The sequence below is a fragment of the Eurosta solidaginis genome, unplaced genomic scaffold (assembly GCF_040869045.1).
Source record: "Eurosta solidaginis isolate ZX-2024a unplaced genomic scaffold, ASM4086904v1 ctg00001140.1, whole genome shotgun sequence".
NCBI classification, from domain to species: domain Eukaryota; kingdom Metazoa; phylum Arthropoda; class Insecta; order Diptera; family Tephritidae; genus Eurosta; species Eurosta solidaginis.
In genome coordinates this window covers 380443-452531 of record NW_027136962.1, presented here as the reverse complement: position 1 = coordinate 452531, position 72089 = coordinate 380443, and the positions used below count along the sequence as shown (strand labels likewise).

The 72089-nt window shown below is 32.9% G+C and overlaps 13 non-coding genes across 13 annotated transcripts; all 13 read left to right on the top strand.

Annotated features, from left to right (window-relative positions):
• The first annotated feature begins 3616 nt into the window (after positions 1 to 3616).
• On the top strand, positions 3617 to 3735 carry LOC137235914 (5S ribosomal RNA). Its single transcript, XR_010948116.1, has one exon. It is a non-coding gene; the product is annotated as a 5S ribosomal RNA (ribosomal RNA).
• A 5412-nt stretch (positions 3736 to 9147) lies between these two features.
• On the top strand, positions 9148 to 9266 carry LOC137235913 (5S ribosomal RNA). Its single transcript, XR_010948115.1, has one exon. It is a non-coding gene; the product is annotated as a 5S ribosomal RNA (ribosomal RNA).
• Positions 9267 to 14691: 5425 nt separating this feature from the next.
• Positions 14692 to 14810, top strand: LOC137235912 (5S ribosomal RNA). The gene has a single exon (XR_010948114.1). It is a non-coding gene; the product is annotated as a 5S ribosomal RNA (ribosomal RNA).
• Positions 14811 to 20235: 5425 nt separating this feature from the next.
• LOC137235911 (5S ribosomal RNA) lies at positions 20236 to 20354 on the top strand. The gene has a single exon (XR_010948113.1). It is a non-coding gene; the product is annotated as a 5S ribosomal RNA (ribosomal RNA).
• Positions 20355 to 25778: 5424 nt separating this feature from the next.
• Positions 25779 to 25897, top strand: LOC137235910 (5S ribosomal RNA). Its single transcript, XR_010948112.1, has one exon. It is a non-coding gene; the product is annotated as a 5S ribosomal RNA (ribosomal RNA).
• Positions 25898 to 31597: 5700 nt separating this feature from the next.
• LOC137235908 (5S ribosomal RNA) lies at positions 31598 to 31716 on the top strand. Its single transcript, XR_010948110.1, has one exon. It is a non-coding gene; the product is annotated as a 5S ribosomal RNA (ribosomal RNA).
• A 5405-nt stretch (positions 31717 to 37121) lies between these two features.
• Positions 37122 to 37240, top strand: LOC137235907 (5S ribosomal RNA). Its single transcript, XR_010948109.1, has one exon. It is a non-coding gene; the product is annotated as a 5S ribosomal RNA (ribosomal RNA).
• A 5406-nt stretch (positions 37241 to 42646) lies between these two features.
• LOC137235906 (5S ribosomal RNA) lies at positions 42647 to 42765 on the top strand. The gene has a single exon (XR_010948108.1). It is a non-coding gene; the product is annotated as a 5S ribosomal RNA (ribosomal RNA).
• A 5406-nt stretch (positions 42766 to 48171) lies between these two features.
• On the top strand, positions 48172 to 48290 carry LOC137235905 (5S ribosomal RNA). Its single transcript, XR_010948107.1, has one exon. It is a non-coding gene; the product is annotated as a 5S ribosomal RNA (ribosomal RNA).
• Positions 48291 to 53696: 5406 nt separating this feature from the next.
• On the top strand, positions 53697 to 53815 carry LOC137235904 (5S ribosomal RNA). Its single transcript, XR_010948106.1, has one exon. It is a non-coding gene; the product is annotated as a 5S ribosomal RNA (ribosomal RNA).
• A 5406-nt stretch (positions 53816 to 59221) lies between these two features.
• On the top strand, positions 59222 to 59340 carry LOC137235903 (5S ribosomal RNA). The gene has a single exon (XR_010948105.1). It is a non-coding gene; the product is annotated as a 5S ribosomal RNA (ribosomal RNA).
• Positions 59341 to 64746: 5406 nt separating this feature from the next.
• LOC137235902 (5S ribosomal RNA) lies at positions 64747 to 64865 on the top strand. Its single transcript, XR_010948104.1, has one exon. It is a non-coding gene; the product is annotated as a 5S ribosomal RNA (ribosomal RNA).
• Positions 64866 to 70271: 5406 nt separating this feature from the next.
• Positions 70272 to 70390, top strand: LOC137235901 (5S ribosomal RNA). The gene has a single exon (XR_010948103.1). It is a non-coding gene; the product is annotated as a 5S ribosomal RNA (ribosomal RNA).
• Positions 70391 to 72089: the final 1699 nt, after the last annotated feature.

Sequence of the window (72089 nt, the reverse complement as noted above, 5' to 3'; positions counted from 1 at the left end):
AGGGCTACAAAATATACAAACAAAAAGATCAAAAATGTACGCAATACGTCTGACTACAGCGTTGCTTCGCCATAATAATTAACCGCTCTAGTGTCTGACACTGTAAGTCAGCCCTACCATGCTGACCAATTTTAAAATTGATGTTTCAATTGCAAAACAAAATTAAAAATTTTCATCGACTTAGAAAAATTCATATCTCTTTGTTAATTTATATTTTGTGGCCCTGAAAAGCGCCTTTTTGTTAACATTTTTTGATGTTTCAATTGCAAAACAAAATTAAAAATTTTCATCGACTTAGAAAAATTCATATCTCTTTGTTAATTTATATTTTGTGGCCCTGAAAAGGGCCTTTTTGTTAACATTTTTCACTTTTATACATATTTTCCTCAGTCGCACAAATTACTTGGAGCTTGTGTATTTGGTAACAGCCTTAGTACCCTCACTCACGGCATGCTTAGCCAATTCACCAGGCAACAATAGGCGTACGGCAGTTTGAATTTCGCGACTAGTAATTGTTGAACGTTTATTGTAATGAGCTAAACGTGATGCTTCAGCAGCAATACGTTCAAAAATGTCATTAACAAAACTGTTCATGATACTCATTGCTTTCGACGATATACCAGTATCAGGATGTACTTGTTTCAACACTTTATAAATGTAGATGGCATAACTTTCCTTCCTCTTACGCTTCTTCTTCTTGTCGTTTTTAGTAATATTCTTCTGAGCCTTACCGGCCTTCTTAGCTGCTTTACCACTAGTTTTAGGAGGCATATTTAATTTTCACAAAATCACTTCACTATCACTCACACTTTTTAATAATTTTGTTTTGTGTCAAAATGCGCACCTTTAAGTGTATTTTTTCCGACAAACCATTCAACCTGTTCGTAACGATTCGCTAAATATTGCCGGCATTAATTTGAAAACATGCGATTGGGGTTGCTCAATGTACAAACGAAAAAGTATATAAGCGCAGCACAAATTGCGTTTAGGAAATAAAGTGCCCAAGCTATTCAGCTAGTGTGTGTATTTGTGAAAAAGTGTATTAAGTGAAATATATAACAACAATGTCTGGCCGTGGTAAAGGTGGTAAAGTAAAGGGAAAGGCAAAGTCACGTTCAAACCGTGCTGGTCTTCAATTCCCTGTCGGTCGTATTCATCGCTTGTTACGTAAAGGCAATTATGCTGAACGTGTTGGTGCCGGTGCTCCAGTATATTTAGCTGCTGTTATGGAATATTTGGCAGCTGAAGTTCTTGAATTGGCTGGTAATGCTGCACGTGATAATAAAAAAACTAGAATTATTCCACGTCATTTACAATTGGCTATTCGTAACGATGAAGAATTGAATAAACTATTGTCTGGAGTTACCATAGCTCAAGGTGGTGTTTTACCAAATATTCAAGCTGTACTTTTACCAAAGAAGACCGAAAAGAAAGCATAAGTGATGTAATCGCCGATTTACATATATTCTTAGACGCCAAATTTAAAACCGTCCTTTTCAGGACGACAAAATATATATACAAAGAGATTAATTATATTGTCATATATATGTATTTATCTATTTTAAAACCTATTAAAACACTTTTTGAAAGAAAAATTTAAAAGGTCATAAGTACACTTTTGGAAAATTTATTTTTTTAACGAAATCTGCGTTAACAACTACTTCAATTAATAAAATAGTGTTTGAAAATATTCATAAAAAAGTTGACTTACATCATTTTCCAGAAGAAAAAAAACTGAGCAACATTAAAAAAGTACAGCATGCAAGCTACTACATATTGTATGTATATATGTACATATGTATGTTTGTATGAGCATCTCGACAAAGGCGCAAAAAGTTGTGGCGTGTATTCATACGTACCAAAGGTACAAACACACAACCGTGCATACATATTAATGTATGTGTTTAGCAAATAAATGTGTATATACTCGTGAGTAGGTATACACACCATATTAAGGGTAAAACTACAGCTGCTACTATCAAAATACGAATTTTCATTAACAGTTGCTTCAGTTATTTTTGATCTTTTTTGTTTAAAAAAATTTGTGGTCCTGAAAAGGACCGTTTATAATATTTATTAAAATATGGAATTAAGCACGTTCACCACGTATACGTCTAGCCAATTGAATATCTTTTGGCATAATTGTGACACGTTTTGCATGAATGGCACACAAATTTGAATCTTCGAACAAACCAACTAAATATGCTTCACTTGCTTCTTGTAATGCCATAACAGCTGAACTCTGGAAACGTAAATCAGTTTTAAAATCTTGAGCAATTTCACGCACCAAACGTTGGAATGGCAATTTACGAATCAACAGTTCGGTACTCTTCTGATAACGACGAATTTCACGCAAAGCGACTGTACCTGGGCGATAACGATGTGGCTTCTTCACTCCACCAGTTGCCGGCGCACTTTTGCGAGCAGCTTTAGTGGCCAATTGTTTACGTGGCGCTTTACCACCAGTCGATTTACGGGCTGTTTGCTTTGTACGAGCCATTTCTCACTTTTATTTTTCACAATTCAAAATAAACACTGATCACTGAACACTTCACTTAATAAACCTAATTTTTATAAATGTGGAAATACATATAATAAAATACACAAAAACGTTTCATTTGTCCATTTTTTTAGGGTTGCAATATTGTGCGAGTTAAAATGAGATAGAAATATTTATGCCACATAATGGTAGCTCACTCAATGTTGTGGATTTTTGTATAAATAGCAGCTACGTTCGGTAACCAAGCTATTAGTTGTGAAGTGAAGTGATCAAGTGAAGTGTTCTTGTGAAAGCTAAAAAAAGTGCTAAATAGAAAAAATGACTGGTCGTGGCAAAGGTGGAAAAGGATTAGGTAAAGGTGGCGCCAAACGTCATCGCAAAGTTTTACGTGATAACATCCAAGGTATCACAAAGCCAGCTATTCGACGTTTAGCACGTCGTGGTGGCGTAAAACGTATATCTGGTTTAATATATGAAGAAACTCGTGGTGTTTTAAAAGTATTTTTGGAAAATGTTATCCGTGATGCAGTCACTTATACTGAACATGCTAAAAGGAAAACAGTTACGGCTATGGATGTTGTATATGCATTGAAGAGGCAGGGTCGTACATTGTATGGTTTCGGCGGTTAAATTCATTTTTACGGACATATTAACACAAAATAAATATACATTCAAACAAACGGTCCTTTTCAGGACCACAATATTTTTTAACAAAGATTTCAAAATTTCTCTAATACAATACATAACAGAAAGATATGTTATTAAGATGTACATGCATATGTAGTATGTATGAATGTTCGTTTAAACTAAGTAGCATACGTATGTATGCATAATGAAAACTCATGCAAATGAATATACCCCGACACAAGCCAAGCGATATAAATATGTCTATAATAGCAGGCTTATTTTCAAAAATGGCATAAGTTCATTTTTGTAAAAAAATAAACTTAATCTGATTTTAGTAGCAAGAGTATCTGAATACACTAAACTATAAAGTATATAACAAAATTTACTTAAATCGACTTATATCATTTAAAAAAAAAAAGGACAAATTCACAGCTGCGAGTATACACATTAAAATAGCCATACTTATACCAATTTAGGCAAACAAATTTTGCCAACGACCATACCACGCTGAATACATCGGTTCTCGTCCGATCACCGAAATTAAGCAGCGTCGGGCGCGGTTAGTACTTAGATGGGGGACCGCTTGGGAACACCGCGTGTTGTTGGCATATCCAACTTTTTCTTTTATTTTATGTATATATATGTACATAAATATTTTTTTTATTAAATTGCATTTAATTGAATAAATACTTGGAATACAATTTAATATTTCTATAGATTCAATGGAAAAATTTCATACGCGCGCATACATTTACGTGCATAATAATATTAGTTATAATTTTTTACCATATCAATTATTGATTTAAAGCTTATAAGCATTCATCATATAAATACAAAATGAATCTGCATAGTACAAATTCATACTCATCCACCTATTATAGTACTTAAAATGGACGCTGATGTCCGATTATGTTCAGATATGTATATTATAATCATATTGATAATTAATAAGCATTCAATGAGAATTTTTTTTATTTTTTTTTTTGAATGTCATGAAATTTCATTTAATTATACATATAAGTTGTAGACGTCCAATATCAATAATCAATTCAGACTAAAATTCCAAACTTTAGATGCCTTTAAGTGAAGCCATATAGGGTTACTCTAGTGTTGCAATAGAAATATTTAAAAAATTTTTTAAAATAAAATAATGTTGTTAAAACTCAACGAAGATAAGTTTTTTGATTTCTAATTTAACATATTTTATATATCCGAATTAAAATTTTGATTAGTACAAATATATTTTAAGAAATTTCACTTAATTGAGAAAAAATTCGATTTTATCAGTGCAAACTTTTGATTAAAATGCCTGACACTCCGAAAATATGAAATTCATCAATTTAAATGAATTCGTATATCAAACTAACACATTTCAGTTATCTATTTTTACATGAATATTTGCAATAACTTTAATATGTGAATTTTAATTAATTTATTAAGATGAAAAGTTTATCAAATGTAAATGGTACGTAGCACTGAAATGAAAACATTTGTCATCCATCTTTTCGCTGCGCTTCTCAAATTTTAAACAGAGTATCGCATTCTATGCGCTTGTATAAAAAAGTATAAATAGTGAGTTTGTGCTTTGTGTGCTTAAATTGATAAATATTTTCAAGTGTTAATAAAAGTTTAAATAAAATAATTAAGTGAAAATGTCTGACACAATCGCTGTTGCAAATGTTAGCTCACCAGTAGCTGCTTCTGCTGCTGTTGCTGAGAAGAAAGTTGCTGCTAAAAAAGCAACTAAACCCAAAAAACCATCGGTTGCTCCCACTCATCCACCAACTCAACAAATGGTAGATGCATCGATTAAGAATTTGAAGGAACGTGGTGGCTCATCACTTTTGGCAATTAAGAAATATATTAGTGCAACATATAAATGTGACGCCCAAAAATTGGCACCATTTATTAAGCGCTATTTGAAATCGGCTGTTACTAGTGGAAAATTGATTCAAACCAAAGGAAAGGGGGCATCTGGTTCATTTAAATTATCAGCTGCAGCCACTAAATCAGGTGATGGTAAGTCAAAATCGGTTGATAAATCAAAAGCCAAAAAAGATAGTGCAACATTAAAGAAAAAATCGTCGAGTGGTGTTAAAAAGGCAAGTGGTGAGAAAAAAGTGAAAAAAGCTGTTGCCACTAAGAAAACCGCCGAAAAAAAGAAAAGTGAGAAATCTAAGGCTAAAGACGCAAAAAAGACTGGCGCCGTTAAAGCCAAGCCAACCAAGTCGAAATCTGCCACCGCTAAGTCAAAGGCAACAAAAGCAAAAGCAACTGCTACCAAACCAAAAAAGGCTGCGACTAAAAAGCCAGCTGCAAAAAAGGCATCAGCTAAAAAATAAATATGCTGCGTTTTTTTGTGATAATTTACAAGGACACAACATTCATTAAATGTTGAATTATCAATAAGCCCTTTTCAGGGCTACAAAATATACAAACAAAAAGATCAAAAATGTACGCAATACGTCTGACTACAGCGTTGCTTCGCCATAATAATTAACCGCTCTAGTGTCTGACACTGTAAGTCAGCCCTACCATGCTGACCAATTTTAAAATTGATGTTTCAATTGCAAAACAAAATTAAAAATTTTCATCGACTTAGAAAAATTCATATCTCTTTGTTAATTTATATTTTGTGGCCCTGAAAAGCGCCTTTTTGTTAACATTTTTTGATGTTTCAATTGCAAAACAAAATTAAAAATTTTCATCGACTTAGAAAAATTCATATCTCTTTGTTAATTTATATTTTGTGGCCCTGAAAAGGGCCTTTTTGTTAACATTTTTCACTTTTATACATATTTTCCTCAGTCGCACAAATTACTTGGAGCTTGTGTATTTGGTAACAGCCTTAGTACCCTCACTCACGGCATGCTTAGCCAATTCACCAGGCAACAATAGGCGTACGGCAGTTTGAATTTCGCGACTAGTAATTGTTGAACGTTTATTGTAATGAGCTAAACGTGATGCTTCAGCAGCAATACGTTCAAAAATGTCATTAACAAAACTGTTCATGATACTCATTGCTTTCGACGATATACCAGTATCAGGATGTACTTGTTTCAACACTTTATAAATGTAGATGGCATAACTTTCCTTCCTCTTACGCTTCTTCTTCTTGTCGTTTTTAGTAATATTCTTCTGAGCCTTACCGGCCTTCTTAGCTGCTTTACCACTAGTTTTAGGAGGCATATTTAATTTTCACAAAATCACTTCACTATCACTCACACTTTTTAATAATTTTCTGTCAAAATGCGCACCTTTAAGTGTATTTTTTTCGACAAACCATTCAACCTGTTCGTAACGATTCGCTAAATATTGCCGGCATTAATTTGAAAACATGCGATTGGGGTTGCTCAATGTACAAACGAAAAAGTATATAAGCGCAGCACAAATTGCGTTTAGGAAATAAAGTGCCCAAGCTATTCAGCTAGTGTGTGTATTTGTGAAAAAGTGTATTAAGTGAAATATATAACAACAATGGCTGGCCGTGGTAAAGGTGGTAAAGTAAAGGGAAAGGCAAAGTCACGTTCAAACCGTGCTGGTCTTCAATTCCCTGTCGGTCGTATTCATCGCTTGTTACGTAAAGGCAATTATGCTGAACGTGTTGGTGCCGGTGCTCCAGTATATTTAGCTGCTGTTATGGAATATTTGGCAGCTGAAGTTCTTGAATTGGCTGGTAATGCTGCACGTGATAATAAAAAAACTAGAATTATTCCACGTCATTTACAATTGGCTATTCGTAACGATGAAGAATTGAATAAACTATTGTCTGGAGTTACCATAGCTCAAGGTGGTGTTTTACCAAATATTCAAGCTGTACTTTTACCAAAGAAGACCGAAAAGAAAGCATAAGTGATGTAATCGCCGATTTACATATATTCTTAGACGCCAAATTTAAAACCGTCCTTTTCAGGACGACAAAATATATATACAAAGAGATTAATTATATTGTCATATATATGTATTTATCTATTTTAAAACCTATTAAAACACTTTTTGAAAGAAAAATTTAAAAGGTCATAAGTACACTTTTGGAAAATTTATTTTTTTAACGAAATCTGCGTTAACAACTACTTCAATTAATAAAATAGTGTTTGAAAATATTCATAAAAAAGTTGACTTACATCATTTTCCAGAAGAAAAAAAACTGAGCAACATTAAAAAAGTACAGCATGCAAGCTACTACATATTGTATGTATATATGTACATATGTATGTTTGTATGAGCATCTCGACAAAGGCGCAAAAAGTTGTGGCGTGTATTCATACGTACCAAAGGTACAAACACACAACCGTGCATACATATTAATGTATGTGTTTAGCAAATAAATGTGTATATACTCGTGAGTAGGTATACACACCATATTAAGGGTAAAACTACAGCTGCTACTATCAAAATACGAATTTTCATTAACAGTTGCTTCAGTTATTTTTTGTTTAAAAAAATTTGTGGTCCTGAAAAGGACCGTTTATAATATTTATTAAAATATGGAATTAAGCACGTTCACCACGTATACGTCTAGCCAATTGAATATCTTTTGGCATAATTGTGACACGTTTTGCATGAATGGCACACAAATTTGAATCTTCGAACAAACCAACTAAATATGCTTCACTTGCTTCTTGTAATGCCATAACAGCTGAACTCTGGAAACGTAAATCAGTTTTAAAATCTTGAGCAATTTCACGCACCAAACGTTGGAATGGCAATTTACGAATCAACAGTTCGGTACTCTTCTGATAACGACGAATTTCACGCAAAGCGACTGTACCTGGGCGATAACGATGTGGCTTCTTCACTCCACCAGTTGCCGGCGCACTTTTGCGAGCAGCTTTAGTGGCCAATTGTTTACGTGGCGCTTTACCACCAGTCGATTTACGGGCTGTTTGCTTTGTACGAGCCATTTCTCACTTTTATTTTTCACAATTCAAAATAAACACTGATCACTGAACACTTCACTTAATAAACCTAATTTTTATAAATGTGGAAATACATATAATAAAATACACAAAAACGTTTCATTTGTCCATTTTTTTAGGGTTGCAATATTGTGCGAGTTAAAATGAGATAGAAATATTTATGCCACATAATGGTAGCTCACTCAATGTTGTGGATTTTTGTATAAATAGCAGCTACGTTCGGTAACCAAGCTATTAGTTGTGAAGTGAAGTGATCAAGTGAAGTGTTCTTGTGAAAGCTAAAAAAAGTGCTAAATAGAAAAAATGACTGGTCGTGGCAAAGGTGGAAAAGGATTAGGTAAAGGTGGCGCCAAACGTCATCGCAAAGTTTTACGTGATAACATCCAAGGTATCACAAAGCCAGCTATTCGACGTTTAGCACGTCGTGGTGGCGTAAAACGTATATCTGGTTTAATATATGAAGAAACTCGTGGTGTTTTAAAAGTATTTTTGGAAAATGTTATCCGTGATGCAGTCACTTATACTGAACATGCTAAAAGGAAAACAGTTACGGCTATGGATGTTGTATATGCATTGAAGAGGCAGGGTCGTACATTGTATGGTTTCGGCGGTTAAATTCATTTTTACGGACATATTAACACAAAATAAATATACATTCAAACAAACGGTCCTTTTCAGGACCACAATATTTTTTAACAAAGATTTCAAAATTTCTCTAATACAATACATAACAGAAAGATATGTTATTAAGATGTACATGCATATGTAGTATGTATGAATGTTCGTTTAAACTAAGTAGCATACGTATGTATGCATAATGAAAACTCATGCAAATGAATATACCCCGACACAAGCCAAGCGATATAAATATGTCTATAATAGCAGGCTTATTTTCAAAAATGGCATAAGTTCATTTTTGTAAAAAAATAAACTTAATCTGATTTTAGTAGCAAGAGTATCTGAATACACTAAACTATAAAGTATATAACAAAATTTACTTAAATCGACTTATATCATTTAAAAAAAAAAAGGACAAATTCACAGCTGCGAGTATACACATTAAAATAGCCATACTTATACCAATTTAGGCAAACAAATTTTGCCAACGACCATACCACGCTGAATACATCGGTTCTCGTCCGATCACCGAAATTAAGCAGCGTCGGGCGCGGTTAGTACTTAGATGGGGGACCGCTTGGGAACACCGCGTGTTGTTGGCATATCCAACTTTTTCTTTTATTTTATGTATATATATGTACATAAATATTTTTTTTATTAAATTGCATTTAATTGAATAAATACTTGGAATACAATTTAATATTTCTATAGATTCAATGGAAAAATTTCATACGCGCGCATACATTTACGTGCATAATAATATTAGTTATAATTTTTTACCATATCAATTATTGATTTAAAGCTTATAAGCATTCATCATATAAATACAAAATGAATCTGCATAGTACAAATTCATACTCATCCACCTATTATAGTACTTAAAATGGACGCTGATGTCCGATTATGTTCAGATATGTATATTATAATCATATTGATAATTAATAAGCATTCAATGAGAATTTTTTTTATTTTTTTTTTTGAATGTCATGAAATTTCATTTAATTATACATATAAGTTGTAGACGTCCAATATCAATAATCAATTCAGACTAAAATTCCAAACTTTAGATGCCTTTAAGTGAAGCCATATAGGGTTACTCTAGTGTTGCAATAGAAATATTTAAAAAATTTTTTAAAATAAAATAATGTTGTTAAAACTCAACGAAGATAAGTTTTTTGATTTCTAATTTAACATATTTTATATATCCGAATTAAAATTTTGATTAGTACAAATATATTTTAAGAAATTTCACTTAATTGAGAAAAAATTCGATTTTATCAGTGCAAACTTTTGATTAAAATGCCTGACACTCCGAAAATATGAAATTCATCAATTTAAATGAATTCGTATATCAAACTAACACATTTCAGTTATCTATTTTTACATGAATATTTGCAATAACTTTAATATGTGAATTTTAATTAATTTATTAAGATGAAAAGTTTATCAAATGTAAATGGTACGTAGCACTGAAATGAAAACATTTGTCATCCATCTTTTCGCTGCGCTTCTCAAATTTTAAACAGAGTATCGCATTCTATGCGCTTGTATAAAAAAGTATAAATAGTGAGTTTGTGCTTTGTGTGCTTAAATTGATAAATATTTTCAAGTGTTAATAAAAGTTTAAATAAAATAATTAAGTGAAAATGTCTGACACAATCGCTGTTGCAAATGTTAGCTCACCAGTAGCTGCTTCTGCTGCTGTTGCTGAGAAGAAAGTTGCTGCTAAAAAAGCAACTAAACCCAAAAAACCATCGGTTGCTCCCACTCATCCACCAACTCAACAAATGGTAGATGCATCGATTAAGAATTTGAAGGAACGTGGTGGCTCATCACTTTTGGCAATTAAGAAATATATTAGTGCAACATATAAATGTGACGCCCAAAAATTGGCACCATTTATTAAGCGCTATTTGAAATCGGCTGTTACTAGTGGAAAATTGATTCAAACCAAAGGAAAGGGGGCATCTGGTTCATTTAAATTATCAGCTGCAGCCACTAAATCAGGTGATGGTAAGTCAAAATCGGTTGATAAATCAAAAGCCAAAAAAGATAGTGCAACATTAAAGAAAAAATCGTCGAGTGGTGTTAAAAAGGCAAGTGGTGAGAAAAAAGTGAAAAAAGCTGTTGCCACTAAGAAAACCGCCGAAAAAAAGAAAAGTGAGAAATCTAAGGCTAAAGACGCAAAAAAGACTGGCGCCGTTAAAGCCAAGCCAACCAAGTCGAAATCTGCCACCGCTAAGTCAAAGGCAACAAAAGCAAAAGCAACTGCTACCAAACCAAAAAAGGCTGCGACTAAAAAGCCAGCTGCAAAAAAGGCATCAGCTAAAAAATAAATATGCTGCGTTTTTTGTGATAATTTACAAGGACACAACATTCATTAAATGTTGAATTATCAATAAGCCCTTTTCAGGGCTACAAAATATACAAACAAAAAGATCAAAAATGTACGCAATACGTCTGACTACAGCGTTGCTTCGCCATAATAATTAACCGCTCTAGTGTCTGACACTGTAAGTCAGCCCTACCATGCTGACCAATTTTAAAATTGATGTTTCAATTGCAAAACAAAATTAAAAATTTTCATCGACTTAGAAAAATTCATATCTCTTTGTTAATTTATATTTTGTGGCCCTGAAAAGCGCCTTTTTGTTAACATTTTTTGATGTTTCAATTGCAAAACAAAATTAAAAATTTTCATCGACTTAGAAAAATTCATATCTCTTTGTTAATTTATATTTTGTGGCCCTGAAAAGGGCCTTTTTGTTAACATTTTTCACTTTTATACATATTTTCCTCAGTCGCACAAATTACTTGGAGCTTGTGTATTTGGTAACAGCCTTAGTACCCTCACTCACGGCATGCTTAGCCAATTCACCAGGCAACAATAGGCGTACGGCAGTTTGAATTTCGCGACTAGTAATTGTTGAACGTTTATTGTAATGAGCTAAACGTGATGCTTCAGCAGCAATACGTTCAAAAATGTCATTAACAAAACTGTTCATGATACTCATTGCTTTCGACGATATACCAGTATCAGGATGTACTTGTTTCAACACTTTATAAATGTAGATGGCATAACTTTCCTTCCTCTTACGCTTCTTCTTCTTGTCGTTTTTAGTAATATTCTTCTGAGCCTTACCGGCCTTCTTAGCTGCTTTACCACTAGTTTTAGGAGGCATATTTAATTTTCACAAAATCACTTCACTATCACTCACACTTTTTAATAATTTTGTTTTGTGTCAAAATGCGCACCTTTAAGTGTATTTTTTCCGACAAACCATTCAACCTGTTCGTAACGATTCGCTAAATATTGCCGGCATTAATTTGAAAACATGCGATTGGGGTTGCTCAATGTACAAACGAAAAAGTATATAAGCGCAGCACAAATTGCGTTTAGGAAATAAAGTGCCCAAGCTATTCAGCTAGTGTGTGTATTTGTGAAAAAGTGTATTAAGTGAAATATATAACAACAATGTCTGGCCGTGGTAAAGGTGGTAAAGTAAAGGGAAAGGCAAAGTCACGTTCAAACCGTGCTGGTCTTCAATTCCCTGTCGGTCGTATTCATCGCTTGTTACGTAAAGGCAATTATGCTGAACGTGTTGGTGCCGGTGCTCCAGTATATTTAGTTGCTGTTATGGAATATTTGGCAGCTGAAGTTCTTGAATTGGCTGGTAATGCTGCACGTGATAATAAAAAAACTAGAATTATTCCACGTCATTTACAATTGGCTATTCGTAACGATGAAGAATTGAATAAACTATTGTCTGGAGTTACCATAGCTCAAGGTGGTGTTTTACCAAATATTCAAGCTGTACTTTTACCAAAGAAGACCGAAAAGAAAGCATAAGTGATGTAATCGCCGATTTACATATATTCTTAGACGCCAAATTTAAAACCGTCCTTTTCAGGACGACAAAATATATATACAAAGAGATTAATTATATTGTCATATATATGTATTTATCTATTTTAAAACCTATTAAAACACTTTTTGAAAGAAAAATTTAAAAGGTCATAAGTACACTTTTGGAAAATTTATTTTTTTAACGAAATCTGCGTTAACAACTACTTCAATTAATAAAATAGTGTTTGAAAATATTCATAAAAAAGTTGACTTACATCATTTTCCAGAAGAAAAAAAACTGAGCAACATTAAAAAAGTACAGCATGCAAGCTACTACATATTGTATGTATATATGTACATATGTATGTTTGTATGAGCATCTCGACAAAGGCGCAAAAAGTTGTGGCGTGTATTCATACGTACCAAAGGTACAAACACACAACCGTGCATACATATTAATGTATGTGTTTAGCAAATAAATGTGTATATACTCGTGAGTAGGTATACACACCATATTAAGGGTAAAACTACAGCTGCTACTATCAAAATACGAATTTTCATTAACAGTTGCTTCAGTTATTTTTGATCTTTTTTGTTTAAAAAAATTTGTGGTCCTGAAAAGGACCGTTTATAATATTTATTAAAATATGGAATTAAGCACGTTCACCACGTATACGTCTAGCCAATTGAATATCTTTTGGCATAATTGTGACACGTTTTGCATGAATGGCACACAAATTTGAATCTTCGAACAAACCAACTAAATATGCTTCACTTGCTTCTTGTAATGCCATAACAGCTGAACTCTGGAAACGTAAATCAGTTTTAAAATCTTGAGCAATTTCACGCACCAAACGTTGGAATGGCAATTTACGAATCAACAGTTCGGTACTCTTCTGATAACGACGAATTTCACGCAAAGCGACTGTACCTGGGCGATAACGATGTGGCTTCTTCACTCCACCAGTTGCCGGCGCACTTTTGCGAGCAGCTTTAGTGGCCAATTGTTTACGTGGCGCTTTACCACCAGTCGATTTACGGGCTGTTTGCTTTGTACGAGCCATTTCTCACTTTTATTTTTCACAATTCAAAATAAACACTGATCACTGAACACTTCACTTAATAAACCTAATTTTTATAAATGTGGAAATACATATAATAAAATACACAAAAACGTTTCATTTGTCCATTTTTTTAGGGTTGCAATATTGTGCGAGTTAAAATGAGATAGAAATATTTATGCCACATAATGGTAGCTCACTCAATGTTGTGGATTTTTGTATAAATAGCAGCTACTTTCGGTAACCAAGCTATTAGTTGTGAAGTGAAGTGATCAAGTGAAGTGTTCTTGTGAAAGCTAAAAAAAGTGCTAAATAGAAAAAATGACTGGTCGTGGCAAAGGTGGAAAAGGATTAGGTAAAGGTGGCGCCAAACGTCATCGCAAAGTTTTACGTGATAACATCCAAGGTATCACAAAGCCAGCTATTCGACGTTTAGCACGTCGTGGTGGCGTAAAACGTATATCTGGTTTAATATATGAAGAAACTCGTGGTGTTTTAAAAGTATTTTTGGAAAATGTTATCCGTGATGCAGTCACTTATACTGAACATGCTAAAAGGAAAACAGTTACGGCTATGGATGTTGTATATGCATTGAAGAGGCAGGGTCGTACATTGTATGGTTTCGGCGGTTAAATTCATTTTTACGGACATATTAACACAAAATAAATATACATTCAAACAAACGGTCCTTTTCAGGACCACAATATTTTTTAACAAAGATTTCAAAATTTCTCTAATACAATACATAACAGAAAGATATGTTATTAAGATGTACATGCATATGTAGTATGTATGAATGTTCGTTTAAACTAAGTAGCATACGTATGTATGCATAATGAAAACTCATGCAAATGAATATACCCCGACACAAGCCAAGCGATATAAATATGTCTATAATAGCAGGCTTATTTTCAAAAATGGCATAAGTTCATTTTTGTAAAAAAATAAACTTAATCTGATTTTAGTAGCAAGAGTATCTGAATACACTAAACTATAAAGTATATAACAAAATTTACTTAAATCGACTTATATCATTTAAAAAAAAAAAGGACAAATTCACAGCTGCGAGTATACACATTAAAATAGCCATACTTATACCAATTTAGGCAAACAAATTTTGCCAACGACCATACCACGCTGAATACATCGGTTCTCGTCCGATCACCGAAATTAAGCAGCGTCGGGCGCGGTTAGTACTTAGATGGGGGACCGCTTGGGAACACCGCGTGTTGTTGGCATATCCAACTTTTTCTTTTATTTTATGTATATATATGTACATAAATATTTTTTTTATTAAATTGCATTTAATTGAATAAATACTTGGAATACAATTTAATATTTCTATAGATTCAATGGAAAAATTTCATACGCGCGCATACATTTACGTGCATAATAATATTAGTTATAATTTTTTACCATATCAATTATTGATTTAAAGCTTATAAGCATTCATCATATAAATACAAAATGAATCTGCATAGTACAAATTCATACTCATCCACCTATTATAGTACTTAAAATGGACGCTGATGTCCGATTATGTTCAGATATGTATATTATAATCATATTGATAATTAATAAGCATTCAATGAGAATTTTTTTTATTTTTTTTTTTGAATGTCATGAAATTTCATTTAATTATACATATAAGTTGTAGACGTCCAATATCAATAATCAATTCAGACTAAAATTCCAAACTTTAGATGCCTTTAAGTGAAGCCATATAGGGTTACTCTAGTGTTGCAATAGAAATATTTAAAAAATTTTTTAAAATAAAATAATGTTGTTAAAACTCAACGAAGATAAGTTTTTTGATTTCTAATTTAACATATTTTATATATCCGAATTAAAATTTTGATTAGTACAAATATATTTTAAGAAATTTCACTTAATTGAGAAAAAATTCGATTTTATCAGTGCAAACTTTTGATTAAAATGCCTGACACTCCGAAAATATGAAATTCATCAATTTAAATGAATTCGTATATCAAACTAACACATTTCAGTTATCTATTTTTACATGAATATTTGCAATAACTTTAATATGTGAATTTTAATTAATTTATTAAGATGAAAAGTTTATCAAATGTAAATGGTACGTAGCACTGAAATGAAAACATTTGTCATCCATCTTTTCGCTGCGCTTCTCAAATTTTAAACAGAGTATCGCATTCTATGCGCTTGTATAAAAAAGTATAAATAGTGAGTTTGTGCTTTGTGTGCTTAAATTGATAAATATTTTCAAGTGTTAATAAAAGTTTAAATAAAATAATTAAGTGAAAATGTCTGACACAATCGCTGTTGCAAATGTTAGCTCACCAGTAGCTGCTTCTGCTGCTGTTGCTGAGAAGAAAGTTGCTGCTAAAAAAGCAACTAAACCCAAAAAACCATCGGTTGCTCCCACTCATCCACCAACTCAACAAATGGTAGATGCATCGATTAAGAATTTGAAGGAACGTGGTGGCTCATCACTTTTGGCAATTAAGAAATATATTAGTGCAACATATAAATGTGACGCCCAAAAATTGGCACCATTTATTAAGCGCTATTTGAAATCGGCTGTTACTAGTGGAAAATTGATTCAAACCAAAGGAAAGGGGGCATCTGGTTCATTTAAATTATCAGCTGCAGCCACTAAATCAGGTGATGGTAAGTCAAAATCGGTTGATAAATCAAAAGCCAAAAAAGATAGTGCAACATTAAAGAAAAAATCGTCGAGTGGTGTTAAAAAGGCAAGTGGTGAGAAAAAAGTGAAAAAAGCTGTTGCCACTAAGAAAACCGCCGAAAAAAAGAAAAGTGAGAAATCTAAGGCTAAAGACGCAAAAAAGACTGGCGCCGTTAAAGCCAAGCCAACCAAGTCGAAATCTGCCACCGCTAAGTCAAAGGCAACAAAAGCAAAAGCAACTGCTACCAAACCAAAAAAGGCTGCGACTAAAAAGCCAGCTGCAAAAAAGGCATCAGCTAAAAAATAAATATGCTGCGTTTTTTGTGATAATTTACAAGGACACAACATTCATTAAATGTTGAATTATCAATAAGCCCTTTTCAGGGCTACAAAATATACAAACAAAAAGATCAAAAATGTACGCAATACGTCTGACTACAGCGTTGCTTCGCCATAATAATTAACCGCTCTAGTGTCTGACACTGTAAGTCAGCCCTACCATGCTGACCAATTTTAAAATTGATGTTTCAATTGCAAAACAAAATTAAAAATTTTCATCGACTTAGAAAAATTCATATCTCTTTGTTAATTTATATTTTGTGGCCCTGAAAAGCGCCTTTTTGTTAACATTTTTTGATGTTTCAATTGCAAAACAAAATTAAAAATTTTCATCGACTTAGAAAAATTCATATCTCTTTGTTAATTTATATTTTGTGGCCCTGAAAAGGGCCTTTTTGTTAACATTTTTCACTTTTATACATATTTTCCTCAGTCGCACAAATTACTTGGAGCTTGTGTATTTGGTAACAGCCTTAGTACCCTCACTCACGGCATGCTTAGCCAATTCACCAGGCAACAATAGGCGTACGGCAGTTTGAATTTCGCGACTAGTAATTGTTGAACGTTTATTGTAATGAGCTAAACGTGATGCTTCAGCAGCAATACGTTCAAAAATGTCATTAACAAAACTGTTCATGATACTCATTGCTTTCGACGATATACCAGTATCAGGATGTACTTGTTTCAACACTTTATAAATGTAGATGGCATAACTTTCCTTCCTCTTACGCTTCTTCTTCTTGTCGTTTTTAGTAATATTCTTCTGAGCCTTACCGGCCTTCTTAGCTGCTTTACCACTAGTTTTAGGAGGCATATTTAATTTTCACAAAATCACTTCACTATCACTCACACTTTTTAATAATTTTGTTTTGTGTCAAAATGCGCACCTTTAAGTGTATTTTTTCCGACAAACCATTCAACCTGTTCGTAACGATTCGCTAAATATTGCCGGCATTAATTTGAAAACATGCGATTGGGGTTGCTCAATGTACAAACGAAAAAGTATATAAGCGCAGCACAAATTGCGTTTAGGAAATAAAGTGCCCAAGCTATTCAGCTAGTGTGTGTATTTGTGAAAAAGTGTATTAAGTGAAATATATAACAACAATGTCTGGCCGTGGTAAAGGTGGTAAAGTAAAGGGAAAGGCAAAGTCACGTTCAAACCGTGCTGGTCTTCAATTCCCTGTCGGTCGTATTCATCGCTTGTTACGTAAAGGCAATTATGCTGAACGTGTTGGTGCCGGTGCTCCAGTATATTTAGCTGCTGTTATGGAATATTTGGCAGCTGAAGTTCTTGAATTGGCTGGTAATGCTGCACGTGATAATAAAAAAACTAGAATTATTCCACGTCATTTACAATTGGCTATTCGTAACGATGAAGAATTGAATAAACTATTGTCTGGAGTTACCATAGCTCAAGGTGGTGTTTTACCAAATATTCAAGCTGTACTTTTACCAAAGAAGACCGAAAAGAAAGCATAAGTGATGTAATCGCCGATTTACATATATTCTTAGACGCCAAATTTAAAACCGTCCTTTTCAGGACGACAAAATATATATACAAAGAGATTAATTATATTGTCATATATATGTATTTATCTATTTTAAAACCTATTAAAACACTTTTTGAAAGAAAAATTTAAAAGGTCATAAGTACACTTTTGGAAAATTTATTTTTTTAACGAAATCTGCGTTAACAACTACTTCAATTAATAAAATAGTGTTTGAAAATATTCATAAAAAAGTTGACTTACATCATTTTCCAGAAGAAAAAAAACTGAGCAACATTAAAAAAGTACAGCATGCAAGCTACTACATATTGTATGTATATATGTACATATGTATGTTTGTATGAGCATCTCGACAAAGGCGCAAAAAGTTGTGGCGTGTATTCATACGTACCAAAGGTACAAACACACAACCGTGCATACATATTAATGTATGTGTTTAGCAAATAAATGTGTATATACTCGTGAGTAGGTATACACACCATATTAAGGGTAAAACTACAGCTGCTACTATCAAAATACGAATTTTCATTAACAGTTGCTTCAGTTATTTTTGATCTTTTTTGTTTAAAAAAATTTGTGGTCCTGAAAAGGACCGTTTATAATATTTATTAAAATATGGAATTAAGCACGTTCACCACGTATACGTCTAGCCAATTGAATATCTTTTGGCATAATTGTGACACGTTTTGCATGAATGGCACAAAAATTTGAATCTTCGAACAAACCAACTAAATATGCTTCACTTGCTTCTTGTAATGCCATAACAGCTGAACTCTGGAAACGTAAATCAGTTTTAAAATCTTGAGCAATTTCACGCACCAAACGTTGGAATGGCAATTTACGAATCAACAGTTCGGTACTCTTCTGATAACGACGAATTTCACGCAAAGCGACTGTACCTGGGCGATAACGATGTGGCTTCTTCACTCCACCAGTTGCCGGCGCACTTTTGCGAGCAGCTTTAGTGGCCAATTGTTTACGTGGCGCTTTACCACCAGTCGATTTACGGGCTGTTTGCTTTGTACGAGCCATTTCTCACTTTTATTTTTCACAATTCAAAATAAACACTGATCACTGAACACTTCACTTAATAAACCTAATTTTTATAAATGTGGAAATACATATAATAAAATACACAAAAACGTTTCATTTGTCCATTTTTTTAGGGTTGCAATATTGTGCGAGTTAAAATGAGATAGAAATATTTATGCCACATAATGGTAGCTCACTCAATGTTGTGGATTTTTGTATAAATAGCAGCTACGTTCGGTAACCAAGCTATTAGTTGTAAAGTGAAGTGATCAAGTGAAGTGTTCTTGTGAAAGCTAAAAAAAGTGCTAAATAGAAAAAATGACTGGTCGTGGCAAAGGTGGAAAAGGATTAGGTAAAGGTGGCGCCAAACGTCATCGCAAAGTTTTACGTGATAACATCCAAGGTATCACAAAGCCAGCTATTCGACGTTTAGCACGTCGTGGTGGCGTAAAACGTATATCTGGTTTAATATATGAAGAAACTCGTGGTGTTTTAAAAGTATTTTTGGAAAATGTTATCCGTGATGCAGTCACTTATACTGAACATGCTAAAAGGAAAACAGTTACGGCTATGGATGTTGTATATGCATTGAAGAGGCAGGGTCGTACATTGTATGGTTTCGGCGGTTAAATTCATTTTTACGGACATATTAACACAAAATAAATATACATTCAAACAAACGGTCCTTTTCAGGACCACAATATTTTTTAACAAAGATTTCAAAATTTCTCTAATACAATACATAACAGAAAGATATGTTATTAAGATGTACATGCATATGTAGTATGTATGAATGTTCGTTTAAACTAAGTAGCATACGTATGTATGCATAATGAAAACTCATGCAAATGAATATACCCCGACACAAGCCAAGCGATATAAATATGTCTATAATAGCAGGCTTATTTTCAAAAATGGCATAAGTTCATTTTTGTAAAAAAATAAACTTAATCTGATTTTAGTAGCAAGAGTATCTGAATACACTAAACTATAAAGTATATAACAAAATTTACTTAAATCGACTTATATCATTTAAAAAAAAAAAGGACAAATTCACAGCTGCGAGTATACACATTAAAATAGCCATACTTATACCAATTTAGGCAAACAAATTTTGCCAACGACCATACCACGCTGAATACATCGGTTCTCGTCCGATCACCGAAATTAAGCAGCGTCGGGCGCGGTTAGTACTTAGATGGGGGACCGCTTGGGAACACCGCGTGTTGTTGGCATATCCAACTTTTTCTTTTATTTTATGTATATATATGTACATAAATATTTTTTTTATTAAATTGCATTTAATTGAATAAATACTTGGAATACAATTTAATATTTCTATAGATTCAATGGAAAAATTTCATACGCGCGCATACATTTACGTGCATAATAATATTAGTTATAATTTTTTACCATATCAATTATTGATTTAAAGCTTATAAGCATTCATCATATAAATACAAAATGAATCTGCATAGTACAAATTCATACTCATCCACCTATTATAGTACTTAAAATGGACGCTGATGTCCGATTATGTTCAGATATGTATATTATAATCATATTGATAATTAATAAGCATTCAATGAGAATTTTTTTTATTTTTTTTTTTGAATGTCATGAAATTTCATTTAATTATACATATAAGTTGTAGACGTCCAATATCAATAATCAATTCAGACTAAAATTCCAAACTTTAGATGCCTTTAAGTGAAGCCATATAGGGTTACTCTAGTGTTGCAATAGAAATATTTAAAAAATTTTTTAAAATAAAATAATGTTGTTAAAACTCAACGAAGATAAGTTTTTTGATTTCTAATTTAACATATTTTATATATCCGAATTAAAATTTTGATTAGTACAAATATATTTTAAGAAATTTCACTTAATTGAGAAAAAATTCGATTTTATCAGTGCAAACTTTTGATTAAAATGCCTGACACTCCGAAAATATGAAATTCATCAATTTAAATGAATTCGTATATCAAACTAACACATTTCAGTTATCTATTTTTACATGAATATTTGCAATAACTTTAATATGTGAATTTTAATTAATTTATTAAGATGAAAAGTTTATCAAATGTAAATGGTACGTAGCACTGAAATGAAAACATTTGTCATCCATCTTTTCGCTGCGCTTCTCAAATTTTAAACAGAGTATCGCATTCTATGCGCTTGTATAAAAAAGTATAAATAGTGAGTTTGTGCTTTGTGTGCTTAAATTGATAAATATTTTCAAGTGTTAATAAAAGTTTAAATAAAATAATTAAGTGAAAATGTCTGACACAATCGCTGTTGCAAATGTTAGCTCACCAGTAGCTGCTTCTGCTGCTGTTGCTGAGAAGAAAGTTGCTGCTAAAAAAGCAACTAAACCCAAAAAACCATCGGTTGCTCCCACTCATCCACCAACTCAACAAATGGTAGATGCATCGATTAAGAATTTGAAGGAACGTGGTGGCTCATCACTTTTGGCAATTAAGAAATATATTAGTGCAACATATAAATGTGACGCCCAAAAATTGGCACCATTTATTAAGCGCTATTTGAAATCGGCTGTTACTAGTGGAAAATTGATTCAAACCAAAGGAAAGGGGGCATCTGGTTCATTTAAATTATCAGCTGCAGCCACTAAATCAGGTGATGGTAAGTCAAAATCGGTTGATAAATCAAAAGCCAAAAAAGATAGTGCAACATTAAAGAAAAAATCGTCGAGTGGTGTTAAAAAGGCAAGTGGTGAGAAAAAAGTGAAAAAAGCTGTTGCCACTAAGAAAACCGCCGAAAAAAAGAAAAGTGAGAAATCTAAGGCTAAAGACGCAAAAAAGACTGGCGCCGTTAAAGCCAAGCCAACCAAGTCGAAATCTGCCACCGCTAAGTCAAAGGCAACAAAAGCAAAAGCAACTGCTACCAAACCAAAAAAGGCTGCGACTAAAAAGCCAGCTGCAAAAAAGGCATCAGCTAAAAAATAAATATGCTGCGTTTTTTGTGATAATTTACAAGGACACAACATTCATTAAATGTTGAATTATCAATAAGCCCTTTTCAGGGCTACAAAATATACAAACAAAAAGATCAAAAATGTACGCAATACGTCTGACTACAGCGTTGCTTCGCCATAATAATTAACCGCTCTAGTGTCTGACACTGTAAGTCAGCCCTACCATGCTGACCAATTTTAAAATTGATGTTTCAATTGCAAAACAAAATTAAAAATTTTCATCGACTTAGAAAAATTCATATCTCTTTGTTAATTTATATTTTGTGGCCCTGAAAAGCGCCTTTTTGTTAACATTTTTTGATGTTTCAATTGCAAAACAAAATTAAAAATTTTCATCGACTTAGAAAAATTCATATCTCTTTGTTAATTTATATTTTGTGGCCCTGAAAAGGGCCTTTTTGTTAACATTTTTCACTTTTATACATATTTTCCTCAGTCGCACAAATTACTTGGAGCTTGTGTATTTGGTAACAGCCTTAGTACCCTCACTCACGGCATGCTTAGCCAATTCACCAGGCAACAATAGGCGTACGGCAGTTTGAATTTCGCGACTAGTAATTGTTGAACGTTTATTGTAATGAGCTAAACGTGATGCTTCAGCAGCAATACGTTCAAAAATGTCATTAACAAAACTGTTCATGATACTCATTGCTTTCGACGATATACCAGTATCAGGATGTACTTGTTTCAACACTTTATAAATGTAGATGGCATAACTTTCCTTCCTCTTACGCTTCTTCTTCTTGTCGTTTTTAGTAATATTCTTCTGAGCCTTACCGGCCTTCTTAGCTGCTTTACCACTAGTTTTAGGAGGCATATTTAATTTTCACAAAATCACTTCACTATCACTCACACTTTTTAATAATTTTCTAAGTGTCAAAATGCGCACCTTTAAGTGTATTTTTTCCGACAAACCATTCAACCTGTTCGTAACGATTCGCTAAATATTGCCGGCATTAATTTGAAAACATGCGATTGGGGTTGCTCAATGTACAAACGAAAAAGTATATAAGCGCAGCACAAATTGCGTTTAGGAAATAAAGTGCCCAAGCTATTCAGCTAGTGTGTGTATTTGTGAAAAAGTGTATTAAGTGAAATATATAACAACAATGGCTGGCCGTGGTAAAGGTGGTAAAGTAAAGGGAAAGGCAAAGTCACGTTCAAACCGTGCTGGTCTTCAATTCCCTGTCGGTCGTATTCATCGCTTGTTACGTAAAGGCAATTATGCTGAACGTGTTGGTGCCGGTGCTCCAGTATATTTAGCTGCTGTTATGGAATATTTGGCAGCTGAAGTTCTTGAATTGGCTGGTAATGCTGCACGTGATAATAAAAAAACTAGAATTATTCCACGTCATTTACAATTGGCTATTCGTAACGATGAAGAATTGAATAAACTATTGTCTGGAGTTACCATAGCTCAAGGTGGTGTTTTACCAAATATTCAAGCTGTACTTTTACCAAAGAAGACCGAAAAGAAAGCATAAGTGATGTAATCGCCGATTTACATATATTCTTAGACGCCAAATTTAAAACCGTCCTTTTCAGGACGACAAAATATATATACAAAGAGATTAATTATATTGTCATATATATGTATTTATCTATTTTAAAACCTATTAAAACACTTTTTGAAAGAAAAATTTAAAAGGTCATAAGTACACTTTTGGAAAATTTATTTTTTTAACGAAATCTGCGTTAACAACTACTTCAATTAATAAAATAGTGTTTGAAAATATTCATAAAAAAGTTGACTTACATCATTTTCCAGAAGAAAAAAAACTGAGCAACATTAAAAAAGTACAGCATGCAAGCTACTACATATTGTATGTATATATGTACATATGTATGTTTGTATGAGCATCTCGACAAAGGCGCAAAAAGTTGTGGCGTGTATTCATACGTACCAAAGGTACAAACACACAACCGTGCATACATATTAATGTATGTGTTTAGCAAATAAATGTGTATATACTCGTGAGTAGGTATACACACCATATTAAGGGTAAAACTACAGCTGCTACTATCAAAATACGAATTTTCATTAACAGTTGCTTCAGTTATTTTTGATCTTTTTTGTTTAAAAAAATTTGTGGTCCTGAAAAGGACCGTTTATAATATTTATTAAAATATGGAATTAAGCACGTTCACCACGTATACGTCTAGCCAATTGAATATCTTTTGGCATAATTGTGACACGTTTTGCATGAATGGCACACAAATTTGAATCTTCGAACAAACCAACTAAATATGCTTCACTTGCTTCTTGTAATGCCATAACAGCTGAACTCTGGAAACGTAAATCAGTTTTAAAATCTTGAGCAATTTCACGCACCAAACGTTGGAATGGCAATTTACGAATCAACAGTTCGGTACTCTTCTGATAACGACGAATTTCACGCAAAGCGACTGTACCTGGGCGATAACGATGTGGCTTCTTCACTCCACCAGTTGCCGGCGCACTTTTGCGAGCAGCTTTAGTGGCCAATTGTTTACGTGGCGCTTTACCACCAGTCGATTTACGGGCTGTTTGCTTTGTACGAGCCATTTCTCACTTTTATTTTTCACAATTCAAAATAAACACTGATCACTGAACACTTCACTTAATAAACCTAATTTTTATAAATGTGGAAATACATATAATAAAATACACAAAAACGTTTCATTTGTCCATTTTTTTAGGGTTGCAATATTGTGCGAGTTAAAATGAGATAGAAATATTTATGCCACATAATGGTAGCTCACTCAATGTTGTGGATTTTTGTATAAATAGCAGCTACGTTCGGTAACCAAGCTATTAGTTGTGAAGTGAAGTGATCAAGTGAAGTGTTCTTGTGAAAGCTAAAAAAAGTGCTAAATAGAAAAAATGACTGGTCGTGGCAAAGGTGGAAAAGGATTAGGTAAAGGTGGCGCCAAACGTCATCGCAAAGTTTTACGTGATAACATCCAAGGTATCACAAAGCCAGCTATTCGACGTTTAGCACGTCGTGGTGGCGTAAAACGTATATCTGGTTTAATATATGAAGAAACTCGTGGTGTTTTAAAAGTATTTTTGGAAAATGTTATCCGTGATGCAGTCACTTATACTGAACATGCTAAAAGGAAAACAGTTACGGCTATGGATGTTGTATATGCATTGAAGAGGCAGGGTCGTACATTGTATGGTTTCGGCGGTTAAATTCATTTTTACGGACATATTAACACAAAATAAATATACATTCAAACAAACGGTCCTTTTCAGGACCACAATATTTTTTAACAAAGATTTCAAAATTTCTCTAATACAATACATAACAGAAAGATATGTTATTAAGATGTACATGCATATGTAGTATGTATGAATGTTCGTTTAAACTAAGTAGCATACGTATGTATGCATAATGAAAACTCATGCAAATGAATATACCCCGACACAAGCCAAGCGATATAAATATGTCTATAATAGCAGGCTTATTTTCAAAAATTGCATAAGTTCATTTTTGTAAAAAAATAAACTTAATCTGATTTTAGTAGCAAGAGTATCTGAATACACTAAACTATAAAGTATATAACAAAATTTACTTAAATCGACTTATATCATTTAAAAAAAAAAAGGACAAATTCACAGCTGCGAGTATACACATTAAAATAGCCATACTTATACCAATTTAGGCAAACAAATTTTGCCAACGACCATACCACGCTGAATACATCGGTTCTCGTCCGATCACCGAAATTAAGCAGCGTCGGGCGCGGTTAGTACTTAGATGGGGGACCGCTTGGGAACACCGCGTGTTGTTGGCATATCCAACTTTTTCTTTTATTTTATGTATATATATGTACATAAATATTTTTTTTATTAAATTGCATTTAATTGAATAAATACTTGGAATACAATTTAATATTTCTATAGATTCAATGGAAAAATTTCATACGCGCGCATACATTTACGTGCATAATAATATTAGTTATAATTTTTTACCATATCAATTATTGATTTAAAGCTTATAAGCATTCATCATATAAATACAAAATGAATCTGCATAGTACAAATTCATACTCATCCACCTATTATAGTACTTAAAATGGACGCTGATGTCCGATTATGTTCAGATATGTATATTATAATCATATTGATAATTAATAAGCATTCAATGAGAATTTTTTTTATTTTTTTTTTTGAATGTCATGAAATTTCATTTAATTATACATATAAGTTGTAGACGTCCAATATCAATAATCAATTCAGACTAAAATTCCAAACTTTAGATGCCTTTAAGTGAAGCCATATAGGGTTACTCTAGTGTTGCAATAGAAATATTTAAAAAATTTTTTAAAATAAAATAATGTTGTTAAAACTCAACGAAGATAAGTTTTTTGATTTCTAATTTAACATATTTTATATATCCGAATTAAAATTTTGATTAGTACAAATATATTTTAAGAAATTTCACTTAATTGAGAAAAAATTCGATTTTATCAGTGCAAACTTTTGATTAAAATGCCTGACACTCCGAAAATATGAAATTCATCAATTTAAATGAATTCGTATATCAAACTAACACATTTCAGTTATCTATTTTTACATGAATATTTGCAATAACTTTAATATGTGAATTTTAATTAATTTATTAAGATGAAAAGTTTATCAAATGTAAATGGTACGTAGCACTGAAATGAAAACATTTGTCATCCATCTTTTCGCTGCGCTTCTCAAATTTTAAACAGAGTATCGCATTCTATGCGCTTGTATAAAAAAGTATAAATAGTGAGTTTGTGCTTTGTGTGCTTAAATTGATAAATATTTTCAAGTGTTAATAAAAGTTTAAATAAAATAATTAAGTGAAAATGTCTGACACAATCGCTGTTGCAAATGTTAGCTCACCAGTAGCTGCTTCTGCTGCTGTTGCTGAGAAGAAAGTTGCTGCTAAAAAAGCAACTAAACCCAAAAAACCATCGGTTGCTCCCACTCATCCACCAACTCAACAAATGGTAGATGCATCGATTAAGAATTTGAAGGAACGTGGTGGCTCATCACTTTTGGCAATTAAGAAATATATTAGTGCAACATATAAATGTGACGCCCAAAAATTGGCACCATTTATTAAGCGCTATTTGAAATCGGCTGTTACTAGTGGAAAATTGATTCAAACCAAAGGAAAGGGGGCATCTGGTTCATTTAAATTATCAGCTGCAGCCACTAAATCAGGTGATGGTAAGTCAAAATCGGTTGATAAATCAAAAGCCAAAAAAGATAGTGCAACATTAAAGAAAAAATCGTCGAGTGGTGTTAAAAAGGCAAGTGGTGAGAAAAAAGTGAAAAAAGCTGTTGCCACTAAGAAAACCGCCGAAAAAAAGAAAAGTGAGAAATCTAAGGCTAAAGACGCAAAAAAGACTGGCGCCGTTAAAGCCAAGCCAACCAAGTCGAAATCTGCCACCGCTAAGTCAAAGGCAACAAAAGCAAAAGCAACTGCTACCAAACCAAAAAAGGCTGCGACTAAAAAGCCAGCTGCAAAAAAGGCATCAGCTAAAAAATAAATATGCTGCGTTTTTTGTGATAATTTACAAGGACACAACATTCATTAAATGTTGAATTATCAATAAGCCCTTTTCAGGGCTACAAAATATACAAACAAAAAGATCAAAAATGTACGCAATACGTCTGACTACAGCGTTGCTTCGCCATAATAATTAACCGCTCTAGTGTCTGACACTGTAAGTCAGCCCTACCATGCTGACCAATTTTAAAATTGATGTTTCAATTGCAAAACAAAATTAAAAATTTTCATCGACTTAGAAAAATTCATATCTCTTTGTTAATTTATATTTTGTGGCCCTGAAAAGCGCCTTTTTGTTAACATTTTTTGATGTTTCAATTGCAAAACAAAATTAAAAATTTTCATCGACTTAGAAAAATTCATATCTCTTTGTTAATTTATATTTTGTGGCCCTGAAAAGGGCCTTTTTGTTAACATTTTTCACTTTTATACATATTTTCCTCAGTCGCACAAATTACTTGGAGCTTGTGTATTTGGTAACAGCCTTAGTACCCTCACTCACGGCATGCTTAGCCAATTCACCAGGCAACAATAGGCGTACGGCAGTTTGAATTTCGCGACTAGTAATTGTTGAACGTTTATTGTAATGAGCTAAACGTGATGCTTCAGCAGCAATACGTTCAAAAATGTCATTAACAAAACTGTTCATGATACTCATTGCTTTCGACGATATACCAGTATCAGGATGTACTTGTTTCAACACTTTATAAATGTAGATGGCATAACTTTCCTTCCTCTTACGCTTCTTCTTCTTGTCGTTTTTAGTAATATTCTTCTGAGCCTTACCGGCCTTCTTAGCTGCTTTACCACTAGTTTTAGGAGGCATATTTAATTTTCACAAAATCACTTCACTATCACTCACACTTTTTAATAATTTTGTTTTGTGTCAAAAAAACATTTTTTTTATTCATCATTAATTCATAAATACATTTGTTGATATCTTATATTCTATACATGTGTTTCTTAACGTATTAATACTTATCTAAGAGTGCTCATAGCTAAATCTAAGGTTTTATAACAGTATTGTTTTGGAATATTCTTTGAATATTAACTAAGTCTGTATTTATCCAGAAAAAGCTAAAAAAACTGGATTTTAATTTTATATTTATTTATATCTTAAAACTAACTTAAAGCTAACAAGAAAGGATAGTTTGTTTTGTGTCAAAATGCGCACCTTTAAGTGTATTTTTTCCGACAAACCATTCAACCTGTTCGTAACGATTCGCTAAATATTGCCGGCATTAATTTGAAAACATGCGATTGGGGTTGCTCAATGTACAAACGAAAAAGTATATAAGCGCAGCACAAATTGCGTTTAGGAAATAAAGTGCCCAAGCTATTCAGCTAGTGTGTGTATTTGTGAAAAAGTGTATTAAGTGAAATATATAACAACAATGTCTGGCCGTGGTAAAGGTGGTAAAGTAAAGGGAAAGGCAAAGTCACGTTCAAACCGTGCTGGTCTTCAATTCCCTGTCGGTCGTATTCATCGTTTGTTACGTAAAGGCAATTATGCTGAACGTGTTGGTGCCGGTGCTCCAGTATATTTAGCTGCTGTTATGGAATATTTGGCAGCTGAAGTTCTTGAATTGGCTGGTAATGCTGCACGTGATAATAAAAAAACTAGAATTATTCCACGTCATTTACAATTGGCTATTCGTAACGATGAAGAATTGAATAAACTATTGTCTGGAGTTACCATAGCTCAAGGTGGTGTTTTACCAAATATTCAAGCTGTACTTTTACCAAAGAAGACCGAAAAGAAAGCATAAGTGATGTAATCGCCGATTTACATATATTCTTAGACGCCAAATTTAAAACCGTCCTTTTCAGGACGACAAAATATATATACAAAGAGATTAATTATATTGTCATATATATGTATTTATCTATTTTAAAACCTATTAAAACACTTTTTGAAAGAAAAATTTAAAAGGTCATAAGTACACTTTTGGAAAATTTATTTTTTTAACGAAATCTGCGTTAACAACTACTTCAATTAATAAAATAGTGTTTGAAAATATTCATAAAAAAGTTGACTTACATCATTTTCCAGAAGAAAAAAAACTGAGCAACATTAAAAAAGTACAGCATGCAAGCTACTACATATTGTATGTATATATGTACATATGTATGTTTGTATGAGCATCTCGACAAAGGCGCAAAAAGTTGTGGCGTGTATTCATACGTACCAAAGGTACAAACACACAACCGTGCATACATACTAATGTATGTGTTTAGCAAATAAATGTGTATATACTCGTGAGTAGGTATACACACCATATTAAGGGTAAAACTACAGCTGCTACTATCAAAATACGAATTTTCATTAACAGTTGCTTCAGTTATTTTTGATCTTTTTTGTTTAAAAAAATTTGTGGTCCTGAAAAGGACCGTTTATAATATTTATTAAAATATGGAATTAAGCACGTTCACCACGTATACGTCTAGCCAATTGAATATCTTTTGGCATAATTGTGACACGTTTTGCATGAATGGCACACAAATTTGTATCTTCGAACAAACCAACTAAATATGCTTCACTTGCTTCTTGTAATGCCATAACAGCTGAACTCTGGAAACGTAAATCAGTTTTAAAATCTTGAGCAATTTCACGCACCAAACGTTGGAATGGCAATTTACGAATCAACAGTTCGGTACTCTTCTGATAACGACGAATTTCACGCAAAGCGACTGTACCTGGGCGATAACGATGTGGCTTCTTCACTCCACCAGTTGCCGGCGCACTTTTGCGAGCAGCTTTAGTGGCCAATTGTTTACGTGGCGCTTTACCACCAGTCGATTTACGGGCTGTTTGCTTTGTACGAGCCATTTCTCACTTTTATTTTTCACAATTCAAAATAAACACTGATCACTGAACACTTCACTTAATAAACCTAATTTTTATAAATGTGGAAATACATATAATAAAATACACAAAAACGTTTCATTTGTCCATTTTTTTAGGGTTGCAATATTGTGCGAGTTAAAATGAGATAGAAATATTTATGCCACATAATGGTAGCTCACTCAATGTTGTGGATTTTTGTATAAATAGCAGCTACGTTCGGTAACCAAGCTATTAGTTGTGAAGTGAAGTGATCAAGTGAAGTGTTCTTGTGAAAGCTAAAAAAAGTGCTAAATAGAAAAAATGACTGGTCGTGGCAAAGGTGGAAAAGGATTAGGTAAAGGTGGCGCCAAACGTCATCGCAAAGTTTTACGTGATAACATCCAAGGTATCACAAAGCCAGCTATTCGACGTTTAGCACGTCGTGGTGGCGTAAAACGTATATCTGGTTTAATATATGAAGAAACTCGTGGTGTTTTAAAAGTATTTTTGGAAAATGTTATCCGTGATGCAGTCACTTATACTGAACATGCTAAAAGGAAAACAGTTACGGCTATGGATGTTGTATATGCATTGAAGAGGCAGGGTCGTACATTGTATGGTTTCGGCGGTTAAATTCATTTTTACGGACATATTAACACAAAATAAATATACATTCAAACAAACGGTCCTTTTCAGGACCACAATATTTTTTAACAAAGATTTCAAAATTTCTCTAATACAATACATAACAGAAAGATATGTTATTAAGATGTACATGCATATGTAGTATGTATGAATGTTCGTTTAAACTAAGTAGCATACGTATGTATGCATAATGAAAACTCATGCAAATGAATATACCCCGACACAAGCCAAGCGATATAAATATGTCTATAATAGCAGGCTTATTTTCAAACATGGCATAAGTTCATTTTTGTAAAAAAATAAACTTAATCTGATTTTAGTAGCAAGAGTATCTGAATACACTAAACTATAAAGTATATAACAAAATTTACTTAAATCGACTTATATCATTTAAAAAAAAAAAGGACAAATTCACAGCTGCGAGTATACACATTAAAATAGCCATACTTATACCAATTTAGGCAAACAAATTTTGCCAACGACCATACCACGCTGAATACATCGGTTCTCGTCCGATCACCGAAATTAAGCAGCGTCGGGCGCGGTTAGTACTTAGATGGGGGACCGCTTGGGAACACCGCGTGTTGTTGGCATATCCAACTTTTTCTTTTATTTTATGTATATATATGTACATAAATATTTTTTTTATTAAATTGCATTTAATTGAATAAATACTTGGAATACAATTTAATATTTCTATAGATTCAATGGAAAAATTTCATACGCGCTCATACATTTACGTGCATAATAATATTAGTTATAATTTTTTACCATATCAATTATTGATTTAAAGCTTATAAGCATTCATCATATAAATACAAAATGAATCTGCATAGTACAAATTCATACTCATCCACCTATTATAGTACTTAAAATGGACGCTGATGTCCGATTATGTTCAGATATGTATATTATAATCATATTGATAATTAGAATTTTTTTTATTTTTTTTTGAATGTCATGAAATTTCATTTAATTATACATATAAGTTGTAGACGTCCAATATCAATAATCAATTCAGACTAAAATTCCAAACTTTAGATGCCTTTAAGTGAAGCCATATAGGGTTACTCTAGTGTTGCAATAGAAATATTTAAAAAATTTTTTAAAATAAAATAATGTTGTTAAAACTCAACGAAGATAAGTTTTTTGATTTCTAATTTAACATATTTTATATATCCGAATTAAAATTTTGATTAGTACAAATATATTTTAAGAAATTTCACTTAATTGAGAAAAAATTCGATTTTATCAGTGCAAACTTTTGATTAAAATGCCTGACACTCCGAAAATATGAAATTCATCAATTTAAATGAATTCGTATATCAAACTAACACATTTCAGTTATCTATTTTTACATGAATATTTGCAATAACTTTAATATGTGAATTTTAATTAATTTATTAAGATGAAAAGTTTATCAAATGTAAATGGTACGTAGCACTGAAATGAAAACATTTGTCATCCATCTTTTCGCTGCGCTTCTCAAATTTTAAACAGAGTATCGCATTCTATGCGCTTGTATAAAAAAGTATAAATAGTGAGTTTGTGCTTTGTGTGCTTAAATTGATAAATATTTTCAAGTGTTAATAAAAGTTTAAATAAAATAATTAAGTGAAAATGTCTGACACAATCGCTGTTGCAAATGTTAGCTCACCAGTAGCTGCTTCTGCTGCTGTTGCTGAGAAGAAAGTTGCTGCTAAAAAAGCAACTAAACCCAAAAAACCATCGGTTGCTCCCACTCATCCACCAACTCAACAAATGGTAGATGCATCGATTAAGAATTTGAAGGAACGTGGTGGCTCATCACTTTTGGCAATTAAGAAATATATTAGTGCAACATATAAATGTGACGCCCAAAAATTGGCACCATTTATTAAGCGCTATTTGAAATCGGCTGTTACTAGTGGAAAATTGATTCAAACCAAAGGAAAGGGGGCATCTGGTTCATTTAAATTATCAGCTGCAGCCACTAAATCAGGTGATGGTAAGTCAAAATCGGTTGATAAATCAAAAGCCAAAAAAGATAGTGCAACATTAAAGAAAAAATCGTCGAGTGGTGTTAAAAAGGCAAGTGGTGAGAAAAAAGTGAAAAAAGCTGTTGCCACTAAGAAAACCGCCGAAAAAAAGAAAAGTGAGAAATCTAAGGCTAAAGACGCAAAAAAGACTGGCGCCGTTAAAGCCAAGCCAACCAAGTCGAAATCTGCCACCGCTAAGTCAAAGGCAACAAAAGCAAAAGCAACTGCTACCAAACCAAAAAAGGCTGCGACTAAAAAGCCAGCTGCAAAAAAGGCATCAGCTAAAAAATAAATATGCTGCGTTTTTGTGATAATTTACAAGGACACAACATTCATTAAATGTTGAATTATCAATAAGCCCTTTTCAGGGCTACAAAATATACAAACAAAAAGATCAAAAATGTACGCAATACGTCTGACTACAGCGTTGCTTCGCCATAATAATTAACCGCTCTAGTGTCTGACACTGTAAGTCAGCCCTACCATGCTGACCAATTTTAAAATTGATGTTTCAATTGCAAAACAAAATTAAAAATTTTCATCGACTTAGAAAAATTCATATCTCTTTGTTAATTTATATTTTGTGGCCCTGAAAAGCGCCTTTTTGTTAACATTTTTTGATGTTTCAATTGCAAAACAAAATTAAAAATTTTCATCGACTTAGAAAAATTCATATCTCTTTGTTAATTTATATTTTGTGGCCCTGAAAAGGGCCTTTTTGTTAACATTTTTCACTTTATACATATTTTCCTCAGTCGCACAAATTACTTGGAGCTTGTGTATTTGGTAACAGCCTTAGTACCCTCACTCACGGCATGCTTAGCCAATTCACCAGGCAACAATAGGCGTACGGCAGTTTGAATTTCGCGACTAGTAATTGTTGAACGTTTATTGTAATGAGCTAAACGTGATGCTTCAGCAGCAATACGTTCAAAAATGTCATTAACAAAACTGTTCATGATACTCATTGCTTTCGACGATATACCAGTATCAGGATGCACTTGTTTCAACACTTTATAAATGTAGATGGCATAACTTTCCTTCCTCTTACGCTTCTTCTTCTTGTCGTTTTTAGTAATATTCTTCTGAGCCTTACCGGCCTTCTTAGCTGCTTTACCACTAGTTTTAGGAGGCATATTTAATTTTCACAAAATCACTTCACTATCACTCACACTTTTTAATAATTTTCTAAGTGTCAAAATGCGCACCTTTAAGTGTATTTTTTCCGACAAACCATTCAACCTGTTCGTAACGATTCGCTAAATATTGCCGGCATTAATTTGAAAACATGCGATTGGGGTTGCTCAATGTACAAACGAAAAAGTATATAAGCGCAGCACAAATTGCGTTTAGGAAATAAAGTGCCCAAGCTATTCAGCTAGTGTGTGTATTTGTGAAAAAGTGTATTAAGTGAAATATATAACAACAATGTCTGGCCGTGGTAAAGGTGGTAAAGTAAAGGGAAAGGCAAAGTCACGTTCAAACCGTGCTGGTCTTCAATTCCCTGTCGGTCGTATTCATCGTTTGTTACGTAAAGGCAATTATGCTGAACGTGTTGGTGCCGGTGCTCCAGTATATTTAGCTGCTGTTATGGAATATTTGGCAGCTGAAGTTCTTGAATTGGCTGGTAATGCTGCACGTGATAATAAAAAAACTAGAATTATTCCACGTCATTTACAATTGGCTATTCGTAACGATGAAGAATTGAATAAACTATTGTCTGGAGTTACCATAGCTCAAGGTGGTGTTTTACCAAATATTCAAGCTGTACTTTTACCAAAGAAGACCGAAAAGAAAGCATAAGTGATGTAATCGCCGATTTACATATATTCTTAGACGCCAAATTTAAAACCGTCCTTTTCAGGACGACAAAATATATATACAAAGAGATTAATTATATTGTCATATATATGTATTTATCTATTTTAAAACCTATTAAAACACTTTTTGAAAGAAAAATTTAAAAGGTCGTAAGTACACTTTTGGAAAATTTATTTTTTTAACGAAATCTGCGTTAACAACTACTTCAATTAATAAAATAGTGTTTGAAAATATTCATAAAAAAGTTGACTTACATCATTTTCCAGAAGAAAAAAAACTGAGCAACATTAAAAAAGTACAGCATGCAAGCTACTACATATTGTATGTATATATGTACATATGTATGTTTGTATGAGCATCTCGACAAAGGCGCAAAAAGTTGTGGCGTGTATTCATACGTACCAAAGGTACAAACACACAACCGTGCATACATACTAATGTATGTGTTTAGCAAATAAATGTGTATATACTCGTGAGTAGGTATACACACCATATTAAGGGTAAAACTACAGCTGCTACTATCAAAATACGAATTTTCATTAACAGTTGCTTCAGTTATTTTTGATCTTTTTTGTTTAAAAAAATTTGTGGTCCTGAAAAGGACCGTTTATAATATTTATTAAAATATGGAATTAAGCACGTTCACCACGTATACGTCTAGCCAATTGAATATCTTTTGGCATAATTGTAACACGTTTTGCATGAATGGCACACAAATTTGTATCTTCGAACAAACCAACTAAATATGCTTCACTTGCTTCTTGTAATGCCATAACAGCTGAACTCTGGAAACGTAAATCAGTTTTAAAATCTTGAGCAATTTCACGCACCAAACGTTGGAATGGCAATTTACGAATCAACAGTTCGGTACTCTTCTGATAACGACGAATTTCACGCAAAGCGACTGTACCTGGGCGATAACGATGTGGCTTCTTCACTCCACCAGTTGCCGGCGCACTTTTGCGAGCAGCTTTAGTGGCCAATTGTTTACGTGGCGCTTTACCACCAGTCGATTTACGGGCTGTTTGCTTTGTACGAGCCATTTCTCACTTTTATTTTTCACAATTCAAAATAAACACTGATCACTGAACACTTCACTTAATAAACCTAATTTTTATAAATGTGGAAATACATATAATAAAATACACAAAAACGTTTCATTTGTCCATTTTTTTAGGGTTGCAATATTGTGCGAGTTAAAATGAGATAGAAATATTTATGCCACATAATGGTAGCTCACTCAATGTTGTGGATTTTTGTATAAATAGCAGCTACGTTCGGTAACCAAGCTATTAGTTGTGAAGTGAAGTGATCAAGTGAAGTGTTCTTGTGAAAGCTAAAAAAAGTGCTAAATAGAAAAAATGACTGGTCGTGGCAAAGGTGGAAAAGGATTAGGTAAAGGTGGCGCCAAACGTCATCGCAAAGTTTTACGTGATAACATCCAAGGTATCACAAAGCCAGCTATTCGACGTTTAGCACGTCGTGGTGGCGTAAAACGTATATCTGGTTTAATATATGAAGAAACTCGTGGTGTTTTAAAAGTATTTTTGGAAAATGTTATCCGTGATGCAGTCACTTATACTGAACATGCTAAAAGGAAAACAGTTACGGCTATGGATGTTGTATATGCATTGAAGAGGCAGGGTCGTACATTGTATGGTTTCGGCGGTTAAATTCATTTTTACGGACATATTAACACAAAATAAATATACATTCAAACAAACGGTCCTTTTCAGGACCACAATATTTTTTAACAAAGATTTCAAAATTTCTCTAATACAATACATAACAGAAAGATATGTTATTAAGATGTACATGCATATGTAGTATGTATGAATGTTCGTTTAAACTAAGTAGCATACGTATGTATGCATAATGAAAACTCATGCAAATGAATATACCCCGACACATGCCAAGCGATATAAATATGTCTATAATAGCAGGCTTATTTTCAAAAATGGCATAAGTTCATTTTTGTAAAAAAATAAACTTAATCTGATTTTAGTAGCAAGAGTATCTGAATACACTAAACTATAAAGTATATAACAAAATTTACTTAAATCGACTTATATCATTTAAAAAAAAAAAGGACAAATTCACAGCTGCGAGTATACACATTAAAATAGCCATACTTATACCAATTTAGGCAAACAAATTTTGCCAACGACCATACCACGCTGAATACATCGGTTCTCGTCCGATCACCGAAATTAAGCAGCGTCGGGCGCGGTTAGTACTTAGATGGGGGACCGCTTGGGAACACCGCGTGTTGTTGGCATATCCAACTTTTTCTTTTATTTTATGTATATATATGTACATAAATATTTTTTTTATTAAATTGCATTTAATTGAATAAATACTTGGAATACAATTTAATATTTCTATAGATTCAATGGAAAAATTTCATACGCGCGCATACATTTACGTGCATAATAATATTAGTTATAATTTTTTACCATATCAATTATTGATTTAAAGCTTATAAGCATTCATCATATAAATACAAAATGAATCTGCATAGTACAAATTCATACTCATCCACCTATTATAGTACTTAAAATGGACGCTGATGTCCGATTATGTTCAGATATGTATATTATAATCATATTGATAATTAATAAGCATTCAATGAGAATTTTTTTTATTTTTTTTTGAATGTCATGAAATTTCATTTAATTATACATATAAGTTGTAGACGTCCAATATCAATAATCAATTCAGACTAAAATTCCAAACTTTAGATGCCTTTAAGTGAAGCCATATAGGGTTACTCTAGTGTTGCAATAGAAATATTTAAAAAATTTTTTAAAATAAAATAATGTTGTTAAAACTCAACGAAGATAAGTTTTTTGATTTCTAATTTAACATATTTTATATATCCGAATTAAAATTTTGATTAGTACAAATATATTTTAAGAAATTTCACTTAATTGAGAAAAAATTCGATTTTATCAGTGCAAACTTTTGATTAAAATGCCTGACACTCCGAAAATATGAAATTCATCAATTTAAATGAATTCGTATATCAAACTAACACATTTCAGTTATCTATTTTTACATGAATATTTGCAATAACTTTAATATGTGAATTTTAATTAATTTATTAAGATGAAAAGTTTATCAAATGTAAATGGTACGTAGCACTGAAATGAAAACATTTGTCATCCATCTTTTCGCTGCGCTTCTAAAATTTTAAACAGAGTATCGCATTCTATGCGCTTGTATAAAAAAGTATAAATAGTGAGTTTGTGCTTTGTGTGCTTAAATTGATAAATATTTTCAAGTGTTAATAAAAGTTTAAATAAAATAATTAAGTGAAAATGTCTGACACAATCGCTGTTGCAAATGTTAGCTCACCAGTAGCTGCTTCTGCTGCTGTTGCTGAGAAGAAAGTTGCTGCTAAAAAAGCAACTAAACCCAAAAAACCATCGGTTGCTCCCACTCATCCACCAACTCAACAAATGGTAGATGCATCGATTAAGAATTTGAAGGAACGTGGTGGCTCATCACTTTTGGCAATTAAGAAATATATTAGTGTAACATATAAATGTGACGCCCAAAAATTGGCACCATTTATTAAGCGCTATTTGAAATCGGCTGTTACTAGTGGAAAATTGATTCAAACCAAAGGAAAGGGGGCATCTGGTTCATTTAAATTATCAGCTGCAGCCACTAAATCAGGTGATGGTAAGTCAAAATCGGTTGATAAATCAAAAGCCAAAAAAGATAGTGCAACATTAAAGAAAAAATCGTCGAGTGGTGTTAAAAAGGCAAGTGGTGAGAAAAAAGTGAAAAAAGCTGTTGCCACTAAGAAAACCGCCGAAAAAAAGAAAAGTGAGAAATCTAAGGCAAAAGACGCAAAAAAGACTGGCGCCGTTAAAGCCAAGCCAACCAAGTCGAAATCTGCCACCGCTAAGTCAAAGGCAACAAAAGCAAAAGCAACTGCTACCAAACCAAAAAAGGCTGCGACTAAAAAGCCAGCTGCAAAAAAGGCATCAGCTAAAAAATAAATATGCTGCGTTTTTTTGTGATAATTTACAAGGACACAACATTCATTAAATGTTGAATTATCAATAAGCCCTTTTCAGGGCTACAAAATATACAAACAAAAAGATCAAAAATGTACGCAATACGTCTGACTACAGCGTTGCTTCGCCATAATAATTAACCGCTCTAGTGTCTGACACTGTAAGTCAGCCCTACCATGCTGACCAATTTTAAAATTGATGTTTCAATTGCAAAACAAAATTAAAAATTTTCATCGACTTAGAAAAATTCATATCTCTTTGTTAATTTATATTTTGTGGCCCTGAAAAGCGCCTTTTTGTTAACATTTTTTGATGTTTCAATTGCAAAACAAAATTAAAAATTTTCATCGACTTAGAAAAATTCATATCTCTTTGTTAATTTATATTTTGTGGCCCTGAAAAGGGCCTTTTTGTTAACATTTTTTCCTCAGTCGCACAAATTACTTGGAGCTTGTGTATTTGGTAACAGCCTTAGTACCCTCACTCACGGCATGCTTAGCCAATTCACCAGGCAACAATAGGCGTACGGCAGTTTGAATTTCGCGACTAGTAATTGTTGAACGTTTATTGTAATGAGCTAAACGTGATGCTTCAGCAGCAATACGTTCAAAAATGTCATTAACAAAACTGTTCATGATACTCATTGCTTTCGACGATATACCAGTATCAGGATGTACTTGTTTCAACACTTTATAAATGTAGATGGCATAACTTTCCTTCCTCTTACGCTTCTTCTTCTTGTCGTTTTTAGTAATATTCTTCTGAGCCTTACCGGCCTTCTTAGCTGCTTTACCACTAGTTTTAGGAGGCATATTTAATTTTCACAAAATCACTTCACTATCACTCACACTTTTTAATAATTTTCTAAGTGTCAAAATGCTCACCTTTAAGTGTATTTTTTCCGACAAACCATTCAACCTGTTCGTAACGATTCGCTAAATATTGCCGGCATTAATTTGAAAACATGCGATTGGGGTTGCTCAATGTACAAACGAAAAAGTATATAAGCGCAGCACAAATTGCGTTTAGGAAATAAAGTGCCCAAGCTATTCAGCTAGTGTGTGTATTTGTGAAAAAGTGTATTAAGTGAAATATATAACAACAATGTCTGGCCGTGGTAAAGGTGGTAAAGTAAAGGGAAAGGCAAAGTCACGTTCAAACCGTGCTGGTCTTCAATTCCCTGTCGGTCGTATTCATCGTTTGTTACGTAAAGGCAATTATGCTGAACGTGTTGGTGCCGGTGCTCCAGTATATTTAGCTGCTGTTATGGAATATTTGGCAGCTGAAGTTCTTGAATTGGCTGGTAATGCTGCACGTGATAATAAAAAAACTAGAATTATTCCACGTCATTTACAATTGGCTATTCGTAACGATGAAGAATTGAATAAACTATTGTCTGGAGTTACCATAGCTCAAGGTGGTGTTTTACCAAATATTCAAGCTGTACTTTTACCAAAGAAGACCGAAAAGAAAGCATAAGTGATGTAATCGCCGATTTACATATATTCTTAGACGCCAAATTTAAAACCGTCCTTTTCAGGACGACAAAATATATATACAAAGAGATTAATTATATTGTCATATATATGTATTTATCTATTTTAAAACCTATTAAAACACTTTTTGAAAGAAAAATTTAAAAGGTCGTAAGTACACTTTTGGAAAATTTATTTTTTTAACGAAATCTGCGTTAACAACTACTTCAATTAATAAAATAGTGTTTGAAAATATTCATAAAAAAGTTGACTTACATCATTTTCCAGAAGAAAAAAAACTGAGCAACATTAAAAAAGTACAGCATGCAAGCTACTACATATTGTATGTATATATGTACATATGTATGTTTGTATGAGCATCTCGACAAAGGCGCAAAAAGTTGTGGCGTGTATTCATACGTACCAAAGGTACAAACACACAACCGTGCATACATACTAATGTATGTGTTTAGCAAATAAATGTGTATATACTCGTGAGTAGGTATACACACCATATTAAGGGTAAAACTACAGCTGCTACTATCAAAATACGAATTTTCATTAACAGTTGCTTCAGTTATTTTTGATCTTTTTTGTTTAAAAAAATTTGTGGTCCTGAAAAGGACCGTTTATAATATTTATTAAAATATGGAATTAAGCACGTTCACCACGTATACGTCTAGCCAATTGAATATCTTTTGGCATAATTGTGACACGTTTTGCATGAATGGCACACAAATTTGTATCTTCGAACAAACCAACTAAATATGCTTCACTTGCTTCTTGTAATGCCATAACAGCTGAACTCTGGAAACGTAAATCAGTTTTAAAATCTTGAGCAATTTCACGCACCAAACGTTGGAATGGCAATTTACGAATCAACAGTTCGGTACTCTTCTGATAACGACGAATTTCACGCAAAGCGACTGTACCTGGGCGATAACGATGTGGCTTCTTCACTCCACCAGTTGCCGGCGCACTTTTGCGAGCAGCTTTAGTGGCCAATTGTTTACGTGGCGCTTTACCACCAGTCGATTTACGGGCTGTTTGCTTTGTACGAGCCATTTCTCACTTTTATTTTTCACAATTCAAAATAAACACTGATAACTGAACACTTCACTTAATAAACCTAATTTTTATAAATGTGGAAATACATATAATAAAATACACAAAAACGTTTCATTTGTCCATTTTTTTAGGGTTGCAATATTGTGCGAGTTAAAATGAGATAGAAATATTTATGCCACATAATGGTAGCTCACTCAATGTTGTGGATTTTTGTATAAATAGCAGCTACGTTCGGTAACCAAGCTATTAGTTGTGAAGTGAAGTGATCAAGTGAAGTGTTCTTGTGAAAGCTAAAAAAAGTGCTAAATAGAAAAAATGACTGGTCGTGGCAAAGGTGGAAAAGGATTAGGTAAAGGTGGCGCCAAACGTCATCGCAAAGTTTTACGTGATAACATCCAAGGTATCACAAAGCCAGCTATTCGACGTTTAGCACGTCGTGGTGGCGTAAAACGTATATCTGGTTTAATATATGAAGAAACTCGTGGTGTTTTAAAAGTATTTTTGGAAAATGTTATCCGTGATGCAGTCACTTATACTGAACATGCTAAAAGGAAAACAGTTACGGCTATGGATGTTGTATATGCATTGAAGAGGCAGGGTCGTACATTGTATGGTTTCGGCGGTTAAATTCATTTTTACGGACATATTAACACAAAATAAATATACATTCAAACAAACGGTCCTTTTCAGGACCACAATATTTTTTAACAAAGATTTCAAAATTTCTCTAATACAATACATAACAGAAAGATATGTTATTAAGATGTACATGCATATGTAGTATGTATGAATGTTCGTTTAAACTAAGTAGCATACGTATGTATGCATAATGAAAACTCATGCAAATGAATATACCCCGACACATGCCAAGCGATATAAATATGTCTATAATAGCAGGCTTATTTTCAAAAATGGCATAAGTTCATTTTTGTAAAAAAATAAACTTAATCTGATTTTAGTAGCAAGAGTATCTGAATACACTAAACTATAAAGTATATAACAAAATTTACTTAAATCGACTTATATCATTTAAAAAAAAAAAGGACAAATTCACAGCTGCGAGTATACACATTAAAATAGCCATACTTATACCAATTTAGGCAAACAAATTTTGCCAACGACCATACCACGCTGAATACATCGGTTCTCGTCCGATCACCGAAATTAAGCAGCGTCGGGCGCGGTTAGTACTTAGATGGGGGACCGCTTGGGAACACCGCGTGTTGTTGGCATATCCAACTTTTTCTTTTATTTTATGTATATATATGTACATAAATATTTTTTTTATTAAATTGCATTTAATTGAATAAATACTTGGAATACAATTTAATATTTCTATAGATTCAATGGAAAAATTTCATACGCGCGCATACATTTACGTGCATAATAATATTAGTTATAATTTTTTACCATATCAATTATTGATTTAAAGCTTATAAGCATTCATCATATAAATACAAAATGAATCTGCATAGTACAAATTCATACTCATCCACCTATTATAGTACTTAAAATGGACGCTGATGTCCGATTATGTTCAGATATGTATATTATAATCATATTGATAATTAATAAGCATTCAATGAGAATTTTTTTTATTTTTTTTTGAATGTCATGAAATTTCATTTAATTATACATATAAGTTGTAGACGTCCAATATCAATAATCAATTCAGACTAAAATTCCAAACTTTAGATGCCTTTAAGTGAAGCCATATAGGGTTACTCTAGTGTTGCAATAGAAATATTTAAAAAATTTTTTAAAATAAAATAATGTTGTTAAAACTCAACGAAGATAAGTTTTTTGATTTCTAATTTAACATATTTTATATATCCGAATTAAAATTTTGATTAGTACAAATATATTTTAAGAAATTTCACTTAATTGAGAAAAAATTCGATTTTATCAGTGCAAACTTTTGATTAAAATGCCTGACACTCCGAAAATATGAAATTCATCAATTTAAATGAATTCGTATATCAAACTAACACATTTCAGTTATCTATTTTTACATGAATATTTGCAATAACTTTAATATGTGAATTTTAATTAATTTATTAAGATGAAAAGTTTATCAAATGTAAATGGTACGTAGCACTGAAATGAAAACATTTGTCATCCATCTTTTCGCTGCGCTTCTAAAATTTTAAACAGAGTATCGCATTCTATGCGCTTGTATAAAAAAGTATAAATAGTGAGTTTGTGCTTTGTGTGCTTAAATTGATAAATATTTTCAAGTGTTAATAAAAGTTTAAATAAAATAATTAAGTGAAAATGTCTGACACAATCGCTGTTGCAAATGTTAGCTCACCAGTAGCTGCTTCTGCTGCTGTTGCTGAGAAGAAAGTTGCTGCTAAAAAAGCAACTAAACCCAAAAAACCATCGGTTGCTCCCACTCATCCACCAACTCAACAAATGGTAGATGCATCGATTAAGAATTTGAAGGAACGTGGTGGCTCATCACTTTTGGCAATTAAGAAATATATTAGTGTAACATATAAATGTGACGCCCAAAAATTGGCACCATTTATTAAGCGCTATTTGAAATCGGCTGTTACTAGTGGAAAATTGATTCAAACCAAAGGAAAGGGGGCATCTGGTTCATTTAAATTATCAGCTGCAGCCACTAAATCAGGTGATGGTAAGTCAAAATCGGTTGATAAATCAAAAGCCAAAAAAGATAGTGCAACATTAAAGAAAAAATCGTCGAGTGGTGTTAAAAAGGCAAGTGGTGAGAAAAAAGTGAAAAAAGCTGTTGCCACTAAGAAAACCGCCGAAAAAAAGAAAAGTGAGAAATCTAAGGCAAAAGACGCAAAAAAGACTGGCGCCGTTAAAGCCAAGCCAACCAAGTCGAAATCTGCCACCGCTAAGTCAAAGGCAACAAAAGCAAAAGCAACTGCTACCAAACCAAAAAAGGCTGCGACTAAAAAGCCAGCTGCAAAAAAGGCATCAGCTAAAAAATAAATATGCTGCGTTTTTTTGTGATAATTTACAAGGACACAACATTCATTAAATGTTGAATTATCAATAAGCCCTTTTCAGGGCTACAAAATATACAAACAAAAAGATCAAAAATGTACGCAATACGTCTGACTACAGCGTTGCTTCGCCATAATAATTAACCGCTCTAGTGTCTGACACTGTAAGTCAGCCCTACCATGCTGACCAATTTTAAAATTGATGTTTCAATTGCAAAACAAAATTAAAAATTTTCATCGACTTAGAAAAATTCATATCTCTTTGTTAATTTATATTTTGTGGCCCTGAAAAGCGCCTTTTTGTTAACATTTTTTGATGTTTCAATTGCAAAACAAAATTAAAAATTTTCATCGACTTAGAAAAATTCATATCTCTTTGTTAATTTATATTTTGTGGCCCTGAAAAGGGCCTTTTTGTTAACATTTTTTCCTCAGTCGCACAAATTACTTGGAGCTTGTGTATTTGGTAACAGCCTTAGTACCCTCACTCACGGCATGCTTAGCCAATTCACCAGGCAACAATAGGCGTACGGCAGTTTGAATTTCGCGACTAGTAATTGTTGAACGTTTATTGTAATGAGCTAAACGTGATGCTTCAGCAGCAATACGTTCAAAAATGTCATTAACAAAACTGTTCATGATACTCATTGCTTTCGACGATATACCAGTATCAGGATGTACTTGTTTCAACACTTTATAAATGTAGATGGCATAACTTTCCTTCCTCTTACGCTTCTTCTTCTTGTCGTTTTTAGTAATATTCTTCTGAGCCTTACCGGCCTTCTTAGCTGCTTTACCACTAGTTTTAGGAGGCATATTTAATTTTCACAAAATCACTTCACTATCACTCACACTTTTTAATAATTTTCTAAGTGTCAAAATGCTCACCTTTAAGTGTATTTTTTCCGACAAACCATTCAACCTGTTCGTAACGATTCGCTAAATATTGCCGGCATTAATTTGAAAACATGCGATTGGGGTTGCTCAATGTACAAACGAAAAAGTATATAAGCGCAGCACAAATTGCGTTTAGGAAATAAAGTGCCCAAGCTATTCAGCTAGTGTGTGTATTTGTGAAAAAGTGTATTAAGTGAAATATATAACAACAATGTCTGGCCGTGGTAAAGGTGGTAAAGTAAAGGGAAAGGCAAAGTCACGTTCAAACCGTGCTGGTCTTCAATTCCCTGTCGGTCGTATTCATCGTTTGTTACGTAAAGGCAATTATGCTGAACGTGTTGGTGCCGGTGCTCCAGTATATTTAGCTGCTGTTATGGAATATTTGGCAGCTGAAGTTCTTGAATTGGCTGGTAATGCTGCACGTGATAATAAAAAAACTAGAATTATTCCACGTCATTTACAATTGGCTATTCGTAACGATGAAGGATTGAATAAACTATTGTCTGGAGTTACCATAGCTCAAGGTGGTGTTTTACCAAATATTCAAGCTGTACTTTTACCAAAGAAGACCGAAAAGAAAGCATAAGTGATGTAATCGCCGATTTACATATATTCTTAGACGCCAAATTTAAAACCGTCCTTTTCAGGACGACAAAATATATATACAAAGAGATTAATTATATTGTCATATATATGTATTTATCTATTTTAAAACCTATTAAAACACTTTTTGAAAGAAAAATTTAAAAGGTCGTAAGTACACTTTTGGAAAATTTATTTTTTTAACGAAATCTGCGTTAACAACTACTTCAATTAATAAAATAGTGTTTGAAAATATTCATAAAAAAGTTGACTTACATCATTTTCCAGAAGAAAAAAAACTGAGCAACATTAAAAAAGTACAGCATGCAAGCTACTACATATTGTATGTATATATGTACATATGTATGTTTGTATGAGCATCTCGACAAAGGCGCAAAAAGTTGTGGCGTGTATTCATACGTACCAAAGGTACAAACACACAACCGTGCATACATACTAATGTATGTGTTTAGCAAATAAATGTGTATATACTCGTGAGTAGGTATACACACCATATTAAGGGTAAAACTACAGCTGCTACTATCAAAATACGAATTTTCATTAACAGTTGCTTCAGTTATTTTTGATCTTTTTTGTTTAAAAAAATTTGTGGTCCTGAAAAGGACCGTTTATAATATTTATTAAAATATGGAATTAAGCACGTTCACCACGTATACGTCTAGCCAATTGAATATCTTTTGGCATAATTGTGACACGTTTTGCATGAATGGCACACAAATTTGTATCTTCGAACAAACCAACTAAATATGCTTCACTTGCTTCTTGTAATGCCATAACAGCTGAACTCTGGAAACGTAAATCAGTTTTAAAATCTTGAGCAATTTCACGCACCAAACGTTGGAATGGCAATTTACGAATCAACAGTTCGGTACTCTTCTGATAACGACGAATTTCACGCAAAGCGACTGTACCTGGGCGATAACGATGTGGCTTCTTCACTCCACCAGTTGCCGGCGCACTTTTGCGAGCAGCTTTAGTGGCCAATTGTTTACGTGGCGCTTTACCACCAGTCGATTTACGGGCTGTTTGCTTTGTACGAGCCATTTCTCACTTTTATTTTTCACAATTCAAAATAAACACTGATCACTGAACACTTCACTTAATAAACCTAATTTTTATAAATGTGGAAATACATATAATAAAATACACAAAAACGTTTCATTTGTCCATTTTTTTAGGGTTGCAATATTGTGCGAGTTAAAATGAGATAGAAATATTTATGCCACATAATGGTAGCTCACTCAATGTTGTGGATTTTTGTATAAATAGCAGCTACGTTCGGTAACCAAGCTATTAGTTGTGAAGTGAAGTGATCAAGTGAAGTGTTCTTGTGAAAGCTAAAAAAAGTGCTAAATAGAAAAAATGACTGGTCGTGGCAAAGGTGGAAAAGGATTAGGTAAAGGTGGCGCCAAACGTCATCGCAAAGTTTTACGTGATAACATCCAAGGTATCACAAAGCCAGCTATTCGACGTTTAGCACGTCGTGGTGGCGTAAAACGTATATCTGGTTTAATATATGAAGAAACTCGTGGTGTTTTAAAAGTATTTTTGGAAAATGTTATCCGTGATGCAGTCACTTATACTGAACATGCTAAAAGGAAAACAGTTACGGCTATGGATGTTGTATATGCATTGAAGAGGCAGGGTCGTACATTGTATGGTTTCGGCGGTTAAATTCATTTTTACGGACATATTAACACAAAATAAATATACATTCAAACAAACGGTCCTTTTCAGGACCACAATATTTTTTAACAAAGATTTCAAAATTTCTCTAATACAATACATAACAGAAAGATATGTTATTAAGATGTACATGCATATGTAGTATGTATGAATGTTCGTTTAAACTAAGTAGCATACGTATGTATGCATAATGAAAACTCATGCAAATGAATATACCCCGACACATGCCAAGCGATATAAATATGTCTATAATAGCAGGCTTATTTTCAAAAATGGCATAAGTTCATTTTTGTAAAAAAATAAACTTAATCTGATTTTAGTAGCAAGAGTATCTGAATACACTAAACTATAAAGTATATAACAAAATTTACTTAAATCGACTTATATCATTTAAAAAAAAAAAGGACAAATTCACAGCTGCGAGTATACACATTAAAATAGCCATACTTATACCAATTTAGGCAAACAAATTTTGCCAACGACCATACCACGCTGAATACATCGGTTCTCGTCCGATCACCGAAATTAAGCAGCGTCGGGCGCGGTTAGTACTTAGATGGGGGACCGCTTGGGAACACCGCGTGTTGTTGGCATATCCAACTTTTTCTTTTATTTTATGTATATATATGTACATAAATATTTTTTTTATTAAATTGCATTTAATTGAATAAATACTTGGAATACAATTTAATATTTCTATAGATTCAATGGAAAAATTTCATACGCGCGCATACATTTACGTGCATAATAATATTAGTTATAATTTTTTACCATATCAATTATTGATTTAAAGCTTATAAGCATTCATCATATAAATACAAAATGAATCTGCATAGTACAAATTCATACTCATCCACCTATTATAGTACTTAAAATGGACGCTGATGTCCGATTATGTTCAGATATGTATATTATAATCATATTGATAATTAATAAGCATTCAATGAGAATTTTTTTTATTTTTTTTTGAATGTCATGAAATTTCATTTAATTATACATATAAGTTGTAGACGTCCAATATCAATAATCAATTCAGACTAAAATTCCAAACTTTAGATGCCTTTAAGTGAAGCCATATAGGGTTACTCTAGTGTTGCAATAGAAATATTTAAAAAATTTTTTAAAATAAAATAATGTTGTTAAAACTCAACGAAGATAAGTTTTTTGATTTCTAATTTAACATATTTTATATATCCGAATTAAAATTTTGATTAGTACAAATATATTTTAAGAAATTTCACTTAATTGAGAAAAAATTCGATTTTATCAGTGCAAACTTTTGATTAAAATGCCTGACACTCCGAAAATATGAAATTCATCAATTTAAATGAATTCGTATATCAAACTAACACATTTCAGTTATCTATTTTTACATGAATATTTGCAATAACTTTAATATGTGAATTTTAATTAATTTATTAAGATGAAAAGTTTATCAAATGTAAATGGTACGTAGCACTGAAATGAAAACATTTGTCATCCATCTTTTCGCTGCGCTTCTAAAATTTTAAACAGAGTATCGCATTCTATGCGCTTGTATAAAAAAGTATAAATAGTGAGTTTGTGCTTTGTGTGCTTAAATTGATAAATATTTTCAAGTGTTAATAAAAGTTTAAATAAAATAATTAAGTGAAAATGTCTGACACAATCGCTGTTGCAAATGTTAGCTCACCAGTAGCTGCTTCTGCTGCTGTTGCTGAGAAGAAAGTTGCTGCTAAAAAAGCAACTAAACCCAAAAAACCATCGGTTGCTCCCACTCATCCACCAACTCAACAAATGGTAGATGCATCGATTAAGAATTTGAAGGAACGTGGTGGCTCATCACTTTTGGCAATTAAGAAATATATTAGTGCAACATATAAATGTGACGCCCAAAAATTGGCACCATTTATTAAGCGCTATTTGAAATCGGCTGTTACTAGTGGAAAATTGATTCAAACCAAAGGAAAGGGGGCATCTGGTTCATTTAAATTATCAGCTGCAGCCACTAAATCAGGTGATGGTAAGTCAAAATCGGTTGATAAATCAAAAGCCAAAAAAGATAGTGCAACATTAAAGAAAAAATCGTCGAGTGGTGTTAAAAAGGCAAGTGGTGAGAAAAAAGTGAAAAAAGCTGTTGCCACTAAGAAAACCGCCGAAAAAAAGAAAAGTGAGAAATCTAAGGCTAAAGACGCAAAAAAGACTGGCGCCGTTAAAGCCAAGCCAACCAAGTCGAAATCTGCCACCGCTAAGTCAAAGGCAACAAAAGCAAAAGCAACTGCTACCAAACCAAAAAAGGCTGCGACTAAAAAGCCAGCTGCAAAAAAGGCATCAGCTAAAAAATAAATATGCTGCGTTTTTTTGTGATAATTTACAAGGACACAACATTCATTAAATGTTGAATTATCAATAAGCCCTTTTCAGGGCTACAAAATATACAAACAAAAAGATCAAAAATGTACGCAATACGTCTGACTACAGCGTTGCTTCGCCATAATAATTAACCGCTCTAGTGTCTGACACTGTAAGTCAGCCCTACCATGCTGACCAATTTTAAAATTGATGTTTCAATTGCAAAACAAAATTAAAAATTTTCATCGACTTAGAAAAATTCATATCTCTTTGTTAATTTATATTTTGTGGCCCTGAAAAGCGCCTTTTTGTTAACATTTTTTGATGTTTCAATTGCAAAACAAAATTAAAAATTTTCATCGACTTAGAAAAATTCATATCTCTTTGTTAATTTATATTTTGTGGCCCTGAAAAGGGCCTTTTTGTTAACATTTTTTCCTCAGTCGCACAAATTACTTGGAGCTTGTGTATTTGGTAACAGCCTTAGTACCCTCACTCACGGCATGCTTAGCCAATTCACCAGGCAACAATAGGCGTACGGCAGTTTGAATTTCGCGACTAGTAATTGTTGAACGTTTATTGTAATGAGCTAAACGTGATGCTTCAGCAGCAATACGTTCAAAAATGTCATTAACAAAACTGTTCATGATACTCATTGCTTTCGACGATATACCAGTATCAGGATGTACTTGTTTCAACACTTTATAAATGTAGATGGCATAACTTTCCTTCCTCTTACGCTTCTTCTTCTTGTCGTTTTTAGTAATATTCTTCTGAGCCTTACCGGCCTTCTTAGCTGCTTTACCACTAGTTTTAGGAGGCATATTTAATTTTCACAAAATCACTTCACTATCACTCACACTTTTTAATAATTTTCTAAGTGTCAAAATGCGCACCTTTAAGTGTATTTTTTCCGACAAACCATTCAACCTGTTCGTAACGATTCGCTAAATATTGCCGGCATTAATTTGAAAACATGCGATTGGGGTTGCTCAATGTACAAACGAAAAAGTATATAAGCGCAGCACAAATTGCGTTTAGGAAATAAAGTGCCCAAGCTATTCAGCTAGTGTGTGTATTTGTGAAAAAGTGTATTAAGTGAAATATATAACAACAATGTCTGGCCGTGGTAAAGGTGGTAAAGTAAAGGGAAAGGCAAAGTCACGTTCAAACCGTGCTGGTCTTCAATTCCCTGTCGGTCGTATTCATCGTTTGTTACGTAAAGGCAATTATGCTGAACGTGTTGGTGCCGGTGCTCCAGTATATTTAGCTGCTGTTATGGAATATTTGGCAGCTGAAGTTCTTGAATTGGCTGGTAATGCTGCACGTGATAATAAAAAAACTAGAATTATTCCACGTCATTTACAATTGGCTATTCGTAACGATGAAGAATTGAATAAACTATTGTCTGGAGTTACCATAGCTCAAGGTGGTGTTTTACCAAATATTCAAGCTGTACTTTTACCAAAGAAGACCGAAAAGAAAGCATAAGTGATGTAATCGCCGATTTACATATATTCTTAGACGCCAAATTTAAAACCGTCCTTTTCAGGACGACAAAATATATATACAAAGAGATTAATTATATTGTCATATATATGTATTTATCTATTTTAAAACCTATTAAAACACTTTTTGAAAGAAAAATTTAAAAGGTCGTAAGTACACTTTTGGAAAATTTATTTTTTTAACGAAATCTGCGTTAACAACTACTTCAATTAATAAAATAGTGTTTGAAAATATTCATAAAAAAGTTGACTTACATCATTTTCCAGAAGAAAAAAAACTGAGCAACATTAAAAAAGTACAGCATGCAAGCTACTACATATTGTATGTATATATGTACATATGTATGTTTGTATGAGCATCTCGACAAAGGCGCAAAAAGTTGTGGCGTGTATTCATACGTACCAAAGGTACAAACACACAACCGTGCATACATACTAATGTATGTGTTTAGCAAATAAATGTGTATATACTCGTGAGTAGGTATACACACCATATTAAGGGTAAAACTACAGCTGCTACTATCAAAATACGAATTTTCATTAACAGTTGCTTCAGTTATTTTTGATCTTTTTTGTTTAAAAAAATTTGTGGTCCTGAAAAGGACCGTTTATAATATTTATTAAAATATGGAATTAAGCACGTTCACCACGTATACGTCTAGCCAATTGAATATCTTTTGGCATAATTGTGACACGTTTTGCATGAATGGCACACAAATTTGTATCTTCGAACAAACCAACTAAATATGCTTCACTTGCTTCTTGTAATGCCATAACAGCTGAACTCTGGAAACGTAAATCAGTTTTAAAATCTTGAGCAATTTCACGCACCAAACGTTGGAATGGCAATTTACGAATCAACAGTTCGGTACTCTTCTGATAACGACGAATTTCACGCAAAGCGACTGTACCTGGGCGATAACGATGTGGCTTCTTCACTCCACCAGTTGCCGGCGCACTTTTGCGAGCAGCTTTAGTGGCCAATTGTTTACGTGGCGCTTTACCACCAGTCGATTTACGGGCTGTTTGCTTTGTACGAGCCATTTCTCACTTTTATTTTTCACAATTCAAAATAAACACTGATCACTGAACACTTCACTTAATAAACCTAATTTTTATAAATGTGGAAATACATATAATAAAATACACAAAAACGTTTCATTTGTCCATTTTTTTAGGGTTGCAATATTGTGCGAGTTAAAATGAGATAGAAATATTTATGCCACATAATGGTAGCTCACTCAATGTTGTGGATTTTTGTATAAATAGCAGCTACGTTCGGTAACCAAGCTATTAGTTGTGAAGTGAAGTGATCAAGTGAAGTGTTCTTGTGAAAGCTAAAAAAAGTGCTAAATAGAAAAAATGACTGGTCGTGGCAAAGGTGGAAAAGGATTAGGTAAAGGTGGCGCCAAACGTCATCGCAAAGTTTTACGTGATAACATCCAAGGTATCACAAAGCCAGCTATTCGACGTTTAGCACGTCGTGGTGGCGTAAAACGTATATCTGGTTTAATATATGAAGAAACTCGTGGTGTTTTAAAAGTATTTTTGGAAAATGTTATCCGTGATGCAGTCACTTATACTGAACATGCTAAAAGGAAAACAGTTACGGCTATGGATGTTGTATATGCATTGAAGAGGCAGGGTCGTACATTGTATGGTTTCGGCGGTTAAATTCATTTTTACGGACATATTAACACAAAATAAATATACATTCAAACAAACGGTCCTTTTCAGGACCACAATATTTTTTAACAAAGATTTCAAAATTTCTCTAATACAATACATAACAGAAAGATATGTTATTAAGATGTACATGCATATGTAGTATGTATGAATGTTCGTTTAAACTAAGTAGCATACGTATGTATGCATAATGAAAACTCATGCAAATGAATATACCCCGACACATGCCAAGCGATATAAATATGTCTATAATAGCAGGCTTATTTTCAAAAATGGCATAAGTTCATTTTTGTAAAAAAATAAACTTAATCTGATTTTAGTAGCAAGAGTATCTGAATACACTAAACTATAAAGTATATAACAAAATTTACTTAAATCGACTTATATCATTTAAAAAAAAAAAGGACAAATTCACAGCTGCGAGTATACACATTAAAATAGCCATACTTATACCAATTTAGGCAAACAAATTTTGCCAACGACCATACCACGCTGAATACATCGGTTCTCGTCCGATCACCGAAATTAAGCAGCGTCGGGCGCGGTTAGTACTTAGATGGGGGACCGCTTGGGAACACCGCGTGTTGTTGGCATATCCAACTTTTTCTTTTATTTTATGTATATATATGTACATAAATATTTTTTTTATTAAATTGCATTTAATTGAATAAATACTTGGAATACAATTTAATATTTCTATAGATTCAATGGAAAAATTTCATACGCGCGCATACATTTACGTGCATAATAATATTAGTTATAATTTTTTACCATATCAATTATTGATTTAAAGCTTATAAGCATTCATCATATAAATACAAAATGAATCTGCATAGTACAAATTCATACTCATCCACCTATTATAGTACTTAAAATGGACGCTGATGTCCGATTATGTTCAGATATGTATATTATAATCATATTGATAATTAATAAGCATTCAATGAGAATTTTTTTTATTTTTTTTTGAATGTCATGAAATTTCATTTAATTATACATATAAGTTGTAGACGTCCAATATCAATAATCAATTCAGACTAAAATTCCAAACTTTAGATGCCTTTAAGTGAAGCCATATAGGGTTACTCTAGTGTTGCAATAGAAATATTTAAAAAATTTTTTAAAATAAAATAATGTTGTTAAAACTCAACGAAGATAAGTTTTTTGATTTCTAATTTAACATATTTTATATATCCGAATTAAAATTTTGATTAGTACAAATATATTTTAAGAAATTTCACTTAATTGAGAAAAAATTCGATTTTATCAGTGCAAACTTTTGATTAAAATGCCTGACACTCCGAAAATATGAAATTCATCAATTTAAATGAATTCGTATATCAAACTAACACATTTCAGTTATCTATTTTTACATGAATATTTGCAATAACTTTAATATGTGAATTTTAATTAATTTATTAAGATGAAAAGTTTATCAAATGTAAATGGTACGTAGCACTGAAATGAAAACATTTGTCATCCATCTTTTCGCTGCGCTTCTAAAATTTTAAACAGAGTATCGCATTCTATGCGCTTGTATAAAAAAGTATAAATAGTGAGTTTGTGCTTTGTGTGCTTAAATTGATAAATATTTTCAAGTGTTAATAAAAGTTTAAATAAAATAATTAAGTGAAAATGTCTGACACAATCGCTGTTGCAAATGTTAGCTCACCAGTAGCTGCTTCTGCTGCTGTTGCTGAGAAGAAAGTTGCTGCTAAAAAAGCAACTAAACCCAAAAAACCATCGGTTGCTCCCACTCATCCACCAACTCAACAAATGGTAGATGCATCGATTAAGAATTTGAAGGAACGTGGTGGCTCATCACTTTTGGCAATTAAGAAATATATTAGTGCAACATATAAATGTGACGCCCAAAAATTGGCACCATTTATTAAGCGCTATTTGAAATCGGCTGTTACTAGTGGAAAATTGATTCAAACCAAAGGAAAGGGGGCATCTGGTTCATTTAAATTATCAGCTGCAGCCACTAAATCAGGTGATGGTAAGTCAAAATCGGTTGATAAATCAAAAGCCAAAAAAGATAGTGCAACATTAAAGAAAAAATCGTCGAGTGGTGTTAAAAAGGCAAGTGGTGAGAAAAAAGTGAAAAAAGCTGTTGCCACTAAGAAAACCGCCGAAAAAAAGAAAAGTGAGAAATCTAAGGCTAAAGACGCAAAAAAGACTGGCGCCGTTAAAGCCAAGCCAACCAAGTCGAAATCTGCCACCGCTAAGTCAAAGGCAACAAAAGCAAAAGCAACTGCTACCAAACCAAAAAAGGCTGCGACTAAAAAGCCAGCTGCAAAAAAGGCATCAGCTAAAAAATAAATATGCTGCGTTTTTTTGTGATAATTTACAAGGACACAACATTCATTAAATGTTGAATTATCAATAAGCCCTTTTCAGGGCTACAAAATATACAAACAAAAAGATCAAAAATGTACGCAATACGTCTGACTACAGCGTTGCTTCGCCATAATAATTAACCGCTCTAGTGTCTGACACTGTAAGTCAGCCCTACCATGCTGACCAATTTTAAAATTGATGTTTCAATTGCAAAACAAAATTAAAAATTTTCATCGACTTAGAAAAATTCATATCTCTTTGTTAATTTATATTTTGTGGCCCTGAAAAGCGCCTTTTTGTTAACATTTTTTGATGTTTCAATTGCAAAACAAAATTAAAAATTTTCATCGACTTAGAAAAATTCATATCTCTTTGTTAATTTATATTTTGTGGCCCTGAAAAGGGCCTTTTTGTTAACATTTTTTCCTCAGTCGCACAAATTACTTGGAGCTTGTGTATTTGGTAACAGCCTTAGTACCCTCACTCACGGCATGCTTAGCCAATTCACCAGGCAACAATAGGCGTACGGCAGTTTGAATTTCGCGACTAGTAATTGTTGAACGTTTATTGTAATGAGCTAAACGTGATGCTTCAGCAGCAATACGTTCAAAAATGTCATTAACAAAACTGTTCATGATACTCATTGCTTTCGACGATATACCAGTATCAGGATGTACTTGTTTCAACACTTTATAAATGTAGATGGCATAACTTTCCTTCCTCTTACGCTTCTTCTTCTTGTCGTTTTTAGTAATATTCTTCTGAGCCTTACCGGCCTTCTTAGCTGCTTTACCACTAGTTTTAGGAGGCATATTTAATTTTCACAAAATCACTTCACTATCACTCACACTTTTTAATAATTTTCTAAGTGTCAAAATGCGCACCTTTAAGTGTATTTTTTCCGACAAACCATTCAACCTGTTCGTAACGATTCGCTAAATATTGCCGGCATTAATTTGAAAACATGCGATTGGGGTTGCTCAATGTACAAACGAAAAAGTATATAAGCGCAGCACAAATTGCGTTTAGGAAATAAAGTGCCCAAGCTATTCAGCTAGTGTGTGTATTTGTGAAAAAGTGTATTAAGTGAAATATATAACAACAATGTCTGGCCGTGGTAAAGGTGGTAAAGTAAAGGGAAAGGCAAAGTCACGTTCAAACCGTGCTGGTCTTCAATTCCCTGTCGGTCGTATTCATCGTTTGTTACGTAAAGGCAATTATGCTGAACGTGTTGGTGCCGGTGCTCCAGTATATTTAGCTGCTGTTATGGAATATTTGGCAGCTGAAGTTCTTGAATTGGCTGGTAATGCTGCACGTGATAATAAAAAAACTAGAATTATTCCACGTCATTTACAATTGGCTATTCGTAACGATGAAGAATTGAATAAACTATTGTCTGGAGTTACCATAGCTCAAGGTGGTGTTTTACCAAATATTCAAGCTGTACTTTTACCAAAGAAGACCGAAAAGAAAGCATAAGTGATGTAATCGCCGATTTACATATATTCTTAGACGCCAAATTTAAAACCGTCCTTTTCAGGACGACAAAATATATATACAAAGAGATTAATTATATTGTCATATATATGTATTTATCTATTTTAAAACCTATTAAAACACTTTTTGAAAGAAAAATTTAAAAGGTCGTAAGTACACTTTTGGAAAATTTATTTTTTTAACGAAATCTGCGTTAACAACTACTTCAATTAATAAAATAGTGTTTGAAAATATTCATAAAAAAGTTGACTTACATCATTTTCCAGAAGAAAAAAAACTGAGCAACATTAAAAAAGTACAGCATGCAAGCTACTACATATTGTATGTATATATGTACATATGTATGTTTGTATGAGCATCTCGACAAAGGCGCAAAAAGTTGTGGCGTGTATTCATACGTACCAAAGGTACAAACACACAACCGTGCATACATACTAATGTATGTGTTTAGCAAATAAATGTGTATATACTCGTGAGTAGGTATACACACCATATTAAGGGTAAAACTACAGCTGCTACTATCAAAATACGAATTTTCATTAACAGTTGCTTCAGTTATTTTTGATCTTTTTTGTTTAAAAAAATTTGTGGTCCTGAAAAGGACCGTTTATAATATTTATTAAAATATGGAATTAAGCACGTTCACCACGTATACGTCTAGCCAATTGAATATCTTTTGGCATAATTGTGACACGTTTTGCATGAATGGCACACAAATTTGTATCTTCGAACAAACCAACTAAATATGCTTCACTTGCTTCTTGTAATGCCATAACAGCTGAACTCTGGAAACGTAAATCAGTTTTAAAATCTTGAGCAATTTCACGCACCAAACGTTGGAATGGCAATTTACGAATCAACAGTTCGGTACTCTTCTGATAACGACGAATTTCACGCAAAGCGACTGTACCTGGGCGATAACGATGTGGCTTCTTCACTCCACCAGTTGCCGGCGGACTTTTGCGAGCAGCTTTAGTGGCCAATTGTTTACGTGGCGCTTTACCACCAGTCGATTTACGGGCTGTTTGCTTTGTACGAGCCATTTCTCACTTTTATTTTTCACAATTCAAAATAAACACTGATCACTGAACACTTCACTTAATAAACCTAATTTTTATAAATGTGGAAATACATATAATAAAATACACAAAAACGTTTCATTTGTCCATTTTTTTAGGGTTGCAATATTGTGCGAGTTAAAATGAGATAGAAATATTTATGCCACATAATGGTAGCTCACTCAATGTTGTGGATTTTTGTATAAATAGCAGCTACGTTCGGTAACCAAGCTATTAGTTGTGAAGTGAAGTGATCAAGTGAAGTGTTCTTGTGAAAGCTAAAAAAAGTGCTAAATAGAAAAAATGACTGGTCGTGGCAAAGGTGGAAAAGGATTAGGTAAAGGTGGCGCCAAACGTCATCGCAAAGTTTTACGTGATAACATCCAAGGTATCACAAAGCCAGCTATTCGACGTTTAGCACGTCGTGGTGGCGTAAAACGTATATCTGGTTTAATATATGAAGAAACTCGTGGTGTTTTAAAAGTATTTTTGGAAAATGTTATCCGTGATGCAGTCACTTATACTGAACATGCTAAAAGGAAAACAGTTACGGCTATGGATGTTGTATATGCATTGAAGAGGCAGGGTCGTACATTGTATGGTTTCGGCGGTTAAATTCATTTTTACGGACATATTAACACAAAATAAATATACATTCAAACAAACGGTCCTTTTCAGGACCACAATATTTTTTAACAAAGATTTCAAAATTTCTCTAATACAATACATAACAGAAAGATATGTTATTAAGATGTACATGCATATGTAGTATGTATGAATGTTCGTTTAAACTAAGTAGCATACGTATGTATGCATAATGAAAACTCATGCAAATGAATATACCCCGACACATGCCAAGCGATATAAATATGTCTATAATAGCAGGCTTATTTTCAAAAATGGCATAAGTTCATTTTTGTAAAAAAATAAACTTAATCTGATTTTAGTAGCAAGAGTATCTGAATACACTAAACTATAAAGTATATAACAAAATTTACTTAAATCGACTTATATCATTTAAAAAAAAAAAGGACAAATTCACAGCTGCGAGTATACACATTAAAATAGCCATACTTATACCAATTTAGGCAAACAAATTTTGCCAACGACCATACCACGCTGAATACATCGGTTCTCGTCCGATCACCGAAATTAAGCAGCGTCGGGCGCGGTTAGTACTTAGATGGGGGACCGCTTGGGAACACCGCGTGTTGTTGGCATATCCAACTTTTTCTTTTATTTTATGTATATATATGTACATAAATATTTTTTTTATTAAATTGCATTTAATTGAATAAATACTTGGAATACAATTTAATATTTCTATAGATTCAATGGAAAAATTTCATACGCGCGCATACATTTACGTGCATAATAATATTAGTTATAATTTTTTACCATATCAATTATTGATTTAAAGCTTATAAGCATTCATCATATAAATACAAAATGAATCTGCATAGTACAAATTCATACTCATCCACCTATTATAGTACTTAAAATGGACGCTGATGTCCGATTATGTTCAGATATGTATATTATAATCATATTGATAATTAATAAGCATTCAATGAGAATTTTTTTTATTTTTTTTTGAATGTCATGAAATTTCATTTAATTATACATATAAGTTGTAGACGTCCAATATCAATAATCAATTCAGACTAAAATTCCAAACTTTAGATGCCTTTAAGTGAAGCCATATAGGGTTACTCTAGTGTTGCAATAGAAATATTTAAAAAATTTTTTAAAATAAAATAATGTTGTTAAAACTCAACGAAGATAAGTTTTTTGATTTCTAATTTAACATATTTTATATATCCGAATTAAAATTTTGATTAGTACAAATATATTTTAAGAAATTTCACTTAATTGAGAAAAAATTCGATTTTATCAGTGCAAACTTTTGATTAAAATGCCTGACACTCCGAAAATATGAAATTCATCAATTTAAATGAATTCGTATATCAAACTAACACATTTCAGTTATCTATTTTTACATGAATATTTGCAATAACTTTAATATGTGAATTTTAATTAATTTATTAAGATGAAAAGTTTATCAAATGTAAATGGTACGTAGCACTGAAATGAAAACATTTGTCATCCATCTTTTCGCTGCGCTTCTAAAATTTTAAACAGAGTATCGCATTCTATGCGCTTGTATAAAAAAGTATAAATAGTGAGTTTGTGCTTTGTGTGCTTAAATTGATAAATATTTTCAAGTGTTAATAAAAGTTTAAATAAAATAATTAAGTGAAAATGTCTGACACAATCGCTGTTGCAAATGTTAGCTCACCAGTAGCTGCTTCTGCTGCTGTTGCTGAGAAGAAAGTTGCTGCTAAAAAAGCAACTAAACCCAAAAAACCATCGGTTGCTCCCACTCATCCACCAACTCAACAAATGGTAGATGCATCGATTAAGAATTTGAAGGAACGTGGTGGCTCATCACTTTTGGCAATTAAGAAATATATTAGTGCAACATATAAATGTGACGCCCAAAAATTGGCACCATTTATTAAGCGCTATTTGAAATCGGCTGTTACTAGTGGAAAATTGATTCAAACCAAAGGAAAGGGGGCATCTGGTTCATTTAAATTATCAGCTGCAGCCACTAAATCAGGTGATGGTAAGTCAAAATCGGTTGATAAATCAAAAGCCAAAAAAGATAGTGCAACATTAAAGAAAAAATCGTCGAGTGGTGTTAAAAAGGCAAGTGGTGAGAAAAAAGTGAAAAAAGCTGTTGCCACTAAGAAAACCGCCGAAAAAAAGAAAAGTGAGAAATCTAAGGCTAAAGACGCAAAAAAGACTGGCGCCGTTAAAGCCAAGCCAACCAAGTCGAAATCTGCCACCGCTAAGTCAAAGGCAACAAAAGCAAAAGCAACTGCTACCAAACCAAAAAAGGCTGCGACTAAAAAGCCAGCTGCAAAAAAGGCATCAGCTAAAAAATAAATATGCTGCGTTTTTTTGTGATAATTTACAAGGACACAACATTCATTAAATGTTGAATTATCAATAAGCCCTTTTCAGGGCTACAAAATATACAAACAAAAAGATCAAAAATGTACGCAATACGTCTGACTACAGCGTTGCTTCGCCATAATAATTAACCGCTCTAGTGTCTGACACTGTAAGTCAGCCCTACCATGCTGACCAATTTTAAAATTGATGTTTCAATTGCAAAACAAAATTAAAAATTTTCATCGACTTAGAAAAATTCATATCTCTTTGTTAATTTATATTTTGTGGCCCTGAAAAGCGCCTTTTTGTTAACATTTTTTGATGTTTCAATTGCAAAACAAAATTAAAAATTTTCATCGACTTAGAAAAATTCATATCTCTTTGTTAATTTATATTTTGTGGCCCTGAAAAGGGCCTTTTTGTTAACATTTTTTCCTCAGTCGCACAAATTACTTGGAGCTTGTGTATTTGGTAACAGCCTTAGTACCCTCACTCACGGCATGCTTAGCCAATTCACCAGGCAACAATAGGCGTACGGCAGTTTGAATTTCGCGACTAGTAATTGTTGAACGTTTATTGTAATGAGCTAAACGTGATGCTTCAGCAGCAATACGTTCAAAAATGTCATTAACAAAACTGTTCATGATACTCATTGCTTTCGACGATATACCAGTATCAGGATGTACTTGTTTCAACACTTTATAAATGTAGATGGCATAACTTTCCTTCCTCTTACGCTTCTTCTTCTTGTCGTTTTTAGTAATATTCTTCTGAGCCTTACCGGCCTTCTTAGCTGCTTTACCACTAGTTTTAGGAGGCATATTTAATTTTCACAAAATCACTTCACTATCACTCACACTTTTTAATAATTTTCTAAGTGTCAAAATGCGCACCTTTAAGTGTATTTTTTCCGACAAACCATTCAACCTGTTCGTAACGATTCGCTAAATATTGCCGGCATTAATTTGAAAACATGCGATTGGGGTTGCTCAATGTACAAACGAAAAAGTATATAAGCGCAGCACAAATTGCGTTTAGGAAATAAAGTGCCCAAGCTATTCAGCTAGTGTGTGTATTTGTGAAAAAGTGTATTAAGTGAAATATATAACAACAATGTCTGGCCGTGGTAAAGGTGGTAAAGTAAAGGGAAAGGCAAAGTCACGTTCAAACCGTGCTGGTCTTCAATTCCCTGTCGGTCGTATTCATCGTTTGTTACGTAAAGGCAATTATGCTGAACGTGTTGGTGCCGGTGCTCCAGTATATTTAGCTGCTGTTATGGAATATTTGGCAGCTGAAGTTCTTGAATTGGCTGGTAATGCTGCACGTGATAATAAAAAAACTAGAATTATTCCACGTCATTTACAATTGGCTATTCGTAACGATGAAGAATTGAATAAACTATTGTCTGGAGTTACCATAGCTCAAGGTGGTGTTTTACCAAATATTCAAGCTGTACTTTTACCAAAGAAGACCGAAAAGAAAGCATAAGTGATGTAATCGCCGATTTACATATATTCTTAGACGCCAAATTTAAAACCGTCCTTTTCAGGACGACAAAATATATATACAAAGAGATTAATTATATTGTCATATATATGTATTTATCTATTTTAAAACCTATTAAAACACTTTTTGAAAGAAAAATTTAAAAGGTCGTAAGTACACTTTTGGAAAATTTATTTTTTTAACGAAATCTGCGTTAACAACTACTTCAATTAATAAAATAGTGTTTGAAAATATTCATAAAAAAGTTGACTTACATCATTTTCCAGAAGAAAAAAAACTGAGCAACATTAAAAAAGTACAGCATGCAAGCTACTACATATTGTATGTATATATGTACATATGTATGTTTGTATGAGCATCTCGACAAAGGCGCAAAAAGTTGTGGCGTGTATTCATACGTACCAAAGGTACAAACACACAACCGTGCATACATACTAATGTATGTGTTTAGCAAATAAATGTGTATATACTCGTGAGTAGGTATACACACCATATTAAGGGTAAAACTACAGCTGCTACTATCAAAATACGAATTTTCATTAACAGTTGCTTCAGTTATTTTTGATCTTTTTTGTTTAAAAAAATTTGTGGTCCTGAAAAGGACCGTTTATAATATTTATTAAAATATGGAATTAAGCACGTTCACCACGTATACGTCTAGCCAATTGAATATCTTTTGGCATAATTGTGACACGTTTTGCATGAATGGCACACAAATTTGTATCTTCGAACAAACCAACTAAATATGCTTCACTTGCTTCTTGTAATGCCATAACAGCTGAACTCTGGAAACGTAAATCAGTTTTAAAATCTTGAGCAATTTCACGCACCAAACGTTGGAATGGCAATTTACGAATCAACAGTTCGGTACTCTTCTGATAACGACGAATTTCACGCAAAGCGACTGTACCTGGGCGATAACGATGTGGCTTCTTCACTCCACCAGTTGCCGGCGCACTTTTGCGAGCAGCTTTAGTGGCCAATTGTTTACGTGGCGCTTTACCACCAGTCGATTTACGGGCTGTTTGCTTTGTACGAGCCATTTCTCACTTTTATTTTTCACAATTCAAAATAAACACTGATCACTGAACACTTCACTTAATAAACCTAATTTTTATAAATGTGGAAATACATATAATAAAATACACAAAAACGTTTCATTTGTCCATTTTTTTAGGGTTGCAATATTGTGCGAGTTAAAATGAGATAGAAATATTTATGCCACATAATGGTAGCTCACTCAATGTTGTGGATTTTTGTATAAATAGCAGCTACGTTCGGTAACCAAGCTATTAGTTGTGAAGTGAAGTGATCAAGTGAAGTGTTCTTGTGAAAGCTAAAAAAAGTGCTAAATAGAAAAAATGACTGGTCGTGGCAAAGGTGGAAAAGGATTAGGTAAAGGTGGCGCCAAACGTCATCGCAAAGTTTTACGTGATAACATCCAAGGTATCACAAAGCCAGCTATTCGACGTTTAGCACGTCGTGGTGGCGTAAAACGTATATCTGGTTTAATATATGAAGAAACTCGTGGTGTTTTAAAAGTATTTTTGGAAAATGTTATCCGTGATGCAGTCACTTATACTGAACATGCTAAAAGGAAAACAGTTACGGCTATGGATGTTGTATATGCATTGAAGAGGCAGGGTCGTACATTGTATGGTTTCGGCGGTTAAATTCATTTTTACGGACATATTAACACAAAATAAATATACATTCAAACAAACGGTCCTTTTCAGGACCACAATATTTTTTAACAAAGATTTCAAAATTTCTCTAATACAATACATAACAGAAAGATATGTTATTAAGATGTACATGCATATGTAGTATGTATGAATGTTCGTTTAAACTAAGTAGCATACGTATGTATGCATAATGAAAACTCATGCAAATGAATATACCCCGACACATGCCAAGCGATATAAATATGTCTATAATAGCAGGCTTATTTTCAAAAATGGCATAAGTTCATTTTTGTAAAAAAATAAACTTAATCTGATTTTAGTAGCAAGAGTATCTGAATACACTAAACTATAAAGTATATAACAAAATTTACTTAAATCGACTTATATCATTTAAAAAAAAAAAGGACAAATTCACAGCTGCGAGTATACACATTAAAATAGCCATACTTATACCAATTTAGGCAAACAAATTTTGCCAACGACCATACCACGCTGAATACATCGGTTCTCGTCCGATCACCGAAATTAAGCAGCGTCGGGCGCGGTTAGTACTTAGATGGGGGACCGCTTGGGAACACCGCGTGTTGTTGGCATATCCAACTTTTTCTTTTATTTTATGTATATATATGTACATAAATATTTTTTTTATTAAATTGCATTTAATTGAATAAATACTTGGAATACAATTTAATATTTCTATAGATTCAATGGAAAAATTTCATACGCGCGCATACATTTACGTGCATAATAATATTAGTTATAATTTTTTACCATATCAATTATTGATTTAAAGCTTATAAGCATTCATCATATAAATACAAAATGAATCTGCATAGTACAAATTCATACTCATCCACCTATTATAGTACTTAAAATGGACGCTGATGTCCGATTATGTTCAGATATGTATATTATAATCATATTGATAATTAATAAGCATTCAATGAGAATTTTTTTTATTTTTTTTTGAATGTCATGAAATTTCATTTAATTATACATATAAGTTGTAGACGTCCAATATCAATAATCAATTCAGACTAAAATTCCAAACTTTAGATGCCTTTAAGTGAAGCCATATAGGGTTACTCTAGTGTTGCAATAGAAATATTTAAAAAATTTTTTAAAATAAAATAATGTTGTTAAAACTCAACGAAGATAAGTTTTTTGATTTCTAATTTAACATATTTTATATATCCGAATTAAAATTTTGATTAGTACAAATATATTTTAAGAAATTTCACTTAATTGAGAAAAAATTCGATTTTATCAGTGCAAACTTTTGATTAAAATGCCTGACACTCCGAAAATATGAAATTCATCAATTTAAATGAATTCGTATATCAAACTAACACATTTCAGTTATCTATTTTTACATGAATATTTGCAATAACTTTAATATGTGAATTTTAATTAATTTATTAAGATGAAAAGTTTATCAAATGTAAATGGTACGTAGCACTGAAATGAAAACATTTGTCATCCATCTTTTCGCTGCGCTTCTAAAATTTTAAACAGAGTATCGCATTCTATGCGCTTGTATAAAAAAGTATAAATAGTGAGTTTGTGCTTTGTGTGCTTAAATTGATAAATATTTTCAAGTGTTAATAAAAGTTTAAATAAAATAATTAAGTGAAAATGTCTGACACAATCGCTGTTGCAAATGTTAGCTCACCAGTAGCTGCTTCTGCTGCTGTTGCTGAGAAGAAAGTTGCTGCTAAAAAAGCAACTAAACCCAAAAAACCATCGGTTGCTCCCACTCATCCACCAACTCAACAAATGGTAGATGCATCGATTAAGAATTTGAAGGAACGTGGTGGCTCATCACTTTTGGCAATTAAGAAATATATTAGTGCAACATATAAATGTGACGCCCAAAAATTGGCACCATTTATTAAGCGCTATTTGAAATCGGCTGTTACTAGTGGAAAATTGATTCAAACCAAAGGAAAGGGGGCATCTGGTTCATTTAAATTATCAGCTGCAGCCACTAAATCAGGTGATGGTAAGTCAAAATCGGTTGATAAATCAAAAGCCAAAAAAGATAGTGCAACATTAAAGAAAAAATCGTCGAGTGGTGTTAAAAAGGCAAGTGGTGAGAAAAAAGTGAAAAAAGCTGTTGCCACTAAGAAAACCGCCGAAAAAAAGAAAAGTGAGAAATCTAAGGCTAAAGACGCAAAAAAGACTGGCGCCGTTAAAGCCAAGCCAACCAAGTCGAAATCTGCCACCGCTAAGTCAAAGGCAACAAAAGCAAAAGCAACTGCTACCAAACCAAAAAAGGCTGCGACTAAAAAGCCAGCTGCAAAAAAGGCATCAGCTAAAAAATAAATATGCTGCGTTTTTTTGTGATAATTTACAAGGACACAACATTCATTAAATGTTGAATTATCAATAAGCCCTTTTCAGGGCTACAAAATATACAAACAAAAAGATCAAAAATGTACGCAATACGTCTGACTACAGCGTTGCTTCGCCATAATAATTAACCGCTCTAGTGTCTGACACTGTAAGTCAGCCCTACCATGCTGACCAATTTTAAAATTGATGTTTCAATTGCAAAACAAAATTAAAAATTTTCATCGACTTAGAAAAATTCATATCTCTTTGTTAATTTATATTTTGTGGCCCTGAAAAGCGCCTTTTTGTTAACATTTTTTGATGTTTCAATTGCAAAACAAAATTAAAAATTTTCATCGACTTAGAAAAATTCATATCTCTTTGTTAATTTATATTTTGTGGCCCTGAAAAGGGCCTTTTTGTTAACATTTTTTCCTCAGTCGCACAAATTACTTGGAGCTTGTGTATTTGGTAACAGCCTTAGTACCCTCACTCACGGCATGCTTAGCCAATTCACCAGGCAACAATAGGCGTACGGCAGTTTGAATTTCGCGACTAGTAATTGTTGAACGTTTATTGTAATGAGCTAAACGTGATGCTTCAGCAGCAATACGTTCAAAAATGTCATTAACAAAACTGTTCATGATACTCATTGCTTTCGACGATATACCAGTATCAGGATGTACTTGTTTCAACACTTTATAAATGTAGATGGCATAACTTTCCTTCCTCTTACGCTTCTTCTTCTTGTCGTTTTTAGTAATATTCTTCTGAGCCTTACCGGCCTTCTTAGCTGCTTTACCACTAGTTTTAGGAGGCATATTTAATTTTCACAAAATCACTTCACTATCACTCACACTTTTTAATAATTTTCTAAGTGTCAAAATGCGCACCTTTAAGTGTATTTTTTCCGACAAACCATTCAACCTGTTCGTAACGATTCGCTAAATATTGCCGGCATTAATTTGAAAACATGCGATTGGGGTTGCTCAATGTACAAACGAAAAAGTATATAAGCGCAGCACAAATTGCGTTTAGGAAATAAAGTGCCCAAGCTATTCAGCTAGTGTGTGTATTTGTGAAAAAGTGTATTAAGTGAAATATATAACAACAATGTCTGGCCGTGGTAAAGGTGGTAAAGTAAAGGGAAAGGCAAAGTCACGTTCAAACCGTGCTGGTCTTCAATTCCCTGTCGGTCGTATTCATCGTTTGTTACGTAAAGGCAATTATGCTGAACGTGTTGGTGCCGGTGCTCCAGTATATTTAGCTGCTGTTATGGAATATTTGGCAGCTGAAGTTCTTGAATTGGCTGGTAATGCTGCACGTGATAATAAAAAAACTAGAATTATTCCACGTCATTTACAATTGGCTATTCGTAACGATGAAGAATTGAATAAACTATTGTCTGGAGTTACCATAGCTCAAGGTGGTGTTTTACCAAATATTCAAGCTGTACTTTTACCAAAGAAGACCGAAAAGAAAGCATAAGTGATGTAATCGCCGATTTACATATATTCTTAGACGCCAAATTTAAAACCGTCCTTTTCAGGACGACAAAATATATATACAAAGAGATTAATTATATTGTCATATATATGTATTTATCTATTTTAAAACCTATTAAAACACTTTTTGAAAGAAAAATTTAAAAGGTCGTAAGTACACTTTTGGAAAATTTATTTTTTTAACGAAATCTGCGTTAACAACTACTTCAATTAATAAAATAGTGTTTGAAAATATTCATAAAAAAGTTGACTTACATCATTTTCCAGAAGAAAAAAAACTGAGCAACATTAAAAAAGTACAGCATGCAAGCTACTACATATTGTATGTATATATGTACATATGTATGTTTGTATGAGCATCTCGACAAAGGCGCAAAAAGTTGTGGCGTGTATTCATACGTACCAAAGGTACAAACACACAACCGTGCATACATACTAATGTATGTGTTTAGCAAATAAATGTGTATATACTCGTGAGTAGGTATACACACCATATTAAGGGTAAAACTACAGCTGCTACTATCAAAATACGAATTTTCATTAACAGTTGCTTCAGTTATTTTTGATCTTTTTTGTTTAAAAAAATTTGTGGTCCTGAAAAGGACCGTTTATAATATTTATTAAAATATGGAATTAAGCACGTTCACCACGTATACGTCTAGCCAATTGAATATCTTTTGGCATAATTGTAACACGTTTTGCATGAATGGCACACAAATTTGTATCTTCGAACAAACCAACTAAATATGCTTCACTTGCTTCTTGTAATGCCATAACAGCTGAACTCTGGAAACGTAAATCAGTTTTAAAATCTTGAGCAATTTCACGCACCAAACGTTGGAATGGCAATTTACGAATCAACAGTTCGGTACTCTTCTGATAACGACGAATTTCACGCAAAGCGACTGTACCTGGGCGATAACGATGTGGCTTCTTCACTCCACCAGTTGCCGGCGCACTTTTGCGAGCAGCTTTAGTGGCCAATTGTTTACGTGGCGCTTTACCACCAGTCGATTTACGGGCTGTTTGCTTTGTACGAGCCATTTCTCACTTTTATTTTTCACAATTCAAAATAAACACTGATCACTGAACACTTCACTTAATAAACCTAATTTTTATAAATGTGGAAATACATATAATAAAATACACAAAAACGTTTCAATTGTCCATTTTTTTAGGGTTGCAATATTGTGCGAGTTAAAATGAGATAGAAATATTTATGCCACATAATGGTAGCTCACTCAATGTTGTGGATTTTTGTATAAATAGCAGCTACGTTCGGTAACCAAGCTATTAGTTGTGAAGTGAAGTGATCAAGTGAAGTGTTCTTGTGAAAGCTAAAAAAAGTGCTAAATAGAAAAAATGACTGGTCGTGGCAAAGGTGGAAAAGGATTAGGTAAAGGTGGCGCCAAACGTCATCGCAAAGTTTTACGTGATAACATCCAAGGTATCACAAAGCCAGCTATTCGACGTTTAGCACGTCGTGGTGGCGTAAAACGTATATCTGGTTTAATATATGAAGAAACTCGTGGTGTTTTAAAAGTATTTTTGGAAAATGTTATCCGTGATGCAGTCACTTATACTGAACATGCTAAAAGGAAAACAGTTACGGCTATGGATGTTGTATATGCATTGAAGAGGCAGGGTCGTACATTGTATGGTTTCGGCGGTTAAATTCATTTTTACGGACATATTAACACAAAATAAATATGCATTCAAACAAACGGTCCTTTTCAGGACCACAATATTTTTTAACAAAGATTTCAAAATTTCTCTAATACAATACATAACAGAAAGATATGTTATTAAGATGTACATGCATATGTAGTATGTATGAATGTTCGTTTAAACAAAGTAGCATACGTATGTATGCATAATGAAAACTCATGCAAATGAATATACCCCGACACATGCCAAGCGATATAAATATGTCTATAATAGCAGGCTTATTTTCAAAAATGGCATAAGTTCATTTTTGTAAAAAAATAAACTTAATCTGATTTTAGTAGCAAGAGTATCTGAATACACTAAACTATAAAGTATATAACAAAATTTACTTAAATCGACTTATATCATTTAAAAAAAAAAAGGACAAATTCACAGCTGCGAGTATACACATTAAAATAGCCATACTTATACCAATTTAGGCAAACAAATTTTGCCAACGACCATACCACGCTGAATACATCGGTTCTCGTCCGATCACCGAAATTAAGCAGCGTCGGGCGCGGTTAGTACTTAGATGGGGGACCGCTTGGGAACACCGCGTGTTGTTGGCATATCCAACTTTTTCTTTTATTTTATGTATATATATGTACATAAATATTTTTTTTATTAAATTGCATTTAATTGAATAAATACTTGGAATACAATTTAATATTTCTATAGATTCAATGGAAAAATTTCATACGCGCGCATACATTTACGTGCATAATAATATTAGTTATAATTTTTTACCATATCAATTATTGATTTAAAGCTTATAAGCATTCATCATATAAATACAAAATGAATCTGCATAGTACAAATTCATACTCATCCACCTATTATAGTACTTAAAATGGACGCTGATGTCCGATTATGTTCAGATATGTATATTATAATCATATTGATAATTAATAAGCATTCAATGAGAATTTTTTTTATTTTTTTTTGAATGTCATGAAATTTCATTTAATTATACATATAAGTTGTAGACGTCCAATATCAATAATCAATTCAGACTAAAATTCCAAACTTTAGATGCCTTTAAGTGAAGCCATATAGGGTTACTCTAGTGTTGCAATAGAAATATTTAAAAAATTTTTTAAAATAAAATAATGTTGTTAAAACTCAACGAAGATAAGTTTTTTGATTTCTAATTTAACATATTTTATATATCCGAATTAAAATTTTGATTAGTACAAATATATTTTAAGAAATTTCACTTAATTGAGAAAAAATTCGATTTTATCAGTGCAAACTTTTGATTAAAATGCCTGACACTCCGAAAATATGAAATTCATCAATTTAAATGAATTCGTATATCAAACTAACACATTTCAGTTATCTATTTTTACATGAATATTTGCAATAACTTTAATATGTGAATTTTAATTAATTTATTAAGATGAAAAGTTTATCAAATGTAAATGGTACGTAGCACTGAAATGAAAACATTTGTCATCCATCTTTTCGCTGCGCTTCTAAAATTTTAAACAGAGTATCGCATTCTATGCGCTTGTATAAAAAAGTATAAATAGTGAGTTTGTGCTTTGTGTGCTTAAATTGATAAATATTTTCAAGTGTTAATAAAAGTTTAAATAAAATAATTAAGTGAAAATGTCTGACACAATCGCTGTTGCAAATGTTAGCTCACCAGTAGCTGCTTCTGCTGCTGTTGCTGAGAAGAAAGTTGCTGCTAAAAAAGCAACTAAACCCAAAAAACCATCGGTTGCTCCCACTCATCCACCAACTCAACAAATGGTAGATGCATCGATTAAGAATTTGAAGGAACGTGGTGGCTCATCACTTTTGGCAATTAAGAAATATATTAGTGCAACATATAAATGTGACGCCCAAAAATTGGCACCATTTATTAAGCGCTATTTGAAATCGGCTGTTACTAGTGGAAAATTGATTCAAACCAAAGGAAAGGGGGCATCTGGTTCATTTAAATTATCAGCTGCAGCCACTAAATCAGGTGATGGTAAGTCAAAATCGGTTGATAAATCAAAAGCCAAAAAAGATAGTGCAACATTAAAGAAAAAATCGTCGAGTGGTGTTAAAAAGGCAAGTGGTGAGAAAAAAGTGAAAAAAGCTGTTGCCACTAAGAAAACCGCCGAAAAAAAGAAAAGTGAGAAATCTAAGGCTAAAGACGCAAAAAAGACTGGCGCCGTTAAAGCCAAGCCAACCAAGTCGAAATCTGCCACCGCTAAGTCAAAGGCAACAAAAGCAAAAGCAACTGCTACCAAACCAAAAAAGGCTGCGACTAAAAAG